This window comes from Corvus kubaryi, unplaced genomic scaffold (assembly GCF_017639235.1).
Source record: "Corvus kubaryi isolate FWS band 111438036 unplaced genomic scaffold, C.kubaryi_AGA036_p1.0 37354, whole genome shotgun sequence".
NCBI classification, from domain to species: Eukaryota; Metazoa; Chordata; class Aves; order Passeriformes; family Corvidae; genus Corvus; species Corvus kubaryi.
Window position 1 is genome coordinate 6,991,996 of NW_024581116.1, and position 72,089 is coordinate 7,064,084.

A 72,089-nucleotide genomic window follows, 5' to 3' on the forward strand; every position below is an offset into this window, starting at 1 on the left:
TGTTAGAGGGTGTCACTGCATCCCATCCTTATGGGTTTTTTCCTTTCTCTGTCCCTTTTTCTTGCCATCTGCCTTTCAGTGTTAATTACATTTATCTGTCTAAAATTTTGCCACATGCTGCATTTTTTATTGAGCCAAATGATACAGTGCACATGCATTTTACTGGCGAATTTATGGCTAGAGGGCCCTCTTTTTTTCCTGTCCTTTATGGAGAAGAACAGTTCTAGTTTTAATGCTTTGGCACATGAGCTTTAATAGCATCCATGCATCTGCTCCTGAGCTCCTCACTCAAGCTCCCTGTGTACCATCCAAGACAGAAGCTATAATGCAGAGAGAACATTTCTCATCATTCCATCTTCCCACTTGCTTCCCAATCCTTTTAATTACTACTGATCACATAGTTCTAAAACCTGACAGCTAAGTGAAGATGCACAAAAGGCTTCTCCCTCAACAAAAAGGCCCAAGCTTTCAGTGAGATGAAGCTCAGATCCCAGACACTGTCCCACCCAAAATTCATGTCTGCTTTAGGAGGCTTAGCCTATCTTTACTGTTGAATTTCTAGGCTCTGCATGTATGAAATTATTTCTTTATGCTACTCTACTTCCAATCTTTAAATGCCAACATTATAAATATGAAGGGAAAATAGGAACAGGCTCAGTCAAACAATTATGGGCAAATAATTTTATTTTTCCATTAAAACCGGAATTCAATTATTCTAAAGATTATTTTGAGGTTTATTATTTTTGTGATTGTTGCTTAATTTGTAGCTGATAGATCCAAAATGCTTTTCCAAATTGGATGCAATTTCTACACTAAATAAAAAGGCAACGCACAGTTTTAAGAATATTCCTTAAATGTATGGGCCAATCCTATAATAAGTTTTAAGGAATAAAGCCATTAAGATTTTGTAATGTCAAACAATTCTTTTTTTTTAAACTATTACATATTTTTGTTTGAATTTAATCACTTGCTAAGCAGCTAAATAATTATTTCAAGATAGTGAGAATTAGTTTTGAAGTTACTAGTATTAATGAGAAATCACCATATCCATATTAGTGTTGCATAGTACTAAATATTTGATACCTCAGTTCACATTACTGCTTGGAGGATACTAACAGCAAACAAAATTATTAGTTTCATTTTGTCAGATAAAGCACAATTTTTTACAGTTTTTAAAAGCAAGTATTTTGAAATGAAAATAAAACTATACTTCATTATGACAACCGAAAAAAAAAAAAACCACAAAACAAACCAGCCTCCAGATTTAGAAACACGATGCTGTATACTTGTTTTAAGCCTTTAAGAGAAGGAAGGACAGAATTATAAGAATTCAGTGGCAATCTGGAGCACTCAACACTTCCTAGGAGATTTTCAGCTCCTTTTTAGGCATAAGCCCGAGAGAAATTGCTTCTTTCTTTCATGCAAGATCTGCCCTATTCTCTTCCAAGGAAAGGAAGGCATTTTTTGCACCTCTCAAGATTGAGCTCATTGTTCCTGTTCATTGGAATTTTAAATTGGTTTCTATTTTGTTGTTTTCATGAAGTATTTTCCATTAAGCTAACAAGAGTGATTAGATGGCACTTCCCAGGCTGCCAATGATTTCACAATCCATAGCATCTTAAAATTCAGGAAAACATGAGCGTGAATGTTTCTGGTCCAAACAGTGTTACAAGGACAACACAGGAAGACAAACAGTGAGATAAGTTCACCTCTGTTTACAAATCACCAAAATTCTCACTGCAAAAGAAATCTGCAGGTGAGAGTGTCTGTAAAATGAATGTAATTACCTTTCAACAACATTATCATTTTTCTTTTAATGTTCTATGACTTAATGATAAATGCACTCTCATCTCTCTCTATGTAATCTGCAGTAGTTTATCCCTCAATATCGAAATCTCTCAATATACAGCCTGATGGTATTAAGAACTTTTTTTCTTGTGATCCAGACAATATGCCTGGGAGTAGTAATATTGCAGGTTTTGTAACTCTCCGAGGTTCAGCTTATTCACCTCTGTGTTTCTCACATCTTATGAATGTACCATGCTAACTGTCTTTGGGAGTCCTAGACAAGCTTCTCAAGGCAGAATTTTCCAGGCAGTGTAGTTTTTACTTCTTTTTCAGTTTAGTTGTGGTTGTGGGCTAGCTCTGGCCAGCAGCTGAGCACCACACAGCCACATGCTTGCTCCCCCGCAGCAGGATGTGGGAGAGCATCACAAGGGTAAAAGTGAGAAAACTTGTGGGTTGAGATAAACACAGTTCAATGGGGAAAGTTAAAAATAAAGGCAAAAAGAAGCAAAGAAAAACAAAATGAAGAAACAAAAAGCTATGCTAAAACTCCAGTCTCTCCCCTCCAGCAGACCAATGCCCAACCAGTTCCCATGCAGTAGCAGCCCTGACAAAATCCCCCCACGCTGTTTTTACTGCTGAGCATGATGTCACATGGTGTTTGGTCAGTTGGGGTCAGTTTTCCTGACTGTGTCCCCTCCCATCTTCTTGTGCACCCTCAGCTTCCTCACTGGGGGAGCAGTCAGAAGCAGAAAATGCCTTGGTGCTGTTCACTAACAACTAAAACATCCCTGTGTTATCAGCACTGTTTTCATCAGAAATTGAAAACATAGCACCATACAAGTTACAATGAAAAAAATTAACTCAATCTCAGCCAAAATCAGTACAGTGGTACAATCTGTGGTTGGCATGGTTTTCTCTGCTTTCCCTGAAAAACTATTTCATGGTCTATTCAAACTCATTGTAAGGATGTTTTCCCTTGATGTACTTTTCCACCAGCAATTCTATTGCCTTTGCAAAAAAAAAAAAAAAAAACAAAACCATTCTTTAAATTCTGGATGTCTTTCCATCCATAAGTGTATCACCTCTACTCCCACATAACCAAGACTTTATGTAGTTGGCACTTTTCTCTTCAATCACACTTCCTGTGGCCCCACAACTATTTTGTTTCTTTTGTCAGAAACATTTTTTACTGTGATATTCCTGGTGAATATGAACTTGTCATTACACCTGACCTGGTCATGTTTTCTACAGCACTTTCAGCTACCCAGTCATTTTACACCTACCTGTTTCTATGGGTAGGCAGTCTGTGATTTATCTGAGAGAAACTGTCTCATGCCTTTCTAGCACAGGATGTTATGGCTCTGTGATATTAATGAACCAATCCACGACAATGCTCTCAATGCCCACACTAGAAATGCTCCCTTGCTCTCCAACACATTTAAACTGCCAACAAGGAATTCTCCACGGCACAAGTTCACTCCAAAGCATGCCTAGGAATATCCTGGAAGAGCACTGGTTAGCTCAGGCCAGAGTCATGCCAAGAATCCTTGTACCATACAACAGCATAGACAGCCAAATTACAATCCCTGGTCCTTTGACCTTGATTTGTTCAAGCACTTGGACAGACAAACTATAAATACCAGAGTTCAAAATTAGTTCTTCAGAGTGAAAAGGTGTCTCCTCATTTCTGCTTTCAGGGATCTCAAAAATTACAGACTTTCACAAAGAAAAAAAGTGTATCAGGAAATGTTTATTCACACAAGATGTACCTGAACAAGGAATAGTGATCATGAGAATCAGAGTTAGCAGGCATTGGTTTTCTTCACACAAAATTAGAGAAGGTCATATTTAGAATCACATTACCACACCAGGGCGTGGAAAGGAAATTTTTTAGAAAACTTTTGCAATACACAACACTAAACTCCCCAAATCCTGTGTAAAAGGAAATAATTTAAATCACCTATGTTCCTCAGACCATGGTGAACTCAAGTCTACACTTAAAAAAGGTCTGTCAAAATCATTCAGTTATGATCATAAGAGTTGCTATATTAGATGAAGGCAATGGTCCCTGTGGTTCAATAAACAGATGCCAGCAAAGATTAGCTTTAAAAATATATAAGAAAGCACAAAAGAAGACAATCATGACATACTTTCTCTTTTGAAATAGTGTAACCTCCTTGGGCTATGCTTTGAAATGCATCTTCTAGATCACTTTAATCACTGGTGTACTGAATGCTCTCATTATCCATTTCCCTGTCCAGTCTGTGTCTGAATCAAACTAAATTTTAGGATTTATTTAATACTAAATACAGATAATTACAGGTTTAAAGAAAAAAAGAAAACAAACAGTGATATATATGTTTCTCTAGAAACATACATGAATAGTAATTTTTCAGTTAAAGTATTGCTTTTTAAACAAAACTAAAATATTTTCTTTTCTTTTGAACAGTAATATTTCATTCTGTCCTTACTATCATTTTTGAGTTTTTATTTCTCATTCATTCTTTTTGAAGTAAAACAAAGATATTAACAAAATAAGTTTTGGTGAATACTTTGGGGAAAAAAAGTTATTTATTGCTGTTTGATAAAAGGAATGGAAATTTTTCAATTCCTATCTTTTAGTGCCTTCCTTTATTGTTATATTTCTTTACAATTATTTGAGATGTGTCTTGCTCAGTAAATTTTTAAAGACTTTGTACATTATTGGCACACTGTGATTTTTTTTTATGGGAACAGATTGCTATTTAGGGAAAAGAAATGTTTAAGAGAGCAGGAACCTTCACAGAAGAAATATTAAAGGGAACTAAAATTTCAGTACAGTTCTAAGAAAAGTTTTGCCTGATTTTTAGCAGGAACATGGGACAGGAAGGGATCACCTGTGCTACTGAATGCAGCTTATGACATGAGTGTTGCTATCAACACCCTACAGCACCACTGTTATTTAGCATTTATTAAATAAAGATTTACTGTGACTCAGGCTCAGCCCTCTCTGTTTACCTGCCTTCGTATTAACTCATTTTGTGTAAGCTCAAATGAACCACATAAACTGAGAAAGCCAACCACATCCTACAGTGGGGAAGAGTGGGTCAAAATTAGTACCTGCCAGCCTGAGCTGTTGCAGGCTCTTGAACATATAATGGCTCCAGAAAAACTGGAGGTGGCTATTTCTTTTTTTGCACAACAATCAGGGGAAGGCAACTCTCCCCACACAGTCTCCACTAGTCCTCTTTGGATCAGCAGGGAAAAATCCACCCTCCTCCTGCAAGCAACCCCCAGCCCAGAAAGGTCATTAATATACTGAGTGATCAAGTGCCTCTCGTTGCAGAGTCAAGCGTCCCAGGACTTGTTCATCCACAACAGCCTTATACTCCCCTGTTTTAACATGCAACCCCTCTCAGTAGCTTACCAAACACCATCTTAAAATCATTCCAGTAATTGAGCCTTTTTTCTTTTTTTTTTTACCCTACACTTCATGGACCAAATTTAATTTTTTTTAATTTCAGAACTTTTTTCCTGTTTGATATTTGTCCTCCAAAAGTATCTGCAGAAAGTTATACCTTTTGACACTCGGTTAGGTTAAAAAGGCAAAATCTTTTAATCTGTCAACTAAGGTTTAACTAACACTCTTCACAATGGAAAACACCCGAAGCCAAGTAAATTCCTTTGCTGCTCATAGCCATTTTCCATCTAAGGAATGATCTTTTTTGTTTTCCAATTTAGAAATCCTCTATTTATAGAAAAAAAAAATACTATTGGTTTTTGAGTGCCTGGTATTGTAATTTGAAACTCTCAAGTTTCATCTCATGCTTTTTCATTTCAGCCAGCTGAGTCATCTGATCCACCCTGCCTTCTTTTAATGGATGATTCCCTCCCCAGCCCTCTGTTTCAGCCTTACATCCCAGCTTTATGACCAGTTCTGAATTTCAGAATGCCATATTTAGTTCCTATATTTAATTAACAAATACATTAAACAGGATCTGTCACAGATTGATCCCTTGAGGATACTAACAGTAGCCTTTCTTTGTCCCAGTATCCCCTTCTGCACATTCTCCCCTTCTAACAGCTCTTCAATCCACCCCACATTCTCCATTAATTGCCATCATCTCCACCTGCAGAACCAGCTTTCTACACAGGATTGTAGAAAGTGTTTTTTCTAAACACTGAAGGGATAAAGCCACTGTATCGCCTTACACAAAAACCTAAACTAAACTAAACGAAAGATAATAGGCTGATCCAACAAAAAGAAAATTATCTTTGATAACAGGTGACGTCATATAAAGAGTATATTCCTTCAAAATATTTCTTAATACTTTAATTAGTAGCAGGACTGGTTTCAAGCATAATCTTGGGAGGCAGCTGCCAGGGGCAGCTTTGATGCCTGCTTTCTTTGTCCCTACTTTCTCTTGTCTCTCCTTCTCTGACAACTTCCCTGACTGGGAGCAGGAGCTCAGAGAAAGGAGAAGAAAAACATGTCACTTCCAGCCCTTTCCTTCATCGTCTGACCAGCTCCTGCTCTCAAATCCCAGCTGATGGGTGGAGGTACAGGAAAGAACACAGGAGAATGGGAAGACTGGAAACTGTGAAACCTGTGAGGGATCCAGTGTGGAGACTGGTGCAGATCCTCCTCCTGACATGATGGAAAGAACAAGAAGGTGATTTCGAGGCAATGTAGGAGACTCTGTCCTTTGCTGTTATGGACTGGAGAATGGGGAACTGAGCCAGAAGAAGGACATCCTATGGAAATAAATCTTATGAGGGAGGGAGGGAGGAAGGAAGGAAAGAAGGAAGGAAGGAAGGAAGGAAGGGAGGGAGGGAGGAAGGAAGGAAGGCAGGAAGGAAGGAAGGCATTCGGAAGGAAGGAATTCGGAAGGAATTCGGAAGGAAGGAAGGAATTCGGAAGGAAGGAAGGAAGGAAGGGAGGGAGGGAACTGTAGAGACACAGAAATTAATTTTTTACGAATGGGCTCTGTGGAAAAAAAAAGAAGAAGCCCTGGGGAGCTGAGAAGCCTGGGAACTACAGTCCTTAATTCCCATATCCAGCAAGGTAGGATCTATGTCCTGAGCACATGGCCCATCCTTTCTGTGGGGTGAAGGCTGTCTCTGGAAGAGACCAGAGATTTAGCTGGCAGGGTAGGGACAGGGGAAAGCTCCTCAGGCCAGTCTTTCTCATTTGCCTCTACTTCACTAGAACTTTAAAAATTTCTTCAAGCCCCTTATTGTCTACTCTGTCCTCGCAAAATCCTTCTTTGCTCCATGACAAAACTGAAATGTCACCTGAAACAATAAGAACTAAATAAATGTCCCTAATGCTCACCCAGCCAGAGGCAAAATTTCATTTAAGAAGCCCTGTGTCGGCCCCGGTGAGAAGCAAGATACCAGAGGCTGTGCGGGAGGGAGGCAGAGTTATATTTTCTAAATTGTTACTGTTTTTGATACTCTAATCATACAATCCTTTAAAGTCCTTTTCCTGCACTAGATTCCTTCAGCAGTCTAGAATGGAGATTATCTGGATTTTGTCACGCTTAGCAATCTAAGCTTTGCTTCTTAGAGCTCTGTTCTGCTGTTCCTGCTTTGCTTAGAGCTATTGCGTGTAGAGCAGTTACAATGATTTATAATTGTGTCAGAGATCATGCACAATGTGCAAAACAAAGGGTTAACACTCTAATCTTCTGGCGTTCAAACAGAAACACCCCAGTGGAGCCAGTCATTGAGATAATGAAATTATAGCTTAACAGGAAGATCCTGAGAAAGGAGTGTAATGTTTTAATAAATAAGAATTGCTAAAGTTGGGAAGAGAGGCTTTCTGGAGGCTTAATTATTCAAAACAGCTAGCAAACACCTAAGCAACCAATAAATAATACAAATAATTGTTCTTTATGTGAATACTTTACCAAGCCAGGATATAACTTCCTAATTTAGCTGTGGAATGGTATAGAGAGTGAAGAATGTAGAAAATATCCATAGGTTCATAAAATCATAGGCATGTTTTAAATAATTTTTTAAAATTATTACTCTGTTGATTGTCTGGGAAATGTGGTTAGGGAAGCAGAGCCGATCATCTGAAAAGAGATGTCTGTTGTTATCATTTTCCTGTAAGGGACTGTACAGTAAGAAATTCTATCTGGAGGTTGCATCCAAGGTACTTTATAAAAGCTGGGACAGCATCTCAGATGGCATCTTTTCTTTCAAGTTTAATAATATGTGATTGTTCTATCCTGCAGGAGGAAGGAGTCACTCAGACAAATACCTGGTTCAGAGCAGCATTTCTTACATGTACCCATGTGATCTCTATGAGAAATGCATCACTCTAACAACACTTTTTATGACATCCTGGCATCAGCAGTACCAGCTGTCGAGGCTAATGGAAGTACACAATCTTCCTGATGATTTCTGGAATAATCCAAAGGAGAAGATGATGACAATTACCTTTGAGACACCTGCCTCTAAAATAGCACATGCTCATTTTAAACAGCCTGTAATCTCACCTTGACTGACTGCCAGGCTTCATTTGGATCCTTCATGTTTAATATATTATTTAGATTGCATGGGTTTAGGCCTGAAAGGAAGCAATTTAGATTAAAATTAGCAATAGAGTGTGGAATTATACTGACAGTCAGTGGAAGTTAAGATAGTTGTTTCAAAAATATCACTCTGTGCTCTACATGTGCCTCAATGCTACTAAAAATGTTTAGATAACATTAAGACATCACAGTTAAATGTTCAAAAATTACAGTTCTTAAGTTAAGGTGTCAGGCTGTGGTTTTGCTCCTTTCTTTGTTTCCCAGTGCATGACCAAGATGAGAACATCACACCCACACCACTGGCTGTTGATCAAACTGGGAGAAATGCAGGGAAGGCTGATCAAGGAAAGGAGAATGGACTTTATCAAAGGTAAATGAAGGAGGGCTGGTTGGTTTGTCTGCTCTGGTCAAATAAAATGTGAGTGGAAGCTGATTAGAAATATATCCAAGATGATACAACAAAAAGAAAGGAATAACTATTTATATCTGAAGAATAATGTTGGTATGAGAACAACATAGAAATCTGTCACAAATAATTAGAGGCTGAAGACTGGAAGACACGTCCTGGTACAACAGGGAAAACAAAGTAACAGGAAAAAAAAAACTTGCTATACTTTCTAATTGTAGTAGTCTTAACTCTGCAAAACACTGACTGGCTTCTCATTTTAGATTGCATGAAATGCAGCCCTATGTCCTTTAAGTCTTGATAAGGGAGGAGCTGTGATGATTATCTCCTTTTTATCTTTTGCCTGCAGACAAATGGGTGAGGGAACTTTCAGCCAAACTGGCAAAAGTTTCTGAAAGTGGAAGGTAATCAGGTGCACTTTGACACCCAGAAATAAATCTGCTAATGGTGTTCCCTATGTGCCATGATATATGAAATTGCCATTCATCTTAAACAGCAGGCAGTTATTCAGGGGAACTACAATTTGCAGACACTGACAAGCTCTCATGCATGAGTTCCAGCTTCATTTCTTTTACTTGCTGGGGACCACATACCAAAACCAGACCCCTATAAATCAGTCACGTTAGTGTAATCTTGAGGTGACACTACCATGGACATGCGTGGTGAGACTTGGATGAAAAGAAGCAGGCAGACTTGTCAACACTGGGGTTAGTTGCTTTTCTTACTCTAACAATATTGTTTCATCAAAATGTAGCCAAATAGCGTTTATCATTTAACTGACCATCCATGCTTCTTAGAATGGTGTTTACATTATTATCTATGCACTAATGTTAGTTGTAGCTCCCATCTGCAGCTTTATATTTCATAGTTAAGTTCTACAGATACTGGAGACAAGAATTTACTTACCAACATCTTGCAATATTTTTTCTACTTTTTTTTTTTTTTTTTACATACAGCAGCTTCAACTGCTTTTTTATTTTAGACACCATATCTTTTCTTTTCAATCCAGCCAGCCTTCAGTGGCAGTGTATATTTTTAGTGAGCTGTACAGCCATCTGGAAAGGTTTTATTTTTTTGTTATGTTTATCCTTTGCACTTTTCAGATTTCTGTCAACGTCCATGGTAACAGCTGCTATAATACTTTCCATTCTTGTGTGGTTTGAGAGCTGCACAGTCCAATGTGGTTTGCAGTCTAGACTTCAATCAACCACCATTTGTGCGACCAATAGTTGGGGGGGTTAACTTTGGAGAGTATAATAAGCTGCCATAAGTGTCATTTCTCTGTCCTTTTTGCTCATGTTTTATTTCAGGAGTGGTTGATCAGAAGACTGTGCATTCATTTTTCATACTCATGTGTGCATATGTATATATTTATATATATAAAAAATCCTGAAAATCTTGACTTTTGAATTACAGGTTTTGTGTTTGGTTTGTGGTTTGGGGTTTTTTTGTTGTTGGTTTTGGGTTTTTAAAATTTATTTTATTATTCTCTATACTCCTATCATCCATCCTGTAAACTAAATTATTTTCCTTGCTTGGGAGAGCATAAACTCTGAAGTGTTCAGTTCATGTATGGTTCTATCTTATTTTTCATGAACAGTAGTAACTTGCATAGGTATAACATCATTCAACTCACAGAATTAAAAAAGGTGGCATCACCTGCAGGTAAAAACATAACTGTTTCAACAACAAAAAAACCCCTGTAAAAACAACTGTAAAAGCAGTAAATAAATCTTTTTTTTTTAAAAAAGTAACTAAACCTGAGAGAAATGTTTGTGAAGATGAAATCTGAGCTGAAATCTGAGTTGCCCTGAGTGTTAAAAGTAAAAAGGGAAAAAAATTACCTAATGATTGCAAAATATTTTGAAACAAGTTCCCCAAACATTTGTGGAAATTACTGGAAAGAAAAATATTCCAACAATTTCCTATCTTGAATTCAGAAACCTTATGGTATGTGATCTACATTCAATTACTTGCCAGACTTTTAGGTGCTTACAGCCCAGAGAGCATCAGCAGCTGTGCCAAGGATATGTGCTGAGCGCAGAGCTCCCTGAACAACCAACAGCAAACAGGTGGGAGTGGTGCCTGAGAATGTGCCTTCTAGGGGCTAAGGTGTTTAGATCTAAATTAACTCATGCATCTTCAGAGCCATGCAAGGCAGGTGCCTGTTCTAATCTGGAAGCTGATGCTCGCTTTGTAGCCAGTGGAGAATACGCAGGGAGTGATTCATCCCACCCTAAGACCTGAACAACCATTCAAGTTAAAAATCTGTGTATTTAGGATCACAGAATTGTTAAGGTTGGAAGAGCCTTCTAAGATCATTGAGTCCAACCATTAACACAGCACCACTGTGTTCACTACTAAACCATGTCCCCAGGTGCCACATCCACAGGCCTTTTGAACACTTCCAGGGATGGTAATTCCAACACTTCCCTGGGCAGCCTGTTGCAAGGCCTGGGGTATTAAAAATTTTAATTACTGTGTACTTGCAATTCAGCATTTCATTTGAATCTCCTAAAATTCAATTTTTGCACAAAGGTCTATGGCCTCTAGTCTCAGAGCACTATCTGTACAGCAAGGATACAAACATGTCTCCTTCTTTCACACAGCAAGTTTAGGAGAAAAGTATATTTCTGTGAGTTATTCAGATTTTGCAGCAACGGGCCATGTAGGTACCTAAGCGAGGTTTTTACATCAAAGGAAAATTGAGAGTCTCTAATTGGAACCTGCCTTCCAGCTAACAAGCTCTTCAGTTCACCAGTGAGGGCTTTACTCTTCCCTTACACAACCTAAACAGAAAAACCAAACAGCAGCCAGCAAATTCTCATGATCTTATTCTACCTCTTTATCACAAGGTCATGGTGGTGCCTCTGAAAAATCACATGGATCTATGAAGCCGAATCCTCTTTAAAACATTTAACTTTATGCAAAGTTTGACTGGTCTTAAGGAACAGCAGAGGGGAAAAAAAGCCCCATGAATTTATACCCAGTACAGTGTGTTGAACTGTAGGCCCAGAAATGGCAGCATATCAAGGAAAACAGCTCTAGGGAATTCTTCAACATCATGGAGCAGAGAAAGAATTTGTATATGATGTAAATACTGGACTGCCTGTCTTTCTATATTGTTATTGCTAAGCTCTTTACTGTTTAAGCTGTGTGGTACAGTACTTGTCAGTCTCTGTTGTACCTGAAAGTTCCTATAAACAAACAGCATTATGATAAATCTCTTGAGTTTCCCTGAGGCATTTTTGCTGCTGCTGGAAACCTGAGGTCAGTGTGCAGTCAGTCCTGCAAACATCCCCCTTGACTATCAACTAGGACAGCATGAGTCTGGATGCTGTGACACTGGAATGCTTTAATAAAAAACTCACAATACAGAGCTCTGGGAATCAGCATCTTTAGGAAGTCTGAAAAATCTTTTTGTTTCTTCTAAGGATCAGGAAAAAAATAACGTCTGTCAAACCACCAAATGTGCAGAAGAAATTGTCCCTGAGCATACTCTGTTAGTGCACAGACAGATCTGGCAGTGAAAGTCCTGCTGCTTCATCGTGATCCACTGACAATTCGCACAAAAGTTCCTGCCTCCTTCAAGGCTCTAGCTACAAGGCAACTAATTTCCAGTTTGGATTAAATAGATAAATGAATAAAATTTGACTTTTTTTTTTTCACTATAGAGGCTGAAGGTCAGAGTCAAACAACCTAAAGCAATCTAACACCTAAAAATGATATGCCAACATTTAGTGTTACGGTTCAGAACATCTGAGTTAGTAATCTTAGGCTCTTAATGCAGAGCTGCTTCTCATGGGAACCCCTCGTAGCCTGCACTCTGTGGAGCCCTATGGAGCTGGACAGCAAATGACTAATTGTCCTGCCTAACTCAGAGCAGTATGCCAGATATAGGATACAACCACCCTAACATTAGGCATCTAAGGAAGTTTTCTGTCTCTAAATTACCTCTGTGGTCCACACAGAAAAGCAAGATGGTTAAAGCACCTCCCAGGACATCTACTTCATGAGAGGAAGTATTTCCCTAGATGTGTTTATTTGTCTCCACTGGCTGAGGCTTACACATAAGATAACATACAGATAACTTTTCAATGTGCTTATTTTAGGGAGGTGAAAGTCATCATAGCTGGCTTAGCCCATTTCCCATCAAGTTGTGTAAGTGTATATAGAAACAAAGTACTGTAAGAAAGATGACACTTTTTTGCACTGACTGGACCATTACAGGTATTACTAAAGTAATTTGCCTATAAACTTATCTGTGTCTGGTTATTTATTTTTTTAATGTGAACCAAAAGAAACAACCTGTGGTTTGCTCAGTTGTCAATTAAGTTCTTCTGTATTTCTCAAAGTATGTCACCCTAATTCTGGCATTCCTGAGATCACAACTCATGAGGGTTTTCTGACATGAACAGGAAACAAGTAAGTATTTTCCTGTGTGAATCACATGACCTTATTGCAGTAGCCAGTTTTAATCAACACCTGAATGGCTATGCTGTGGCTCTGTTCCCTTTTTCCCCTCCACCACACCCAAATCAAGATCTCTTCTGGAAGTCAGAACACTGCCTTGCACCTTAGTTTTCAAAATTATCTTATGTCATAGAATGACTCACCTCACATGTGTATGACAAGTAATATTATACCACACATGATTACATGTATGAAAGCATGAGTATGTTCTACTTACAAATCTTAACCATGAAAAATGAAACCACCATTACCCCAGTTTTCATTTATGAGACTGGCAATAGAGAAAACCTTATTCCATGTGGACTACTTGGATTTGTGCATAAAGAAAATATTATTGTTTTACTTGCACAAAAACCCTGAAAAGCTTCCAAGGACTTTAAAAACAGTCTTGCTTTCAGTTACATTAGATCCTATAGGATCAGAAAGAAGACTTTTCTTGTTCCATTGTGAGTACATCAGCAAGATCAGTGCAAAACTGTTCCCATTTCTCTGGATTACTTAGAAGACCTGGAAGATTAATTTGATAACCCAGGAAGACTCATTCAGTCCATGTTTGCAGGCTAGCCTGGCACAGAATGAAATACGGACTCTCCTCTGAAACTAAAATCTCCCAGAGTAAATCTGTGAGGATTTGTAACCCTCCACTGCCCATCCACCTCTGTGTCCTTGCCCCCATCAGTAAGGCCTCCTCAGGCAACTGCCTGGGAAGCGATGTTGGAGCCTACATAGACTGGTTATACAGCCAATATTTTTATTACATCTGCTAGTAAAACCTCCCACAGACCCAAGCTCTTCTCCATGACTGCAGACCACGTCAGCCAAGGATGGTGCAGTCAAGCACCTCTCTCCAGGTGTCTTACAGCCAGTGAAGAAGAGAAGACTCATCATACACAGTACACCCTCTGCATATATAAATGCTGTTGTTTGTGTCTCCTGCCTAATAACAGGTGTATCTTGTTCTTCATGGTCCAAGAAGAAAAAAAAATGCACACAAATGAAGACTATAGATGTATCTTTTTAAATATATATCAGAATATCCTTTATGTGTGAGTCAGGTTTTTTCCCGTAACATAGGAAATAAGAGCTTTCCCAGGAAATGGTGTCATGCAGATTTCTAATACTTATTATCCTGAGTGAGAGGATGAAGCTACTTTTGTTCTCCACACACAAGCGGGTGCAGTGAAAATTGTGTGTGAGTTGCCAACACATTTGTATTTTGAAGGGTTATTGATGTGAATAGCAGGTGAAGTGTAAAGAAAAGGCTCCAGCTGTTTCTTGTTTTGAATTCTTCCTTGGTGCAAGCACCAAGAGTAAGTACTGAAATGGGAAGTTAAACTCATAAGTGTCCCAGTTACAGTCAAAAAGAAAAGAATTAAAACCCTTTTCTGTTGGTGTGCTATGCGGTTCTGCAACACTGATTTTATTCACACATAGTGCACAGCTGTTTATTGAGTCTGACCCTTGAGGGGGAGCTGAAGAAACACTGGAAATGAAACCACTCAGAGAAAGACAGTTTTCCTTTCCTGTTTACTTGATAGATGTCTCATATCTAAAAAAAAAAAAAGCATAAAAAGCAGGAAGCATTTTTTATACAGCAGTGACATGCAAATCATTGTTTTAAATATTAGCATAATTATTTCAATAGTTCTGATGTTTCTCCCATCTTATTCTCCAGAACATTTGCTTTCACTAAAAATGAAAATAGTAGAGAAGCTACTGTTTTTATTGTTCAGGAGACTATAAAATAAAACTAAGCAATGTTGTTCTTTATTAGAGTGATTTAGTACCCAGACCAACTCACTTTTTTAATACCGCCTTAAATGCTACTATAACCAGCCTTAAATATGTCATTCCCATTCTGTTTGATTGTTTTGTCAGAATAAGAAATATAAAATACATAATGGATTCAAATAAACAGAGACTGAAATGAGGTGCGCACATCAAATCCCTGCAGATCCAATTTCGTGGGTAGGGAGGATGACTGGAAAGTTGCCACCTGAGTACTTTTTTCTAGACTCCTGCAGAACTTTCCTTACTTAATACAATTCTTCTTGAATTGAGCAGTAGCATTATTTGAATACAAGAAAATACTTTTAAAAAGTGAGCCATTGTTTTGGAACTGAAACTTTTCTTTAAATTAACAATACTGAAGACAATAAATGTACAAAAAATTATTCCTTCAATCCCCCTTTCTCCGTAGGTGCTTCTAACCATCCAGTGGCAAGACCTGAACAGCAGAAACTGATCTCCACAGCCATCAATTCTGTATTCAGCACTGGGCAATTCATCACAACCAGGTAAAGCTAAATTCTATCCTCTTGAAACGATGTATGTCTATGCTTTGAGACTTTTAGGGGGATTCAGATTTAAGAATTCCTTTCCTTTATATTGCTATAGACCCAGCTCTAGTATATACGTCAAAAACTGAAATTCTAAATGCTCTTCTCCTGAAGGACAGCGTCATAATATCATAAACTACTGTGAGGATGCTACCAGCAAAACGAGTGTTTGAACCTCAGGAAGGTTTAAAAAGCCAGGTCAAGGGGACATGACAGAACACAGGATCCAAGATACAACCAGAGACAGAGCTGTCAAGTGCTCTGAAGACAGTTTAGACTCAGTGCTGCTTACAGAAAACAGCCAGTGGAGGATCTGAACGATGAAACAATTGATATATCAGAAAAGCAGATTTCGAGATATTTCGATGAGGAATGCTGAATAAATGCAACATTAGTACTTTCCAACAGGACGGTAGGCTGGCCATCACAGGATTGGAATGAGAAATGGAGATTTTAATTTAAAAAAAAACCCTGCACATCCAGTTCAGAGTTAGTGAGAAATATTTCCCAATGTGTTAATTTTCAGATTACTGCACCAGGACAAATGGGTACAAGTTTTTCTTCCTCCTTTTTAAGCCATCTAAGCTGGAGGTCAAATGTTTGGATAAAAGTAAGCCCGTGCAAATTTTCCTTTTGTTGTATGTAGACTATCTTTTCCTATTATATTACTTCTGAGTTTTATGTTAAAGTTATAATGCTCTTAATCTTCTCTTCTGTGATATCTACAGGAACAAGGACAATAGTGAAAACCTTCAGCGTGAATAGTTCAGAAGCTTAGGCCAGCACATGCATTGATCAAATGCAAATAATATCCATGACAGTCTATGTTAGTCTGATTTATTTCAACAAATCTCAAAGCTGTATTAAAAAAAATCTCAATATGGGGCTTAATATTTTGCTGCAATTAATGCTCTTCTTTGGCTTATGCACACGGGCCAATCATTAAAAAGCTCTACCAACCTCACTGCCCTTTAAAGCAGCTGCTGAAAGTCTTTTGCTCTGAAATACACAGCAAAAAATAGTATAAATTTTAAAAGAAAAGAAAGATTAAGGGACACATTTAAACCTGCAGATTATGTAAAACCTGCAGATTATGTAACAGTCCCCTTTTATAAATCAAATCTCAGTAATACAATCAAAATCTCACCTTGAAGAACTGTGGATTGCACCATCACAGAAGATCTAATGAGAATAAATCTTACAGATGTGAGCACAAGCTTTCCCTCACTTAGTACTTCACACTAACAGTGGCACCAAATAAACTGCCTTTCACAAATGAGGGACATCAAGCAGTTTTCAGATTTTAAGTGCTAGATTCTCCTCCTAACCACATGTAACTGTGTGTCCACATGGAACAAATGGTCCACTCCAGGAGAACCTGCCCTCAGAGTGCCACACATCCCTCATGTATAAACAGCATCAAAGCACAGTTTTATCATTAATTACAGGGCTCTTGTGTTAGTTTTTGTGAATCATTTTTCTAACGATTGATAATGAACTTCCTAGAAAGCCAAACTGAGGAGCACCAAACACCACCAACATCTGGAAGATAAAAAAGGCAAATTTGTAATAAAACTAAAGATCCACATTTCTAATGGCAAATGGTCAATTAGACATGGTGAATGAATTCATTTGATGACTTCAAATTAAGATGAAACACCTATCCAAAATTTGTTCTCTACCTCAAGAAAACATCAGTAGATAGATGTGAAAAAAAAAAAAAAAATAGCCCTTAGTCCTCTACTGAAAACTGAAAGCCCATCCAGACCAGCTGGCCTAAGGCACCCTGGATCTTTTCCACAACACACAAGGGATGAGTGTGGCCTAGAAGCACATTTAGATACAGCAGTAACCCCAGCAGAACTCACTGGGTACCCTCACAGCTTTTTAAGTAACTGCAGGTTTCATACCAAATCCAGAACAAATCAAAATCTGTAGAAAATTCCTCAACTGTCCAACTCCCATGCACTACTTGATCCTAAAAGTCCTTTGGCATCTTTGAAACTTTTTCTCTAGTGTTTATTTAACTTTCATTTTCCTCTTTTTTAAACAGTCACCATTTTTCTACCAGAGCATCTCTTTCCATTCCATGACTCCCTCTCACTGCTACAGATAAATATTGTGTTTATCCCCAGGCCCAAAGCGGATGCCACCAGCCCTGGCTTAGCCTTTAATTCCATTTGTTCTTTCTTTCAAACAAGCATTTTCCATATGTATCTGCTGATGGGATATGCCAAAAGCAGCAATAGGGTTGGCATCCCTTCTTTTGTCCAAAGGTCTTCCGGATGAAAACCAGGAAATAAACTATGCATACTAAAGTGCAGAGTAGCAGAATAGTGCTGGAATCCCTGAGACCCCTCGGCTCCTTATTCCCATCACCTGCCACCAGCCTCATTCCTCACCTGCCTGCAGCTTTCATTGCTCTGTCACTCAATACTGTCGCATGCACCCTTTTAAACCACATCTGTATGGATTTTTTTTACCTATCCAAGATCAACTCTTCCTCTTTTTTTTTTTTTTTTGGTCACAACCCTGAAGAAAATCATCTGATTCACAGTATCAGCCTTTTATTTCCTGTATTCACTCACAACTCAGCCCCCAGATGTACTCATGTATCCCCTTTTGCAACTAGTCTGTAGCTGAAAAATGCTATTATTGCTGATCAGAAAGAAAGAATGCTTTATGTTCCTGCCCCATTACTGAAACTCTGAAGACAGATTAGTCACAGGACAATGGGTCTTCACCTCCTTCTGAAGCCTCTTCATTGTATAAAAATGCAAAGAAATATGGTGGAGCTCCAATTTAATATTACTCTCCTCCGTATTAATAAATAGCTAGCCTGGAAAACCAATTTCCTCCATAAATTTGCAGATTGTTATAGATGACACTGTCTATTAGTATTTGCATTTAGGGACTTCCGCTTACAGAAAAGCATGCAATTATGTCTTTGCTATTAACTATCCTACACAAAGATAAATGTTATTTAAACCCGCTGCAAATTCTAAAGGCCAGAGAGTTTTTATAACTAGGTCATTTTTATTGACAATAATTTGAGATTGGTCAATTCCCTGCCACTTAAAAAGAAGAATCAAGCAGATAGAACATATTTAACTTTAGCAAATTCCATTATTTCATGGAACAATTCAGCAATATATTGCTAAGTCTTATACTCTATGCTTCTCTTTTTTTTTTCAAAGAATTAAGGCTTAACCTCCTCAGATCAGCTTGGGAAAATTTTCATTGCAAGAATTATCTACAAGAAGACCTGGAAAATAAATGGGATTATTTTATTTTTGTGCAAATGGCTTCTTAGGCTGGTATCTTCCAGCTTTGGTTTAGAAAAAGTTAATGCAAAGTCTCCACCTGGTGGCCAGACGTATTTTAATGAAATAGAAACATTTTGCTACCTGGTCAACATAATACTTTAATCTCTTTCCTACTCATTCAAGCCATTGCTTTAAATTAGGCTGCTACCATTAAACAGTAGCAAAATAGCAACGCAAAAACTGTGTTGTAGAAACAATATCCCTAATATAGTGAGTATACAACGCTATTCATTGGTATGTCCCAGGTTTGTAATTTTGCACAGATTAGCACCCCATTTTCATCAGTGTCTTGTTATGATCACACAGTTTTAATACACACAAACCCTAAGTAGCCCAAGCAAGTAGATAAAAAAGTGGAGAAGGGTTTAACAGGGTAGTGTACAATTTATACTGAAAAATTGCGAGTATCTTCTGTCAGAAATGGAAAATTTCATAGTAGATTTTAATATAATGAATGGGACAACCTCTGAGCTAAAACAAATATTAAAAGAAAATGGTAATTAGAAGAAGAAGAGAGTTGGTCAAATAAAGCTCAGTGTGGTGGGTTGACTCTGGTGGCATACCAGGTGCCCACCAAAGCCCCTCTGTCACTGTCCTCCTCAGCTGGGCATGGGAGAGAAATTACAATGACAGACTCATGGGTTGAGATTAGAACAAGGAGATCCCTCAGCAGCGACCATCATGGGCAAAACAGACTTGACTTGGGGAAACTAATTGAATTTATTTACCAATCAAATCAGAGGACGATAATGAGCAATGAAACCAAGTTCCCTTTACTCCTCCATTAACCTCTTTCACAGGAGGATGGGGAGTGGGGGCTGGGGTCACTTCATCCCACGTTGTCTCTGCTGCTCCTTCTCCTCAGGGGGGACGACTCCTCACAGTCTTCCCCTGCTCCAGTGCGGGGTCCCTCCCACAGAAGAGAGTCCTCTAGGGACTTCTCCAACATGAGTCTTTCCCATGGGCTACAGTTCTGCACAAACTGTTCCAGCATGGGTCCCCCCCTCCATGGGATGCAGTCCTTTAGGGACAGGCTGCTCCAGCATGGGTCCCCCACAGAGTCAAGGGTCCTGTCAGCAAACTTGGTCTGGTGTGGGCTCCTCTCTCCATGGGGCCACAGGTCCTGCCAGGGGCCTGCTCCAGCACGGGCTTCCCATGGGATCAGACCCTCCTTTGGGCATCCTCCTGCTGTATTGTGGGATCCTCCACAGGCTGCAAGTGGATCTCTGCTCCTCCATGGGCTGCAGGGGCACAGCTGTCTCACCAGCGGCTGCACCAGGGGCTGCAAGGGAATCTCAGCTCCAGAGCCTGGAACAGCTCCTGCCCCTCCTTCTGCACTCACTAACCTTGGGGTCTGCAGGGTTGTTGCGCTCAAACATTCCCACTCCTCTCTCCTGGCTCCTGTGCAGTAACTTCTTTCCCCTTAACTCTGTCAGAGGCTCTGCCATAACCCCTGATTGGCCCAGCCTTGGCCAGCAGCAGGTCTTTCTTGGAGCTGGCTGACATTGGCTCTGCCAGACATGGGGGAATTTCTGGAAGCTTCTCACAGAAGCCACCCTTCTAGTCCACCCACTACCAAAACCTTGCCATGCAAACTCAGAAAGTTCATCTAGTAGTATCACTGGAAGTCGTGAGATTTAATCACAATTTTAAGGAAACCTGTTTGTGTGCTTGTCATGCATGATGATTGCCGTGGATGACAATATAGTCTCTAGTGATGAAGATAATTTTGTATTACAGGAACTGAACTTGCATAACTATTGGCCATAGAAAATCATTCCAAATAAAAAAAAAAAAAAAAATAATCGATGAATTGTTTAAATGTACTATAAAATATGGGGTTTTTTTCTTTATGAAAGTATTGCAATTACATTGTAACATTAATGCAAATGCTACATAAATATATTTCAAATGAAAACTTAATTTCCCCTTGACACATTCTGTGCATGGTCCAGCTCTTCATAATTGATCTTGTTTTGAGCATCTCTGGTCAGCTAAGCCAATCACTAGTACAACTGTTCATTGGTTTTGACAGGGACAAAAATAATAGCATGCCATAACCACCAGGACTGCTTTGGATATAATGATCCAAAATTTAATGAATGTCTACACTCCCTTTGGCATCGGCTACCAAATCATAACTTGTTGGAGCTGCAGAGATACTGCAGATTCACACAGTAGAATTGTAGATTTATAGGCTATTGGTCCTTTAGTTATTTTGAGGGTTTCCACCATGCTTGAGTACTTGCCAAAAAATCAAATAGAATACTATAAAGACCAGTATACTCTCTTACTTAGGAAAAAATCTTTTCTAAAGCCACTCTAGAAGAAACTATCTCCTTTTGTGTAAGTAGAAAGTACAAATAAGGAAGATCAGATCGTATACAATTTATGCGTTTATAATGGAGACTAAGTTAGGAATTTAAAAAAAAAAAAAAAGTTGAGTTTCCATGTGTATAGGACAGAGAATGTCTTTGAAATTGTACACTCCTGCTCTTTCCAGATAACCACTCACTAATGCCTATGTGGCCATTCTTCCACATTCTTTCACCCTGGGGCTATTCCACTCGGTATGGAATAGCTATACAGACACAGATATAGAGAATGATAAAACAGATGTATCTGGGCTTTTCCAGAGCAGCTTCACAGTAGCCTCCGTCACGTACCCATGGGAACTGTGGCTGAGCCCTGGCGACAGGCTGAGATCACCCCCAGAACACAAAACACACACTGGGCTCACCAGGGGCTGCATCCCAGTGGACAGCAGAAAGCATCACAATCACAACAACCTTCAGACCACCCACGGATATGTAGAGTCAAGGTTATAAAGACAACCACCTTAAAACCAAATTTCTAACTCTAAAACCAAAAAGAAAAATGAAGGTGTGGATATTTCTACCTTTGTCAAGTTATTCTTGATGTTGTATTAAAAAAAATTACTGTTTTTACTCACAGTCAGTGTGATAGGTATCAATACAAAGACCTATAAACTCCTATAACAGGAAAAGAAGGTTAATTTTTAAAATCACACAGAAGTATTGTAGAAAGAGGAGTACCTACAGAACACCCCCATATAAGAATGTACAAGACTTACCAAGACCACATCACAGAATAAAATATTTCAGAAGGAAAAAATACTTCTGAGGTAATCTCCTTCAGCCTTACAAGAAACAGCCCAAGCCTGCTCCCTTCAGGCACTTCATCTAATCTAGTTTTAAATAAGCCATATAATGAGCCTTCTACAGCTTCCCCTGGGAACTTATTCTACAGTCTAATAGAACTCGTTTTCAGGAAGTTTAAATTATTTTTAATTTCCTTCCATTACTTCTAGTTATATATATCATATTATTCTTCATACCGTAAAACCTTTTTGAAATACAGTAAACAGTAATTTTTCTTTGTAAAAATCTAACCCTTACCATCATTAATAAGCTTACTAACTTCAACAAGGTTTTCTTTTTCAAATTAATTAAGTTCTCTTGAAAGGTTACAAAGTGAAAAATGACTAAAAATATTTCACTGTTTTTACATATATATATCAAGTATAATAATGTTGTAAGGTATCCTACAAACATGACCCATTCAAAAATTAGGGTTATTAGTAGCAAGGAGATACATTAGGTGAGTGTCCATTGCCCTAAATTGAAAACCTCTTTGTTGAAAAATACTTGGAGCGTAAGAGTAACAGAGAAGGGGAAAAAACCCAATGTAAATTTTTACTGTCTGGATGGAACAGTCATTGTCAACATAAGCTCCTTGTTTATTTATAAACCCTTTTAGCTCAGACTTGTTTACACTCTTAATCATATAAATCTATAGAAGGCATGCGCTGGGAAAAAGCAATTACTCTAGAAGATGTGCAAATTTGAAAGAAATAAGCTAGGAAAAGGGCTTTTTGGTACCGTAGTATATTGTCTGACATTGTTCAATCACACAATGAATGATATTGATAGTTCTGGTAAAGGATGTTTGTTCCTGGAGGTAACTGGGTATGTCTGTACTACCTGTGTACTGTATCACTGTGTATGGATGTGTTGCTGTGAAGCACCTGGCCTGAATATGACATAAAGTCTAGTACTGATGACTAATCAAGTTGCTCAAATGGGACCAAGCTTAGTTACCACAGAGAAACCATCTGTTCCCAAACGGAATCACCTAAAACTAGTTCAGGTATGTGCACAAGACACTGCGCATAATCCAAGAAAATAACAGTTATCAAAAAGTAACCAAGGCTGGACTGGACCTCTAAAGGCCATCTGAGCCTCCTGCTCGAAGTGCCAGGGTAACCTGTGACAGCAACTTGTGCTCAAAGCAGGGGCAACTTCAAAGCCAGGACAGGCTGTCCAAGGCCACATTCGGTCAAGGGTTTGCATCTCCAAGGAATGGAAAAGCTACAGCCTCTCCAGGCAAACTGTGCCACTGCTTACCTAGTCTCATTGGGAATAATGTTTTTCTTGCATCTGTCTAAAATTTCCCTTGCTCCAAATTGTCCATTGTTCTTCTACTGCACACCCCTGAGAAGAGTCTGTTTTCTCTGTACTTTCAGTTTAGGCAGCTGAAGACTGATTAAACCCAGCCCAGTCTGGGGGCAGACATTCTCACCACACGGGCACAGGCATATATTCAACCCATCATCTATCAGAAACACAAGCATCATCTTGGATACACCTTCCTTTTTGCTGCAAAGCTGCTTTCCAGCCAGCCAGTTCCCAGCTTGGACTGTTGTATGGGGTTGGGTTGTTCTACTCCAGGTGTCCCTTCCTTGGACCCGTGTTTCTCCAGGTTGCTCAAAAGTGGTCTCTAGCTCAATCTTCCTAATCCATCCTCAGATATGAGAAAGTATCAATTTTTGTTGGAAAAAAATCCCACCACCAATAAGTTTTGTTTAAAAAATACATTAAAATATTTCTGAAAACTATCTGCATGAATTAGGTTGCATGGACTAAATGTAATAAAATCTTAGAGCAAGCATTAAGCAGAATCATATTGTCCAGGTTCAAACTTATTATTTAACTTGTTATCACAACTTGTTCAACAGCTGGTGTACCTGCAGGCACCTGCAATTACAAGCTGCCTCCCTATTGGATTTCCCAATTCCCCAAGCACTGGGAACTATACTCCCAAGCATGCCCTGAACAACTTCAGTCTCAGCACCTCAGTGCACCCACATACACTCAGCTGGAATCCAAGCATGGGCTTTTTTCAACTGAGATCCTTTAGGGGCCAGGCACCCAAAAAGCAGATGTTCTTACTTTTTGCCCCTCGGGGCTCCCCAGTTATGAAAAGGCAACTCTGAGAGACCACTTTGCATAAAACATGGACTAGTGCTCCTAGTTTTTTTTCTTAAGAGTTGACAGAGAAGAGGGTAGCAAACACTTACTAATCAGCAGTCTTAACAGTTAAATCATTCAGCTAGAAAACAACGGATATTTTCAGCATGACAGTGTCCAAAAACATACCTTCCATCGCCAAGCTATAAAAGCCTAAGTAACCTTTTCACTCACTCCTCTTGAAACTGTTCTACTGTAGACAAAGTAGTGAACAGGTCACAGAAGGAAGCATTTAGAGCACATACCTTATCCCTCTAATTCTGTACCCTAGCAGCTAGGCTACCAAATCCTACCCTTTCCTCTTTTGCACAGGATGCCTTCCCGCACTGCTGCACAACTTCAGAAAGGGAAACTGTTCTTTCTCAAAGGGTCAGTCTGTAGGCACTTTCCTTGGGTTGTGGCTATGGGTTTAGTAGGCACTTGTTCTTGGAACTCATAATAGATGAGGAAGTGATGTAAACAGCACGCACTGTATGAAAAATGAGCATTATCTTCTTAACTGATGGATGTGTTTTATGAACAACTGCTCACTGTGTTGCATGAGCTACTTTCAGATGTGCAGGTCAGGGAAAGACTGCACAGACATATCCCCACTTACACTCTACACAAAGCACCTTGTCCTGGAAGGGTGCAAAACTTAAAATATATTCTCATCCTCATGTTTTTCCATGACCAATATGTAGATTGTTTTAACCCCCACATGGAGAGGTCAGACTTTTCCCCATACAGACTACAGGAAGCCTTCATATTCCCTAAAGGTTTCTGTGCCTGGGACACAAAACCCAAATGTTAGATATTGAACAAGCCCTTTGCTGGATCTAGTGCCATAAACTTTTTTAAGGCATTACATCTCATTAGGCACAAAATAAGGCCTAGTAAGTTTCACTGAACTTTTCCATCTGGCTATCAGAGCAGACTCCACAGCCCATGGCACAGGGCAGATGTTTTGGGATATGCTCTTAATGACTCATGAGCCCCAAGGGAGAAACACTTAAATCAGCCAAACAGAAACACTGCCTAGAGGCACCTGAGAGGCCACCCTTCTTTAGCCAACTTACGCTGCAGGGCAGTTCTTCTGTCCACTCATTCACAACCATATAGATCCTCATAAAACTAAAGCTTAATTTGCCTCATACTCTACTATGCTTTATCCTTTAAAACACAAAATGAGGATATACTCTAACATGAAGTAGGCTGGTGCAGTCAATCCAAGTGAAGAAAACGCAAAGTTAATTCTCTGTTTCAGACCAATATTGGTATTTCCCTTCTCTTATTTTTGTTTTTAATTTCTTTCAGGTGTGTGCTTTAATCCAAGAGCTATCAGTCATTTGATCTCTCTTGCTTAACATGTCCTACTTTGCAGAAAAGGACCCAAGATTAATTAGGGGAAATAAAGGGTGCAGAATGCAGTGAACATGACTGGATTATTAAACTCCTAATATCTGCTCCCAGAGTTGTTTCATCAATGAGTTTTTCATATAAAAATACTTAAGAATTCCTTTGAGGAGAAACTGGAGCATAGGTTTTCCCCTGCTCAAGAAATTGTCTAGTTACTAGGCTTGACTCCTGTGGTGAAAGAGACATATCACAGCTCTTTAATACTTTCTAGTACAGTACAACAGCTTCAAGGGGGTGAGTACCAAGCTTTTAGCTTGAAGGTGGGAAATGAGAGATGAAGGCTTGAACCCTTGGAGACAGAAGGGGGAATACTGGCTTAATGCAAAAGTAAGTGAAATTCCATGTTATATGGAATGTCAGATTAGAGGAGATCAGTGGCTCCATGGCTTAAAAGAAAATGAACATAATTAAAGGGCTTGATCATATTATGTGTTAAGTTCAAACTCCTACAAAATCAAGGTGATTAAACACTAAAGAATTAATCAGAATCAAAGTCTGTCAAATAGTGTTTTCCCTCTTAACACCTTGGTATTCCTTTAAAGTACAAAAATAAAAAGAATATGAAACCCATTTAAACCCCACTTTTATTCCATTTCTTTATATTCGCAGGAAAATAATTTCACAGAACTAGGCCTAATTATATTTCAGGGTCACCCAGTAGGATTCCTAATGTTTACTGATCACTAAAAATTATGCCGCATTCACTGTTTTAATTCCTTCATTATGCAGATCTAGACACAGTAGCCCTAAAAATTTTCTCATTAAATCTGCAGGAATCAAGATAGCTGTCCCTAAAGTCAGTTCAGAGCTGAATAAATATTTTCATGATTTTGTTTTCACAATGTTTATTTTTATGGAAAATAATTGATTCTTGAAAAGAAATTAAAAAAAAAAGAAATTTTAAAATGGCTGTAAACAATCCAGAAATAGAAATTTAGTGGGCATTAAAGGAAATGTGCATTTTTAGGTGCTTTTGAATACCCAGTCTTAAAGTACAGCATCTATTTCTCTGCAGATACCAGGAATTTGCCACCAAACAGTTTCCTGTATCAGGTGTCCCCTAAAAGAACATCGCCAACCTTTTTCTCCCACTCTGCCTAATCATCATGAGACCTTTAAGGCTCATCTAGTCTGATCCCCATGAAGGGACATCTCCAACTAGATCAGGTTGTTCAGAGCCATGCCCAACCTGCTCTTAAATGTTTCCAGGGATGGGGCACCTACCACCTCTCTGAGCAACCTGTGCCAGTGCTCCACCACCCCCACTGCAATAAATCTTTTAGTTTAAAACTTGTCCTATTGTAACAGGCCCTGCTAAAATGTTTGTCCCCAACTTCCTCCCTTTTACCCTTTAGGTACTAGAAGGCTGCTATAAAGTTCCCATTTAGCCTTTCCTTATCCAAATTGAACCTCAGATCTCTCAGCCTGTCTCCATAGGACAGGTGTTAGAGCCCTCTGAGCATCTTCATGGCCTCCTCTGGACCTGCTCCAACAGGCCCACGTCTTTCCTGTGCTGAGGAGTGGAGAGCTGGACAGCCTACTCCAGGTTTCACCTTTTCTCAGAACAAAAGCAGACAGATCTTCACTTACAGGACATTTAAGGCCGGGGTGACCCCAGCAGGTACCACCAGGAGCGATCCCTGCATGCAGAGGGCCAGAGGTGCCAGTGCAGCTTCCACGATCCATCAGAACAACCAATCGACCTCCCACATGCAGGCAGGAGCAGGAGCACATCCCTGTGTGCCTTTAAGGGGCACTGCCACCATACATACAGCTCCTGGGGCAATCAGGAGAGCAGTCAAGCTGGTATCACAAACTACTCTCATGTCAAGTGTTTCCCGCTGCCCTGCACGTACCGAATGCTAAAAGTTATTCCCAGCTGTAACTGGAGCAGCTTTCCTAGTCTCTGCTATTCCCACTCTCAAATCTCAAATCCCACTCTCAAGCCAGTAAAGCTTTTTACCTTACTTGAGTTGGGTTTTTTGGGAATCCCTGTTCCCCAGGACTACCAGGAAGGGATCACAATACTCCTTCCCTGGCAGATTGTGTTGTCTCCCACTTACAGACAACTCCTGTATATATGCAGAGTGTATATGCTACATGGAGGTAAAGGAGGGCAGAAGACAGTTCTTTCTCAGACAGTCAAGGAGTTGTCTGTAACTGGGAGGCAACACAATCTGCCAGGAAAAAAGTACCTTGATCCCTTCTGAGTAGTCAAAGCAAGGCTTTGGATTTTCCTAAGGTACGAAGAGTAGCTGCAGCAGTAACAGGGAAATTCAAGTGAAGAGGTACATCTACAGTTCTTTTAGTTAACCTCCTGCTCTGAAGTGGTCAGCTATGTGGTCAGAACTGGTTTCTCAGAACTTTATCTAGTTGGGTGTTGGAAACTACCAAGGATGGAGACTGTTATCTCTCTGGACAACCTTCTGCAACACTTGACTGTCCTCATTCTAAAAAGATCATGCTTTCCAGCCTAAACCTTTCATTTTATGGCCAGTTGTTCCTGTTACATTTCATTGTGTTTCTACTGACCTGTTTCTCCAGCCTCTCCCTCTGGATTGCTGTCTGTGGTCTTTCAAGTGTATCAGCTAGTTCTTACAACTTGGCACAATGTGCAAATACTTCACTGCCTCCTCATCACAGAGTGATGCACTTCACTTGTAATAGAGAAGCAGCAAAATGTTTAGTGATCTAAAACATTTGATAATTTGAGAGTGGTTTAACAAAATTTGATGGCAAAACAGACTTGATTATTTACTGCATAGAGGTCAGGGTCAGACAAAATTGGCAGGGAAATGCTCCTGTATAGTCATGAGGCTCAGTAAGGACCTTCCCTGCTTTCCTAACTCCCTCTCAAAAGGGAGTTTACCTGCAGCTGGATCCAGCCTTAATCTCAGCCCTGATCAACGGTTTATGTCTACAGGAGTGCATATGCACAATCAACCCTTTGTATCACATAGCTAAGATTTCAAAGTTTAATATGCTATTATTCACTTACCAAGAATCTGCTGCAGGAAGGAATCTCTCAGCCTCAAGGTGTAACCATGAAAGGTGTCCCTGCTCAAGGAGACATCCTGGCATACAGCCTCAGCGGGCTTTCCACCGTTTATGGAGTGAGATAATTGACTCATAGTCAGATCTGCGTAGCAATGACAGCAGTAAGTTTTTTCCAAACCTGGTTTGAGTCCAGCCTTGACCAGCACTATGGCTGGGGGGAGGTGTTGCTCAGATTAGCCCTTTGCTATTGTGCTGTTGCCTCTGTACCCTGAGTCCACTGATTCGGATGCAGCCATCATGGCCAGATGCATCCATTACTTTTGGGACGGGCTGTTTATTTGGGAGGAGTGTGGGCAAAGATAAGGCACAGGGGTAGCAAAAAAGCAAGGTCAGGAAGTACAGTTGTCTGTGACAGTGTGAAACTTGTCCCCAGACTTTGGTCTGCAGCTAACACAACACCCTCAGGCACGCACACACAATCCTCTGCAGACATTACAGGTAATTAAAAGCACTGTCAAAGGCTCTTTTCCATCCTTGAATTTGCCTTTATGAAATAGATAATTTGTTTCTAGAAGCTCTTCTTCATACTCTACCCTCCCACTTAATCTGCTATCTTTTTATTGCAAACTCTAAAAATCTTCACACACTAGTTTAGCACTGAAGCCTAATTTCTGCCTGCAAGCAAAAACTTCTATGCTGCCTGACCCATACAAACATTCAGTAACTAGTCAGCCCTTCCAAAGCATCTGAACCACCCATCTCCTACCTCCAGTGAAGCCTTTTCCTTATCTGCCTCTCTTCCTACATGAATCCTTAATGATTCTGTCTCTTTCTCTCAGGCCCACAACTTCTGGTGGCTCAAGTCTGACCACATTTCCTCTACAGGTAGTGCAAAGTTACTCCTAAATCAGCCAAAACGTTCAGCAAGATTAGCAAGAGGTACTTCCTCTTTTAAGTCCCATGCAGAACATACTGATGTAGCTTCAGATATTTTCCAATGCATTCACCAACAGCAAAGGTCACAGAAAACTTCAAAATGTCTTTGGCAAGGCAAGTTACACACAGGAGATAAGCATTTTATGTATTATTTTTAGTATTTATTTTATTCATGACAAAAAGGCAGTATACATATTAACATTCTGAATACCAAACAAACGAAACTGGTTCTCCATCACTTTCATGGACTAAAAATAAAAATAACTACAGTAATCAATACAAAAATACAAAAAAAATTACAAAATTACTTTCAAATTAAATTTTAGCAAAAAAATTTACTACTACACAAAGTACTGCATTTGTTCAGCATCATGCTTGTTCTAAAACAAATAGGAAAATACACCTAAACTTCTACACACTAAATAATTGACAACTTCTTTCAACTAGATTCTGAGCATAGCTTCTCCTTCTTCCAAGAAAAATGCTGTTACAGCTGAGGTTGGCAACAGCAGCGGTACACACCAGAGAAAGAGAACTGGGCATAAAATACACAGCCAGACCTCCCAGGAACTTAATCTAACAATCATAACACATCCTTGTAATGCACTTCTGAGAATCTTCATCAACAGTGGCAACAAGACATTCTTTATATTTACAGAAGCAGTATAATCCTGAAATACTCTCAATTATCTAATCTTTACTTGAAGCAGTTTGAGTATCAGACCTTCAGAAAAGGAATTACTATCATGAGTTAGTCTCATTATGAGTTGAAAACAAAACACACGTTTTCGCAAATAAATCTAGCATTTGCAATTTGCAGGACATAAAAATAGTACACACAGCTGTTTTTTTTCTTATTCATACATCATTTCTAGGCTCCATTTTGTAACATTAGAGAAGCAATATTCTACAACTACATACAAGTTAAAGCACAATACACGTTAGCAAAAAACACATCTAACTTAAAACATGCAAGTATTACTGTACACAACATGTCTGCATTTAGGGTATCCAAATGATTTTTAAAAACAAGAGATGCCCAAGATCCTACTTTTCCAACTGAAAGACAGCCAGAAGTCAGAATCACTGTTAATTAACACTGAAGTGTCAGTGTCTCTACATGGCACTACAATGAACCAGCACAGCAAGTGTAAAGTCATCGCTCAACTGAGTATGTTGCACAATACAACCTTTGTGTTTTATACCAACAGCCAGCAGTATGTCTAATTATTGACAAAGAATGTGCCAGGTAAGCTTACAATTTTAAGCAGGAAAAACATGACATTTTGAAATATAAAGAAACAGTGCAATATAAAGAAAATAATTAATCAAAAATGGCTACGAGCCCCCTTTTTTTAATCAATATATTAACATAACACTACTGATATTTTAAATAGTATTTATTTGAGAAATTCTATCTTACACATTTTCTGATTTGTTAGTAATGGGCATTTTTCACTTGTAGACTGAAAATATTATAAGCTTCAAGAACAATTCACCAGCAGAGTGAGCCTTGTAAAGATCAGCTGGCATTGTCTCACCCCTTATTTATTTGACTTTCTCAGACATGTCTCTCTTACTGAAAAAAAATTTAAAAATCTGTTTTCCAGATAAAGCTTTCGGGTTTTTTCATACGAATTAAATATATTGGGGGGGGGGGGAAGGGGAAGGGATGTGTGTTTTTAGGTCTTCTTTTCTTCTACAGATGCATTAGATTTGCTGTCTATCATTAGTGTTGTATTCATTTTCTCAGAAATTCAAACAATCACAGAATATACAAAGAAAACCCCTCACACTTCAGGACTCTTCATACTTTATCTTTGTCCAAACAACTCAGGAAGGAGGTGAGGGGAAAAAATAAAATAAATAAATTAGTAAATCAGAAGAACAGCTGATGAATTCATACCATTTCAGACTAGATACTGAAAAAAACCACCCTTCTAAGATACACAGTATTACCATCACTTCTCAATTCTGAAATCTCCTCCTCCCACAAAGAAGAAATAAAGAAAAGGTTCTGTATGTTTCCCTTTAAGACACAGTATTTTGACTTGACAGTATATTGACAGAACACCTGGAGATAACTCCCTCTCTTCATTCTGATAGATGGGGAGGAAGACGCAGGAGAGAGATCAGTGGACCACACACACCTGGCAGAGTGAAAAACCCCAAAATGAAGCAACTGAGATACCAAGAGAACTTCAGAAGGGACAATGGCATCTGTACATCAACGGCTAATTGAAAACAACTTAATGCACGTCTCTCTCATAAAGGGGGATCCAGATTTTTGGCTTAATAGTAGTAAACATTCTCCTAACAAGAAAAACTGCTCTCCCATGGAAACTCTGGAATCAGAAACAAAGAAAAGAATATGGCTGGCATCTTTGTTTTCTGAACACCCAAAACATGGATACATCAACACTGTAATCCAGATGTTACTGCACAAGAAGTTTTATATATATATATATAAACTTTGAAAGCATTCCAACAAAAAGGTTGTTTGGTTCATTTTGATTTGAAGTAGTGCTTTTCTAACTGCAGCCTACTGATTATTCAACTAATTCTTTTGACAGTAACTTCACACACTGTCTTTCCAGACTGTAGAACATCTAAATCACAAGTCTCAGCCAGTAGCAGATTTACTCTGTATTATGACAAGAGTAGCAGTAGCAGTTTTACTCTGTATTATGACAACTTTTACTTTTCTTGTCATCATAATGCTTAAAAAATCCCAACATCTTCACAGTATTGTCCATCTTTTGTAGGTTTTCTTTTCTTTTAGTGTTGTGTAAACTCAGATCCTTTGTTAATGATATTCCAGCAGCCACTTTACCAGACTTTCCTCTTTGAAACTTTTTTATAGCTAATAGTGTGCTTCAAACGGCTTTTTTGTTTCTCTTTTTTGCCTGACTTCTGTCAGCAAAATCAGAATTTTCATCATAATTATGTTCTGGTTCACAAACAAAAGCATAGTAACTAGAATCTGGCCACTTCACTTGCAATTCTTTTTTCTGATTAGAGTCTGTCAACCGGAATGGGACAGCACCTACTGTGAGAGCAGACTGCATGGCCTGCAGCAATTAAGGCATCAGATAGATTGCTATCCTCACACAGAATATCCACCTCTAACTTCATTTCAGAGCTATAGTGGATAAAATGAAATATGAGACCCGGTTTATGAAGAAGCTTCTGAAACAGAAGTATAGCTTCCTCACTCCAGTGTTCCCCCTTGCCAGGAACTGTATCATGCAAAGAGCAAGAGTGTGCCAAGCGTGGCAAGTATAACAGACTTTCTGGAACAACTTTAAGTTTATGGATATCAGAGTAAGGGATGCTTCTCAGAAAGCCATAATCAATAAATGTAAGAGCAACAGACTGACTTGTTACTTCACTAATTTCTGCCCTGTACCACTGTGCTTCCTGCCCAAACTCAATCAAGCAGCTAGCACCAAGCGTCACATGTTCTTCTGACAGAGCTGGCAAGTTGTCAGGAAGGTCAGAGAGCATCGATGACAAGTTTCGCATGCAATCAAAGAAGACTTCAAACTGGATGCTGAAGTTTGAAGGATCAGTAACTGCAGCTGCACACCCAGGATATGTTCTGCCACTACGCAGCAGCATCCACATGACTGAATTTATCTTGAATGATGTATCAAACTCCTTACAGTGTGTATTACCACATTTTTCTGGTCCAACAATTGTCCAACAACGACTTAATAGTTGGTTCAAATACTCCTGAAGTGTAACTTCTCCTATTAAAATATTTACCTCCCAGACATCAAAGGATTTCAAGTATCTCAAAAACAAGATCCTTATTTCACAATCCAGGAGTGCACTTGCTACGCGGCCTAAGTGAATTTTCTTCAGGTTTTTAAAACAAATCCACCTACAAAAAACAGCTTGTTTAGGAATACTTTTAATCTCATCACTGAGCATCTTTGCATTATTTAAGGACACCATCTCATATGTGCCATAATCCATGAAAAAAACTAGCATTAACTTTTCCCTGACAAACTTCTTTATCACTTTTGATCGATACCACTTTAAGTTCCTTTCAGATTGTGTAATGCATTCCAGTCCTTGTTCAATGTCATCCACTTTAAGTAAACCACTTCTTTGTGCTTCTTTGTCAAGCATTACATTTAACTCATGTAGTATTTGCACATTTTTAAGTAACTGCACATAAAATTCTCCACTCTTCAAAATATTAACCACTTCTGCTGCTTCTACTTGTCCAGAATTTAAAACTCGATGAAGGAGACTTAAGGATTTTACAGAAATATTTTTCATCCTAGTAGCCTTAGTTTTATTTTGACCACCTAAACTATTCTTAGACTCTTGAGGACTACCATTTTGTTTAGGTTTATTTTCCAAAGCAAATACCGATCTGCTTTTCCACCTTGTGCTGTCTATTTCCTGCAAAAGGCTGTTAGACAAAGACTCTCCATCACAAATTACATCTATTTCCCATTTTTCTCCATGTTGCTGTAAGAACTTGCAAGCTACTGCCTTGTCGCTTACTGTTCTTGCAAAATAAGCAGCACTTTCCTTAGTCCAGCTTTCACCAGGAACACTTCTTACACTGCTAAGGAAACAGTGAACACTAAACCTTGGCAGAGTTAAGAACTTTTCTGGAATCCTGCAGATTTTTGATGAACTTACAACTGCAGCATTACCATAGTCAATAAATTCTACCTCATAGGAGTTTCCTGGTTTCAGAGTTTTAATAACTGCTCTATAGTAAAAACAATCAGCATCGTGCTCTGCTACAATGAGATCCCCTACCATGAGCTCATCTAAGCGGTTTTCACGACCTCTATTCTCCAAGCTTTCGTTTAAATCATCTGCTAGTTTTATTATTAAGTTTTCATCCTCTGCAAAGTGAACATAGAAACTTGATGGACTATTCATATGAGAAATATAACCTGCTACTTCGGTATTCACCTGGATATCACGTTGAGGAAGACTGATTAATGTAGGTATATTTTTATTACTCCTTTTCTGCTGACCTGTACAATTTAGTCTTTCATTATGAGATTCAGAGAGAGCATTTACAGTTATTTCCTTTGAATTTAAAGCACAGTAAGAGAGTGAGTGAGAAGCAGGTTGTTCACTCCAAGGTTCCTCTCCGTTCTCCAGAACGGCACTGAAAGTATTTCTAAAACCTTGCTCTTTGCTGTCCTGTAAAGTTTGCTGTTTTGAGAATCCACTACACAACTTTGGTGAGCTACAAGCAGTTTGCTCTTCATCTCCAAAATTCTCACCAGTATCTGCCCGGTAATATTCATCATAGACTTGGCATTTCACTTCAGTTTTCAATTTAAGTATTTCAGGATCTTTAACACTTACTTTATTAATTTCTTTGTCATCTTTCATGTGATGTATCTCTCCTTCATTACTTCTAAATTGCTCCATACGGCTTTCCTGTGCCAACTCTTCCAATACCTTTTCTTTAATTTTCTGACTTACTTTGAGCTGTCCATCATACAACTCCACAACAATCTTTCCATCTGATTCTCTGGATAAGATTACAGCCTTCAGCAATTTACCACGGAATGTTTTCACAAACCATGTAGTAATTCTTGCTGGAAATTCTGTCCCCCTAAGATCTGATAGACAGAATTGAATAGCTTGCATGGGTGTGAATAGTAGGTCAGTGGCAGAATCTGGAATAGGCATCAAGTGGTCTCTCTCCACCATACTCTTATTTCCAAAATCCACATAGTCAACCCAGAGAAAGGATGTCGATTCCACAGGAAAAGCCAAAGCTCTGTAAAAGAGACCATCTTCCACATATCTGGCTATACACAGTCGTGTATTGCCAGTATGATAATTTGCATTATTTGACATTTTACTAAGGTCACTAACCTTCTTCATCAATGCCCCAAGAGTTTCAGTGTTTCGATTAAGATGACAATAGAATTTTGAAGGACTATTTATGTGAGTTATATAAACCTCCTCCTCGCTTCCAATTTTTATATTAAAAGATGAATAGCAAAAACTGTACAGAGAACCCAATGATGAAAGGTTTCTCAGTCCAACATAATCAGATTGGGTGAGACCACGTTCTCTGAGGAATTCCTCTACACTAGTAAGTGGAGTCTGTAAGTCAACTACATTGCATAAACAGTTGGGGCTCACAAGAACAAGAGCATAAATGGTGCAAGTCAGTGGTCCTCTACAAGAAGAAATGAAGTCTTCAAATTGTCTATGCACTTCTTCAGACCAGTTAATTGAGTTAGTCTGTAAGACTACATTTTTAAGTCCACATCGAAATGCTTGACTTTCTAGAGTTAGGAAATCTGGAAGAACACCCTGAAGATCTTTAAGTGAAACTCTTTCCCGATAACCATAGTCTACAAAAACCACATCAACTTCATTTGTGGATACCTGCTGCACAACAGCTGCTCTGTACCACTTCCCATCCTTGGGACACTTAACAACACAGGCAACCTGTCCAGTTTTGTAGGGACTGGTATGATCTTTATAGTAAGTCTGAATTTGTCCCATTAAGTTATCTAGCTCTGGCAGGTTGCTTTGCAGCTGACATGAAAAATCTGATGGGGAAAAAATGCAAGAACATACCACTTCATATACAGCTCCTGGTTTAAACACAAGCTCTTTATAAACTAATTTTTCCTCACATACTGATTTATGCATTTTAGAGACAGCACCTTCTCCAAAACAAGATGGCACAACAGATTCTCTAGGCACTGGCAGCACACTTAATGATTTTTCCTTCTGAAGTATGTCTCCATTTCCAGTTACCTTATTTTTGCAAATATTACTGGTGTTCTCTGCATTGATTTTTTCTTTTTTACATTTGAGGTGATTCCTGTTGTGCCGCTTTTTTGCTGCCCTCAGAACAGAATTTGGGGGCTTTAGCTGATACTCAGCATAACCAGCTTGAACCATACATGCGGCAACATTTCCTTGCAGGAAATCAGTATGACACTGCACATTAACAATGTACTTGTTGTTTTCCTTTCCAATGACATGAAGCAGCAGTGGTTTGTTCAACACCACATTTTTGAAGAAATCAGTTTCTTTTCTAACCCACACACCATCAACAGGAAATGTGTGAGCAAGGGAACAACACATAGCCAAAGCTGGTAAATCAGAAAACTCAGGAAGCAGTGTTTTCACATTGTGACAAGGTATTGTATCTGTATTTCCAAAATCCAAAAAATAAACCACAATGCTAACACGAAACACTTTTGTGACAACAGCCCGGTAATAACACCCATCCCTGCTATACCGGGCACAGCACAGCAACCCAGGTTCTGGCTTTTTAAGGACCATCTCATCATCTCTACATTGACTGTATGTGCAAGCAATGTTTTTCATCAAAGCCTGAAACTCATTATGGTATCTACATGTTTGAATCCAAAAGTCAGATGGACTTATGACATAAACTACAAAAGCTCCATAAAAAGAGTTCATTTGCATCTCGTCACTCTTGCAGTGGCTGAAGAAAGAAACATCCCATTCAGGTAAGCAGGTTTTTGTATCTTTGTTTCCAGAGTAATTCTTAGGTGAATTGTTTCTCTCAGGACTTAGTTTGTCGTTTGGTGCAACACTTCTGGTTTTTGTTTCTAAAAGCGAGACACACAGTGCAGCTTTCTCATTCCGGTTTTCTGGATACTCAGCATTAATTCCAAGATTTTGTTTTTGCAGAGTTATGTAATACAAGTGTTCAGTGTTATTGTATAAATCAACATGGACACACACAGAAGTTTGTCCCATTAAAGCCTGTGTAAGTTCCTTGAGCTGAAATTGTATTACTGTTTCATCCTGACTACCAAAACAAGACAGCGTACACAGAAATGAAATCATTGGTAATGTCAAAAACTCAGCTTTAAGTTTCCGAATACAACTAGGTGGCACAGCTTCAATAATGCCAAAATCCATAAACCAGACCTCCATATGGTCAGAGAGAAGTTGTTTTATCACTCCTCTATGCCACTGTCCATTTCGCCTCTTGGCAGCACAGAGTAGCCCTAAACTATCACAAGATGTAGTATTTTCTCCAACGAGAGCTTCATAGTACAAATGCATAGCTCCTGTCAAATTTTCCAACTCTTTCTGCCATTTCTGTATCTGACAATAAAATTTATTTGGGCTTACTGCACCAGTTATTTTTACATCTTCCTCACTGCCAACAGGTAGACATGGGAAGAGATGATCTGGACCATGCCAAAAATCTGATGGTTTCTCAGAATTATTTAAGGTAAGCAACTCCCTGAATGGATACTTCTGCTTCAACAGTTGCGGCATTCCCTTACCAAGCATTCCTTGTGGCAATGCTCCTAAAGTTTCTACAACAAGACAAAATGAATCTCCATCAATAAATTTACCTAGCTGCAGTTCAAGAACATCAGTAATAATCTTAGGCACTTCTAGAATAAACAGCTGATATGGTGTAACAGCCTTCACATGACCTGTGATCTGTAATCCCACCAGAGATGAAAAATAGTTAATGGCTTTTGGACCCCATCTTTCTCCAAGAGGAAGTATGCTTGCAAAAACACCCAAAACCACCTTCGGAGGCAGCTGAAACAATTCATCACAAGCAGCAGCAAGATGTGTTTCCTCAACAGCCAACACATGTCCAGTGTCTATAAGAAAAGCCTCACAGATATTCCCTTTCTTTCTCAGAACTCTTCCTCTATGCCATTCTCCATCTGTGTCTTCCACCAAGCAAGATCCACCAACACAGACATCATCTTTTACTTTGAACACACGCTGTATTTCATTTTGTAGTATGTAATAATCAAGCTCACATCCTGCATTGTATTGAGCCTGGAACACTATAACCAAGGACTCAGGATGGCATTCTACATGAGTTATCTTCAATTTCTTATCTATTGAGTCTGGTGGAGGAGTCAGAGATTCCATCCTGTCTGCAAAGAAAAGGAGTATGATCATCTTGATAATTTTCTGTATTTTTTTTTTTGCAATTAATTCATTACATGACATTTGTTTTCAAAATGGTTTAACAGCACATTATTAAAATTCTGGTATAAATGTATACTAAACATCTAAGAATGTCATGTTTTAGGCAACTAGGATACACTCCACACATTTCTCTTAGTAAAGACATGCTCAGATAACATGAAAAAAAGTACCTCTGGATTCACTCACATGGTTACAGACTAGTTTTATCATTTGAGATTAATTTTTAACCAAAATGTTGCTCCCACAGTAACACCGAGCTATTCCAGTCTGTTTCTTTTTGCTTTTAATATGTAAAAGACCAAGGACTCATCCCCTACTCACCCTGCTTTTTCTGTCTAAATCACTTCTTCAAATCACTGACAATTTATAGCTCCGTGCTTTACTGTTTACTCTGGCCGTCTGTACACTACCAGTTGTACCAATAGCGTATTTAAGGTTCTCATAATTGCAAGGACATACTGAACCTATCATATATGTGCAACATTTCTGCACTGCTCATCAAACAGCAACTGTGCCAGCTGTGTTTTGTACTGTCTCAACGCTCCAATTCTACAGTTTAAGTATCTTCAAAACATTCAGGTACTTTTCTGATCTATAATCCAGTCTTCAAGCTTAGCGTCCAGTTCAATTCATATGTCAGTGATTCAGTGAATCTGTGACTTCACGTTGTTTAAAAAGGATGTGCATGACCATAATTTAATAAAGCAATTCCATTAAATAAACTGCTGTTCTAACAACGTAATTTGAGGAAGACAACATCAAATGCAAAGACAGTGGATAAACACTCAAGGATAGTCTGGACAAAGATAAACTTGATTTATTCATTTTTTTGTAAAGCTGGAACTTAAACTTTCAGTTTCGACTACAAGTTATCAGGGCAAAATCCTCCTTAGCCTGCAAAAAATCTGCAGTGAAACTGTCATGATAGTTTTCATCACAAGCATATGTGAAGTAGCTAGTGAACACACAACCTGTCTTCAGAAAAAATATTGATCTCTATCATTCTAGATCACAAAAAAAATAGAAAAATAAAAAAACCCAAACAACTCAAATACATAAATGAGCACCCCTACTGTAAAGCTGTAGGGCAGAAGGATGAAGGACGCATATCTCCTAAAACCAACCAAAAAAAACCCCAATAACAAAACAAAACCAAACCAAACCAAACAAACAAAAAACCACCAAAACCACCAGCCACCAGAAAAAAAACCCTCCCAGTAAAAGCAGTTCCAAACCCAGAACTAACAAATTCCTGCTTCAGCAAGGCCCCTTTTTTCCATTTTCCCCTGTAAGAGAAAGTGAAAATCTGGGTACTTTTAATGAAAGAAAACAGCCTTAAGGAATTGGTTCTGTCTGCCTGGAAGAAACATTTCATCACTACAGAGACTTAAACTTTTGAAGGGGCCTGACTGAAGTTCTGCTCCCTTTTTTCCCCCCCCTTCACTATGCCCTATTTGCACTAACACATAACATATTAAAACAATTTGTGCATTAACATTTGCTTGCCGGTTATCACAGCCTCAGTAACAGCATCACACTGATACAGCCACATTTCTACAGTTTACAGAATGGCCTTTTGCTGTTTACTCACCTTTCCACCTCATACAGCTTATTCATTCGTAACACACCTTCTAAAGGAAACACAGCCTGGTAATTAACAACTCTGTATCTCTACAAGGAAAGAGAATAGAAAAATCATTAGAAAAATAGACATAAACTAAATTCTTGTACTACTTCTCTTACCAAGAGCAGCCGTGCTGGTATGTCCTTGGGGTGTTTGTTGACAAGAAGCTCAACGTGAGCCAGCACCGTGTGCCTGCAGCCCAGAAAGCCAAACACAACCTGGGCTGCATCAAAAGCAGTGTGGGCAGCAGGTCCAGGGAGGGGATTCTGCCCTTCTGCCCTGCCCTACTGAAACCCCACCTGCAGTGCTGCATCCAGCTCTGGGGTCCCAGTACAGGAAGGACATGGACCTGCTGGAGTCCATCCAGAAGAGGCCACAAAAATGACAAGAGGGCTGGAGAACCTCTCCTATGGAGACAGGCTACAGGATCTGGGTTCTTCAGCCTGAAAAAGGGATGGTTCCATAGAGATCTTACAGCACCTTCCAATATCTAAAGGGGCTGGAAAGGGACCTTTTACAACGGTACAGAGCGACAGTAAATGGAGGAATGTCTTTAAACTGAAAGGGAGTAGGTTTGGATTAGATATTACAAAGAAATATTGTACTGTAAGGGTGGTGAAGCACTGGAATAGGTTGCGCAGGGAAGCTCTGGGTGCCCTATCTCTGGAAGTGTTCAAGGCCAGGCTGGATGGGGCTCTGAGCAACCGGGTCCAGGGGAAGGTGTCCCTGCCTGTGGCAGGGGGGTTGGAACTGGATGAACTTTAAGGTCCCTTCTGACATAAACCATTCTGTGATTCTCTAAATCCTCCTCCTGCTGAACTACACTCTTAAGATTACGAAAAACAAATTACAAAACTAAATCCACCTCCCTAAAAGCATGGTCTGGCTATTCTTTCTTCACTGAAGCTCAAAAAAACACACCGGTCAGAGGAACATCACACAGGCACCTACCACCTACCTTCTAAACAGGAGTGCTCACACACTTGTATTTGCTTGCAACTCTTCAGCCATCAAAATGCACACTTCTATCATGCACCACTAACTTACAGACAACTCATGACATAACAAAAGGACTTTTAAATGCAACCAAATGCAAGACACAAGACACAGGTTGAGCTGCCTGTGCTCCAAAGCAGCCGCTCTGACCGGAGCTGTCTGACGGCGCACCCACCTGAGATGAGCCGGCCACGGGCAGCCCGGCAGAGGCTGTGGCCGCCAAGGGGGATCCACGAGCAGAGCCCAGCGCCCTCCAGCAGCTGCCGCAGCAGCCTCAGCGCCGCGGGCGGCACCACCGAGCGGCACCGACCGCGCCGCACCCCCAAAATGGCGGCGCGAAGCGCGGCCGGAACGTGCTGCCCGGGAACGCGCGTGCGCAGCGGCACCGGCCGAGACTCGCGCCCCTTGCGTGGGGCTTAGGAGGGTCCGGGCTGAAGCTGTGAGAGCGCTGGTTCGAGTCCCGGTCCCGCCTTCCCGCGGGGCCCTGCGGTCTAGTTTGCTTTCTTTCTAGGTTGTAATTTATTTGTTTGTTCGCGTGCTTGCTTGTTTGTTCCCCGCCCCCCCTTCGCGTTTGCATGTTGCAGGTGTCGTATGTTTAAGATGTCACGTGAGCTTTGGAAAAAAGGGCCCGTGGGTCGCAGAAGTTCCTGGAGCTGCCTAAAGACGGCTCGAGAGTTTTTATTCTTTCCCGTTAGCACAAAGAAATTCTCTAGGCTGAGAAAAGCCTAGAGCATCCTCATCCTAACAGGGTTCTAAGTGCTGCCCCACTTGTTTTTGTATGTACGTCAGGTTTTGGTTTGTTTTTTTTTTTTTTCCTAGGGGGTTGAAGGCGGTGTTGCTTTTCTATTTTGTTAGGGGTTTTTTTACAGAGTATAAGCTGAAGTATCAAGAAAACTTGATATGAAGTATACTCCTGTAACATGGTATGTCTGTAACTGATTGCACTCTAGATGTTGAGCTGTGTATAATAATTTCTAAGGGTTTATCTTCAATTTTTGCCCTTTGTTTTCCCCAAAATGTCAGGATTGCTGCACCATAGTTACACTTTGCAAAGTTAAGAGAGAGAAAAGCTGGGTTTGCAATACTTAGAGATGTAGTAATCTTCAAATGCGGCTATCATATTAAAGTATTGTATTTATTGTATGATATTGTATAATGTATGTTTAAAGTGGTATTGTAGCTACTTGGATTAGCCCTGAAATTTACAGGAGTTCTTAATTTGATTTTGCAGGTAAACCATCATATTTATCAGGGTCAAGTATTTGTAAGAGCTTCTCAGAATAAAGGCTATACAGGTCTATCACTGATAGAACTTCAATTTCATGTTTCTGGATAAAACGTCGAGTTTATCTATGTAGTTTTGCTTGGTGTCAGTTTTCCCAGTGTTGTGTACTATGAAAATAATACAGCTAGCTCTGAGTTTTCATCTTTTCCACTTTCTTGAACCTTACAAATTTTGTATTGTTATTACCAATGTTTCCTTCCATCACTATTGTGAGGAACTCATTAAATATTTTTTCTCTTTTATCCAGTGTGGAAGGTTAACAAACTCTAGTAAGTCATTTTTCTATTTCATTGACAAAAATAAAATACAGTTGAAAAATAATTTTATCATGTGAGGCTTTACTTTCTTAACAAATCTTGACTAATACAAAACCCCAAAGTGAACCTCAGGTTGTTCTTTGTCTATATCAAACTACTGAACAAGACCTATTCCAGAATATGTCTGTGTCCACTCGGAAATGTCTTACCAGGAAAATTCTGCTGTGACTCTTTATATGCTTTAAAATACTTAATGAAAACCTAAAATTAAAAAAGTCTCTGTGCTTATGAGAGGATGAAGTGTACTGTAAAGAAAGTAAAAGTTTTCTTCAAAATATCATAAGTGAAGCTCTGCTGCCAGCTGCCTGCCAGGAGGTAGAACACGGTGCTGTGTGAGTGAGCACCTTGATGAATTTAGATAATGTCTAATCCAGGTCTAGCTAACTTCCAACAACTAGGAAAACCAGTTTTGAGGGGGGGGAGCATAAGGCAAAGTTATCCTTTATTGTAAAAACTGAGCGGCATACTGAAAAATAGTACCCAAAGGGTGGGTTTTGGATAATATAGAAATTCATCACCCAGTCTAAACACAAGTAGAGTGGTGCTGCAGAGTTCTTAAGTTGTTCTTGGCAGGTGGTAAATATGTATTTGCTTTGATTTGAGCAGTAGAAAAATGACAGGGAAAGGTTGCAATCTCTAGGATACCATATAAAAGAAGGAGAGGAATTATCAGCATCTTCTCTTCTGTTTGAGTTTTGTTCGAAAGTGAGTCTTATTGAATTCCTTGTGGGGGGGGAAATACCCAAAATCAGATAACCATGTATCTCGTAGGAAGGCAAGAGGCACAGACTGCAAAAGGATGAGAGTATCTCCCCAGTGTAGAAATAGAGAAGGGTTTAAGTCTTAGTCTTCTCCTTAATGGTTCCTTCTGGGGTGACTAAATAGCTGAACATTCATGGAGCTGGTTCTTTGCGCTGACTGGAATGAATCCCATTTGCAGCACCTGACCTTCACAAAGAATTATGTAATGGTCATAACTGCTTTCATTCCACATGGGGAAGGATGAATTAAGCAACACATATCCTGCTTTTAAGCCCAACAGCTATTCTGGGATCTGTCCTTAGTTTTGCTAAGATTGTTTCTGAATATTAATATCATAAAACTGTTTCTAAAATAGGTAACTTATTTTTCATTCTTAGGAAGGGCAGTCTGTCATAACAAAGTACTTTGAAACTGTCTCCTGTGGGATTGAGTTAGTTCATGACGTGCTGAAGTGTATGACAAGAGGAAATACTCCGTGCCTTAGTTCCATCCCTCTCAGCTTGATTCTTGTGCAAACCTACAAATACATCGGTGATTTCTGATTACCAGAAACATTTTTTATGGTATGTCATTATTTGCTTTTCTAAAAGGTACTGCAGCATTCCTTGTCATAGCATTTATGTTTGTCTTTTAAGTAAATAGCTGTGAAAGGGAAGATGTAGGTAACACGGAGGGCTGAGTGAGTGGTGACAGCGGAAATACAGGACATTTCGGGGTTCTCAAAATGAAGAGTGAAGGCACCTCTGCCTAAGATAAATCTCACAGTAAGTGAATCATTTTATCCAGATCACCCCAGGTTACTTGTTTAAACAATGGCATTTACAATTAGTAATTGGGGATTTAAAAATAATCATATCATTCTATTATGTTTTCCTGGGAAAATCAGGGTCTCTTCTGAAACATTCATATAACAAGATCCATATAATACTTTTTTTCCCCGAAGTCTGAAAGTTTCGCTGTTTTTTTGTAGTATTCAACAAACTTGATAAAAGAAGTGGACTTAAAACAGTCATCTCAAAACAAAAGTTTGTGCCCGTTTTCCTACTTTGTGTTTGAATGTGTATCCTTGATGTGTTCTTAGTTTGTGTTTCTGTTAAGCTGGGCGATTGCCACGAGGTGGCAGGAACAGCCACAAGTTCAGCGGGATGCTTGGAAATACACTTGTGTTTGTTCCACAGAAGGAAGGAGCACAGGAGTGATCAATTCAGCGTGTTCTACCATGAAGTATGAGGGTGCATGTGCTGGACAGTTTCACCAGAAGGGTCATCACATTTATCACACGGTCTGAAGCTACTTTCAGTGTTTCCAGGTAACCTCTTGAAATATTTTCAGTCTATTCACAGCACCTGTTTATTCAATACACAGTCAAAATTTCATTTCAGATAGTTTATTAAATCACAGGTCATGTTAAATCACATCTTTTAAACTATGTTAATATCATCACTTATATGGAATTGGTCAGTAATTCAGCAGCTTACATATAAGAAATCAGAGGGTAGAAACAGCTTTTACAAAATACTTTCAGTAGCAGATAACTGAATCATAGAATGGTTTGGGTTGGAAGGGAACTTAATCATCACCATCCTGTCATGGGCAGGGACACCTTCCACTAGTTATTGTTGCTTCTTAAAATACACATTGCATGTTTCAGTGACAATAGGTGTCAGAGCAGAGAGGTTTGCCCTTTGTGTCAGAAGATTTGTCCATTTTACAGATGAGAGAACAAACTGAGAGTTGTTAAATAGTGGGACAAAGCAAAAGGTAGAATTTCTGTTAGTAGGTGCCTCCCAAAATAGATGAGTTTTGCCATACAGATTACACCACACCAGTCCAGCTGTGGAGATACAGACCCATATTAGTGATGAGATTGAGTTTCTCTGCTGTGCAATTTGTATGGATGGGGCTGTGGGGTAATTTCACATCACTCTGTAGCCTAAAGCATCATTTCGCCCCACAGTGCAGAGGTGTGCTTGAGAAAACCCTCCACTACAGTTTTCCCTGGTACCTGTACCTGCTGTGCAGGAAGAGAGACTCCTCTACATCAACAATTCCTGTGGCACAATCAGAGCAGATCTGCAAAGTTAAATGAGTGGTGCTGGTGACCCAATATTGAAGTCAACAGGTTTGAAGGGAGGGAGGATTATTTAAGACTAGCTCTAGTGTAGTCACATGGCCTGGATGTCTGCTAGCATTTGAGATCATTTCATTCCAAAGAATTTGTGTGCTGCAGAATAGCAGTGCTGACCAAAGCAGGTGTCTTGGGGTGGTATGGTAGGGAGATTCACTTCGTGTTCTAAACTAAAACTAATATAAAAGCACCTCAGAGGAAAGCTTAGAGTTAGGCACTCCCTGGGTAAATTCCCATTTCTTCAGCTTGGCAGTGCAGGCGTAGGGCTAATAGAGCAATAGAATGACCATACAGGAAAAGCACTACCATCTTCAGAGTAGAACTGTAGTAATTTCAGTTTTTTAAATCCATATAGTTCCATTTTGTATAGCAAATACTATATTTCTGAATATCTATAGATCCAAAAGTTTGGTTGTTTAGTAGGAGCTGAGAGATGGAAACAAAGCCTGTTAAATCATCTAGTTGTCTCTGAAGAGACAAACTGAACAATCTTACTGGCTTTTAACATGATTCCTTTCTATGGTTCATATCAGTTAAATAAGTTCTGGCCCCAACCCTACAAGCTATATATGAAGAAAAAGCCACAGCCTCTTGCAGACTTTAATGAACTGTGGGTGTCTGTGTAGCTACACATTTTTGATTATGCAGATCTGACAGCACTTGAGAGTCTCAATTCATACTCCCTTAAAATCTTATTAAATCCATTTGTGAATTTTAGACATTCAAGTAAAAATCAAACTTCCCACCCTCTCAAGAAAAGAATATTTTTTTGCCCAGGACACTGTCTATGCATCTTTGCACTGGACACATAGTGTGTAAGGAATGTAGTCTTACCTGGAATCTCTATGCAGTTTTCATTTAAACATAAAAACATACATCAAAAAAGAAAAAGGTTCTGGTATCTAAAGTTTTTCCATCTCATAGTGCAGGTCTATAATCTGTAAAAGGCCTTTCTGTTTAGGAGTGTTGAACATCTCCATTTCCTAGTGTAACGGGTCAGAATCTTTTATAAGCTGATGTCCATGGTTTAAGCTAGTCCAGTATTTGCTTTTTGTCAAAAGCCTTACAATGTTAGACTGCAATGTTAATCATTATATCCAACTTGTTAAATATTTTACATCTTGTCTCTGTTTACAAACACAATGAGTTCTCTAAAACTCTTTTCTGATTTTTTCATTGGCCGTTAGTGTGAAATCTGAAATCATAGTGCAAACAATAGTATCATGGAATGGTTTGTGTTAGAAGCGACCTTAAATATCACAGAATCATAGCAGAGTTTGGGTTGGAAGGGACCTTTAGAGGTCAACTAGTCCAACCCCCTTGCAATGAATAGGGACATCTTCAGCTAGATCAGGTTGCTCAGAGGGCTGTCCATTATGACCTTGATTGTTTACAGGGGTAGGGCATCCACAACTTATCTGGGCAACCTGTTCCAGTGCCTCACCACCCTCATAGTAATTAGTTTCTTCTTTATATCTAATCTAAACTTTCTGTCTTTCAGTTTAAAGCTGTTAACCCTTGTTCTGTCACAACAAGCCCTGCTGAAAAGTTTGTCCTCCTCATTCTCATAGGCCATGTTCAAGTACTGGAAGGCTACAATAAGGTTTCCCCAGTGCTTTCTCTTCTCCAAAGTGAATAACCTCAATTCTCCCAGCCTGTCTCCATAGCAGAGATTCTCCATCCCTGTGATCATCTTTGTGGCCTCATCTGGTCTCACTCCAACAGTTCCACATCCTTCTTATGTTGAAGGCACCAGAACTCCAGGTGGGGTCTGATGAGAGTGGATCAGATCCCTGAAGAGGCCAAAGTCTGCTCTCCTAAAATCCAGGGTACTGAGTTTGGTGAGCACTCTCTTCACTGCTCTAAGAGGCTTGAATTCCACCATTTCTTGGTCACTGCAGCTCTGCGGCCCTTGAGCTTCACATTCCTCACCAGTCTCTCCTTGTTGGTGAGAGTGAGGTCTAGCACAGCACCTCTCCTTGTTGGCTCCTCTGTGACATGGAGAAGAAAGTTATTATCAATGAATTTCAGGAACCTTCTGGATTGCTTAAGCCCTGCTGGTTGTCCTTGCAATAAATATTTCAATGCCTGAAGTCCTCCATGAGGACCAAGGTTTGTGAATGTGAAGCTGCTTCTCCTCTGTAGAGTACCTTATTCCCTCACTCTTCCTGGTCAGGTGGCCTGTAGCAGACCCCCACTACAATGTCACCTGTCCCTGCCTTCCCTTTAATCCTGACCCCCGAGTTCTTGGCTGGCTCCTCATCTGAGGCTCCTGACTGAGCTCTGTGCACTCCAACTGGTCACTGGCATAGGGGGTGAGAGTCCCTCCTCACATCCCCTGCCTGTCCTTCGTAAAGAGCCTGTATCCTTCCATTCCAGCGCTCCAGTCTCAGGAGCCATCCCACCATGTCTCCATGATGCCGACGAGATCACAGGCCTGCAGTTGTGTGTATATCTCTAACTCCTCCTGTTTATTCCCAGTCCTATGTGCATTTTCATAGAAGCCTTTAAACTGAGCCCCTGGTGAAGCAGATTTACTGGCTGGAGTGGCAGGAATTCCTTTGTGCTGCTCTTCAGCTGCTCTTCTGCTGACCTGTGATCCCTCTCCAGCCTCTTGGCATCTCTTGTTGGCACTGGCATTGACTGATAGGAATGGAATGGATTGAGGTTCCCTTTTCCCAGCAGATCTCATCAATGGTCATGACAACATACACTTGCTTTTCATACTTCCAGCACAGCCTGCTCTTTTATATTAGCACATGAGATGTTCATATATGTGTGTGTGTGGACTTTAGCACTAGTTCTCTTTTTAATGAACAATCAAATCCTACCTCCAGATAGGCAGTGTGCTGTGTACTTAGATATCTGCATACATATTTTCATCCATTTAGAGGTTAGTTTATAAGTAGATTTTAAGTTAAAATACCTTAAAACTGGTTGGTTGGTTGGTTGGTTGGTTGGTTGTTTTTTCTGGTAAATTTTAGCTATTTATACAGAATAAAGCAAAAAATGTTTCTCCACTATGGTCTTTCAGACAATATACTGGATAAATATGATATAGTACAGAAATTTTAATTACTGTGGGGTGCTGATCCATCCTTGGAAATGAAGTACAGGATTTTGTCATCACATGTATTAAAGGGAAAAAGACAAGCTGAAAATCACACCAGCCCTGGGAGAAAATTTTGTCCTTATTGAAGTCCATGGCAAAACTCCCACTGAATTCATTGGGGCAAGGATTTAACTCCATATATTTAAACAACAAGAAAAGTATTACATGTGTTACTAATACTGCATGGATAGTAAAAAGCAGACAGATTTTCCGTGTCTATCTGGCTCTTCATTGTTTGTGCTGCAGATTGGTTTTGATTCTCAAGTCCCCAGAGCAAAAAAATTTTCACTTTGGGTATCTGCTTGCACAGTTAAGACTTACAGAAGGGCATCCATGTGCCTGTCAGCAATTCATTGAAATTTTCAGCTGTGAATTTGTTTGTAGGATCAACACTCCAAAGAAGTTCGTGCCACAGTTGAAAGATAGAATGTATTCAGTAGCATGATTTTTCTTTGGAAACTCACTCCCTCTTGACCCAGGGCTTGGCCACATCCAAAAGATTATGTAAGTTGCACCTCCTGATCCAGGCTTTGTGCTAAGCTCTTTTCCCAGCATTCAGTCTACTCTTAAGTTTTCCCTTCCCTGTCATGTAAAGTAGTGCTTCTGGGCAGGTGGAGATTTCTGCTTCAAATACTTTACTTTTCTTTGCATTCTAAGCCTTGTAAAACACATTCAGACCTTGTACACAAGTTTCTGTTACCAGCTCAACTGCCTCAGTGCAAAACCAAGCCCCTTTATGTTCTACATAGATATGCTGCAAGGATTGCCTAAAAAAGGCTGAACAAATATGGTTCCAAATATTACCCCATGGATTTCCATATAAATTCTTATAAAAATACTTCTTTTTATATATATATATATATAGATATTTCTTTATACAGTAACAGGGAATGTTCTAAACTAAGAAGCCATAAGGAATTACTGGGTGTTGTTAATGAAGTGTACCACTTGTAGGTTAAGAACAGATTCCAAGTACTGAGGCAGCCACTCATCTTCAAAATGAGTACCGTTCCCAGTAAAGTTATGCACATGTACAACCCCTGTGTGCACAAAATTCCCACATGCTGCTGAACATATCTATCAGCTGGAAATACTTCCTGTGCTGAGACCAGTATTTAATATACCCAGTATGGTCTTGAGTAGTAAACGATGATCTGCTAAGATTGCTACTACTGTATCTATAGCATGTGGAGGTAAATATGAACTCAGTAAAAGAAACCTCATCTAAAAACTGTATCTATACTCTATACAGCTTTTTCATTCTTCCTCTATGAAGAAAATAAAGTACTGGTAATGTATGCTTCTGAAATTAAAGGCATGGCATGGAAAGGAACCTCCTGATCTATCAAATCCAGTCTGTTGCTTTCACCAGCTGTCTTATACATGACTCAGTTCTTACTTGACAGGCTTCATATGAAATTTGTTTGGTTTGATGTTTTTTTTTTCCTTCTGCTGTTTTTCTTGAAATGTTCAGATACAAATGGTTTTTTGGTTTGAAATAAAATATCTTTACTCTGCTTGATAGTTGCATGTATGGAACAATTAAATTCTGTTTTGTTTAAAACACAGCAAACAAAGTCAAATTAAATTTATCATTTCAATTATTTAATAATTAAAGGGAATTCACACTTTATATTACAAAACCTACCATTACACCATTACAAAACCTACCTCCATCAGAGAGAAAATTTTCATATACCTTTTCTGTCTGGATTTTAGGTGAGGTTTGTGAGAAGGAAGTTGTCCTCTCCTTTGTTTGATTGCAATGTATCATCAGCTTTATTAAGAGCTTTCAGTTAATAGAAACTACATTGTATAGTCCTCTTGATCAGTGTATTAGTAAATTACCACACAAATTAATAGTACTTAATCTGTGTAGGAAAAGCAGGTCTGTGTTTATTACAAGTGGAGATTTTCAGGTCTAGCTACTTCAAATTATTGTTGACGCCTGCTGTGTCATTTTCTGTCCCTGCGAATGCCTAGAGTAGTGCAGTGCTCTTATGCATACTTTAAGAACACGGATTACAAATATATTAAATGAGAATCTTATATGTATATCTTAATCAGTACAATAATCCTGATAATTATAAATAATGCTATTGTGAAACTCTAAAAACCTGCCTTCACTTCCACTGGAAATGGTACATAGTGATTTTTCTACATATTTCATCGGACAGACTACATTGTTACTTCCCTAATGTAAAAGGAGGATTATTGAAAGTAGGAATTACTCATTCTCCTTGCCATTTTCTTTGTTCCATGGGATAATGGAACTGGAAAAGGTAGGAGGAGCTTGAGGGTTGCATTCATTCAAATGGTCATAGCAGTTCATGGAAGTGAATCGTTTTCTTTCATGTGGCCTGTGTCAGGGTGATCTTTCAGCTGAACAGGTCAGTGTGGTCTGAAATTGAGCATTATCTGTTGATCTGAGCCCTGCAGTGTTTGCTTTACCTAATTCTTATCATTCTCCATGTGTGTCCATCTCCGCCCTCCTCCACTGAAAGAACTGCACAATGTGCAAAACCCCCAAAGGTGTTATCAGGAGGAATCTTCCATAAAAAAATAGTTAAGTAAGGCAGAAAAATAAGTAATTGACAAAATACAGCATTATCGAATAACTATATGCTGCTAGGAGCACATATCCAGCAAAATAAAAATCAGAATATAAATATATATTGAATATAAGAAAGTTTATAAGCACAGTAGCTTTGAGCTGGCTGCCATGGGTAAGCAGGAAAGACGTGATTGCACAGTCTTCACTATGGATTGTGCTGCTGCATGGGACACCTTACACACATGCTTCAGTTCCTCCTCTACTCTGACATCATCTTCTAGTAATGTATTTTGTGCTTCCTTAGACCATTCTCCCCCACAGTCACACCTTCAGTTGCAGTGTCAACAGACACAGAGAAAAGCTGCTATGAATTCTCAAAAAATAGCTAAGCTGAAAGTCAAGCTATGTACCAGTTCCTTTCAGTATTCAAAAAAAATGTGAGAAAAGAAAAAAAAAAATTGGAACCAGGTTGTTTCAGTGAGAAATATTCTTCTGAAGATGTATGTTTTTCTCAACAGTCTTGGCACTTTGGGGACTTCCCCACCCCCCAGAAAAAGAAACAAAACAAAACATAAATTGGAGCAATTTGGGAGCAAGTAATATATTAAATTAATTAATGTATTAAATCTGAAAATCAAACACAAGTATAAAAATAATTTTTCTTTAAAATCTAGAAACTTTCCAGGAACTTCAAAAGACTGGAGATATTTTGTGCTAAATAAAATAAAAATATCTGTAATAGGACTTTTGTTCCAGCTTTAATTTTCAATGAATAGTAATTAATAGCTATGAACTTCTGAGACTCTTTCAGAACTCTGTCCTGATCTGGCTTTGTCCTTGGCTTTGATGCTTAAAGTGAGACACAGAAATTTTTGGGCCGAAATAACCATAATGTAGGTAATACACTCATATGGGTTTTGAAACCGCATAAAACTTCACATCTTAATGGGTTTTGAGGTTGCACAGACTTTCCAGATTTCGCCCTTAAGCAAATAAATCCTGCCTATTTTGCACTTTACATGCCCACCTGTCTTTATGATATCTTTTTTCAGTTCTTGTTAAGCAGACTAATGTTTGGTCTCTTTACCGGTGCCGCATCAAACTCAACATTTATTTATCAAATTATTTGCCTTAAAATAAGAACATTCACATAGATGTCATTGAAATCACTGGAGACAGCCTAGTTCTGATAAATTTATTTTCAATCTCACTTAATTGCTCAATAAGGAGTAGGTCAGCACTGTGATACCAATGGTTCTCTAAGTTCATCTCACAAGGCTTCCACCTTCATGAACTGACTTGAAATTGTGTCTCGAAACCTTTATTTCCCCCTAAATAGAAAAAAAATCCTATAGCACTAAAAGCAAGTGATACTTAGCACCATGTAAAGCAGTGCCTGTCATTTTCTATCAAACTAAAATAATTTTGGGATGAGCAGATCCAATTTCTATGTCTTTGTTTCCAGATACTTCAGAATTGAGGAAGACTTGATAATGGGCATCTCTTAAGTATGCCTGCTCTAGGAAAGTCTTACTGTATAAGAAATTCATAGCTGCTTGTGAAGTACAAATTTATTTGATCATTTTATTCTTCCCTCATAGGAGATGGTGCTGATGTATGCCACTTAAGTGTGTTTGCCCAGATGGACTGAGGCCACATTTCAAGAGTGTTCTAAAAACCGGTAAAACAGTGGCTTGAGAAAAGGGTCCTTGCAAACAAATGAATGGTAAAGATGTATTGGTAATTTTCAAGGGAAAAAAACACAAACTTTTGCAGGCAAGCTTCACCAACAGGACTACACAAAATAGACTAAAGAGTAATGGTGCTAATCCGTGTGACTTCTGACATCAAGCTTTCCTTGGAGTCAATGAAATAAGTCACAGTCATGGTAACTGCAGGAAGTAAATCACTGAAGATAAGCAGTATAACTGATCCAATGGTAAAGCAGAACAAATGAAGATAGCTCAATCTGCAAAACAGCACCTTAAAACTTGAGCGATTGTCCCTTGAATGTGGTAAACACGCTGTAACCATTTGCTAAGTCATACTAGAAATTGTGCATATCTAGAAATTTAAAATCCTGGATTTGTCTTGAAGATTGCTGTGCTGCTAATGATTGTACATTATTACCACTCAATGCTGTTAATTGCATTCATTACCTTCTGGGCCTTTTTAACCACTGACTTAACTTTTTCTTTTCTGGTCCAGGCATATAGATACTGTCTTTTATCATTACTTTAATTTGATGATAGTTTTTTGCTTTGCTTACACAGAGTGCTGGTCCATGTCTGCTAAAGAATTTCAATTAATTACAATATTTCTCTTTTGTTACGATTGGGTATTATGGAGCTAAAAACATATATGTTACTCTATAAAATTTACACATCGATATCATGACCCTGACCTTATATATGTGGGCACTCTTTGTTCACACAATTTATTCTACAAATACTAGATTTCTTCGTCTATGTTAATTCCAGGAGTCAGACTAATGAAAATAACTGAATTTAATCACAACATCAGATCTAGGGAAGTTATTATTCCTTTTTATGGAGCATTCTTCAAACTAAATCTGAGATACGCTGTCCAGTCCTGAGGCTCTGAAGGAGAAGAGAGGAACTGACAAACTGAAGAGAGTCTGGAAACGGGGTTGGGACTGTGGAGTATGTGACATGTGACGTGGGACAGCTGCATTTGTCCAGCCTTAGAAAAAGAAAACTCTAGAGTGGTCTTGTTGCTGCCTCCAACTACCTTGGATCCATCTTTGAGAAAGTGGAGCTGCACATTCCCAAGGGGTGAACAGTGGAAGACCGAGAGAGATAAAGTGCAGCAAGGGAAATTCCACTTGCATGCAGAAAAGAAAGTTCATTGGGAGCGTGATCATATGGAAGCCCAGGTTTCCCAGAGATTGTGAAATCTCCATCCTTAGAGATTATTCAAAAGTCATCTGGATGTGGCCCTAAGGAGCCTGATCTGACTTTGAATTCACCTGTGTTTTGAGACCAGATGGCATCCTGAGTTCTCTGCCAGCCTAATTTCCTGTGCAGTTCTATGATCAAACTAGTAAAGGGGATCAACCTTTCAGTGCTTACCCCCCATAATTTATGAACTTTCCTGTACAAAGTTTGGATTATTGTTACTACCACAAATGAAGACAAAAGATACATAATATAGCCATAATTGTTAAACTAATTTACTTTCTGTGTAAAAAAATAGGAAAACTAAAGATTCAGCTGCATAAATAGCACAGAATCCCTCAAATTTTAAAGGATATGTAAGGTAATGGCACAAATTTACATAACGTTTGATCTAAGTTGATATCAAACATAAGAAAGACATGTATTTTGGGTGGTCCAGATTCAAAAGATGCAGCTTTTGAAAACATTCTTCAGCTGTGTCAATTGGATGCTTTTAAATCCCTATAATGCTGCAGAAATATCTCTGTACTCTGAAACCATTTTTAAAACATTTCCTGCCAGAACACAGGGATACAGTTCAGACTTGAAAATACCTTCTAACCTTAAATAGCAGTAACTCCAATATTGCTAACAGCATTGTCATTCATGTTGGTGCTTTTTACCAAAATATCCAGTGTAGCATATTTATAGTGTATCTACTAAAATCCTAAATCCTTCAGGGATTAAATGCTCTTAACTGCCAGATCTATGTAGTCATGATAAGTAACTGACTGCCATAGGAATGGATTCTGGAAGAGGAGATAATTTTCTTTTGGCCTTTTCCAGTTGCCTGACCTTTTGGAAGAGTGTAGCCAAGGTGTTGTTACTCTCTTTTTATTTCCTTCCCACCTGAGATGAAAGGAATGAACATGCACTGAACCTACCTGTGTGTAATGCTAAGAAATTGTCACTGGGAAAGAAACAAGACTGAAATCCAGTTAGGCCTGTCATGGTCTTACACATCAGCATGTATCTGAGCCATAAAACAGGACTGGGCAGAGCCACCACTGTCACCAGCTGTCACAAGAAATTAAAGGGAACCTGTTCTTTGGAAGTAGAAAGACTTGAGCACCAGTTTGTATAGAGTATGGTGGTCTTGCAGTTAATTACCAGCCATCACAGTGGCAGCTCTGACAACTGAGAAATGGGCACCATAATAATGAGATTTATTAAATTTGTACTGTTTTCTGGTGACACTAAGACCATTATCTGGGAGTGGAACATGAGTTCTTTTCTGTACTTAGTCAGGAGTGCATTTAAACAGCTGACATATACCTGATACCTGTTGATGACTGTGTACTTGCTCACTTGTTTATCTCACTTTTCTGGCTAGAGTTTATCATTCCCACTGGGATTTCCTCCCCCACCCCCTTCTTTGTTTTATCATCCAGTGGAGAATGAGGTGAGATAAGTAGTTGTGATGTCTGTTTCATAGTAGACAATGGAACTGTCCTGGATATAATGGTTCAGATCCAGTTTTATTGAAAACACTCCCAGGACTATCTCCTGGTACTTCCTCTCTCTTACATGGATGTGGAGGTGCTCAGGCAGGGTAGGCTCAGGTATGCTGCAAGTGCTGCATAGTAGGTTTTTAGCTGAAAATAACTTTGACAAATAGCTTTGTGGTTTTTCTCAGCTGCAAGGCCCGTGAAATATTTGTGCAGGGAGTGCGAGCCTTATCAATAGTGCTGACTCTACTGCCGTTTATCAGTATTGCGCATGTAGGTTAAAACTGGTGTCCATGAGTGAACGAACTCAAGCCTGAAACCAGTGACTGCCTGTACCTCCTGTTTACCCCAGTCCTTATCAGAGAAGTTATAAAGAAGCTGTTCTACCTGAACTCATTCAGATTATAAAGAAGCAGCAAGAAATACCACTTACCTTTAATTGCTAAGATGCCAGATACCTGGACTTTGCACATAGCAAATCTCTTTTGGCTGCAACCTTTGCACGGCTCAATAAATATGTCTGCTGCATGGCACTGAGCTCATGGAGTTAGTTACAGAAAAACAAATAAATTACTTGAAGTTAATCATGTAAAATTAGCAGAAGGAAACACTGCTCTCCAGTAAATGTATGCTCTAATTTGTTGAATAAAGAAATTACTTTAAAAAAGGAAAACAGTCTTTGTCTTTCAGTACTGTTAATTAATAGCAGCTTTATATAGCAATGTTTGAATTTTACTCAGACATGAAAATAAGATATAAATAAACAAAAAAAAGTAGCTTTTGGATAGAAAAAAAATTTAATACATGCCAATGTAATGCCAGATGCACACTGATACACTTTTTGTAAAATTAAAGCCAGATAAGTAATTCAAATTGTATTGTATTTGTTTTTCACCTGAACTTTTTTAAAATTTTTTTTTCTGGGAAGAGCAAAGAAAATTCATGTGATATTTCAATAAATGTCACCTTTGCATTTTTCAATCAAGTAAACAGACCTATTGTTACAGTTTTAATAGTTGGAATTTTAAAGAGACTTGCTCCTGGAAGAGAATTCCTTAAGGCATCCAGGCAGCGTAGTACAAGTGACATAAATGGGATTGCTTGAAGTAGCAGCATAAGTGAAAAACATAAACTGATATTTCCATCAGGTGCCTTTATGTATCACAAGATTCTTAAATGCTTTCGTAAACTGGCTGTAGCCATTATTCTCGTTTCTTTGGGTTTAATTGTTTTAGATTAGAAAAACAATGCAAGCTATTAGCAAATCACTATTCTTAAAAAAAAAAAAAATCCAGTTGTAAATTTCAGAAATAAAATCCAGGTGTAAATTTCATTATTAATTCCCAGTGTTCAAACTTACCTGGTTATTTTTAACATTCATGTTTTACAGGGAGATCATGTAGAATACTGTTGATGGAAGTGCTCTGGATTAGCCCAAAGCCAGAATTTCATCAATTTACTTTCAAAGGGCAAGGAAAAAAAACACCTTTGGGTGCATGATATTGAATGCAGTTAGGATTTTAAGCGACTGAGCTCATTAGAGCTTAAAAAGAGCTCTATTAGAGCTATAAATCTTATCTGGACACTTACGGTTTTGTGGGTGCTTGTTATTTTAGTGAAAAACTTAATTTAGTGCCAAAATGTTTTATGTTCCCTGAAGCATCACTGTCTTGGCTTCTCAGTGCTGCTGTCTCCCTTCAGGCTGTTTATGATTTACAAACAAGGCATTTCAGCCTCAGCTCTTCAGGGAGGTCAGTTCAACCAGTGGTCTCTCGGCACCTCTAACACACATGGACAGCATTTATTTCAGCGCAAAGTACAGCAGTCACAGACAGTTTCATCCAAGAGTACAGCTGGAGGAAGCATCAGACTTGTGTATAACAGTCTAGAGAGTTAAACCGACTGTCCAGGAAATGGAAGTTAGGATTTCCAGACTCTCCTCAGTCCATACATGTTCTATTTGACTTTCCTCAGCTTCCAGGTGACTGCTCAGCCCCTTATCTGATAGGCAAAGATGTAATGCAAACCAGTCACCACTCCTCTTACTCAATAATTTAGAAAATGAATTTGAAGAACATTTTATTTTTACTTTTATTCATATATTAGGTCTGTGTTGCATAGCCCAGCATTGCATGCTGTGTCAAGATTCCTACCTAGATAAGGAGTCCTGGGCAAGCAAAGAATACAAGGCTGAGCTTTGTTTCTTACAAAGGTAGAATTGGCAAAAGAAGGCTAACACCATCTTTTCAATTCCTGGGGAGATGGCAATAATAGTGATAATATACTGATGCCTTGAATTAACCCTAGCTTAAAACATCACTTTCTGATAAGTGATTCTTAATCTAACTTGTTCTTTAGTGGAAGAGACACTGTAGCCCTTTTACTTTCCTAAGTACACAAAATAAAAGCAAAGAAATTAAAAAGAAGCAACCAAAAGAAACAGAAAAAAAAAGGAAAAACAAAATTGCCATACCACAAATAGCTAAAGATCCCCCGTGACAGCTGGCAGTGTTTCAGGGGTAAAGGGAGACACAAGACACTCCTTTTGGTTATTATTCTGCCTATCTCTATTATGAAGAAGAGACAGGGGAGTGAGAAGTGGATTGTGATGCAGGTAGGTACTTTAAAAAGAAGTAAATTACTTCAGATGATCTGAAGATGCAACTACATTCACTTTTTAATCTGGAGCAGTACGTGCTCCTAAAGAAAACCTCCCCTTTATTCTGCTTTGGTTCACATCACAGAGCTGTATTGCAGTGCACAAACTGTATTCCTTTGAAATGAGATTAAAGCAGGAGTGCACCTTAAGATCTCCAGTCCTTGCACTGTCTGTGGGACCAGATCAAAACCAGTCTGGAGTCTGCAAAACGTGCCTGCTATGGCTACTGGGTCCTCAGCATGGGGAGTTCTGCTCCACATGTTCACTCCTTTGGATATGCAGCACTTGCAGGTGAAGGAGTAGAATGATAAATACCCAGGAAGAAAGTACATCTTTCTAATGTCTATAGGTGAATCTCAAAAGATTAGCCAGATCAGTGCCCAAGAACAGGAGGCTGAATAAGAACAGTGAATCTCGCAGGGTTTTTCCTCATTTGTGTTAGGCACTGTATAAGCCTGCACCTCCTTATTGTCAATGTGTGGCAGAGCAAAGCTTTAGTTCCAAAAGAGTACCATTTGTAAGATTAATATGAAATTCTTCTTTCTTCACCATTTGTTGTTCCCTCACATCATTGTTTTTCCTGGTAGGAATGTGTTGACTATTTGTTACTGCTTATGCAGCTTTTAGGAGGGGTAGATGTAAAGTTCAGATAGATCACAAGGATTGTAATCAAATTGTGGTCCACTTCAGAAATCCATGACCAAAATACTGTATTTATTAAAATAAACCCACTAAATATTAGTGTTCATCTTCTAGCTCAGATAAAGGCTCAATATATTCTGGCTTCAGAAGTTATTTCATGTCTGCTAAGCTGATCTAGCTGTTGGCATACATATGCTTAACCCTATGGAGATGTGAACTTAGCCTGACACTGAGTTGCGTTTACTGCAAGCTGGGAGTGAGCACATGGAGAATTACTCTGGTAAGTTGGCTTTTCAACTAAACCTTCATTCTATTCCTGGTGGATAAGCATTCAGTCATATGAAAAAACCCTACAGCCATGTACCTTACATATTATTTCTTTTCTTTGAGGTAATAGGGATTTATATGCTTTATGATTCACTATAGAGCAGTGGGAATGGTTCATGACCTAAACTATATTAAGCTGCAAACTCCAAGATTTAGAACCATGAAAACTAGTTCTGCAATTTATGTTTAACAGACAATACTTCCTTACACCTCTTTGTAGATGGAATGGTGTGGCACTCACTGGCACTCAGAGAAACAAATGGTTAATGATGAGGATAGCAAAATAAGCTTTGTAGAAACAGTGGTCACCAAATAAATGTTTAACTAAAATAAATTTGCCCTAGATTTCTTTGGCAAAATAACGTGGACACTGAAAAACACACAGAAGTTTTCCCAGCACTTTTCATTCCCTTTTCATGGAAAACAATGGTTTAAAATTAAAAAAAAAAGGCTCTGGTCTCAATACACTTTGCTTTCTAGTAGTATTTTTTCATGAGAAATTCTTCTTAAATCTGTAGAGGGTTTTCTAGGAAGAGTCTTCTGTCTTTAGAAAGTATTTAAAACCTCGTAAAAAAACATGGTGAATCTCAATTTAAACATTGATTTGCTTTGGGTTTTTGGGTAGGGGTTTTTTGTTTCAATTTGATTTTGCATTTTTGCTTTTATAATACATCTTTAACTATAAATATTTGTGGCTTCTGCATAGTGTTGTAAGGGAGCAGAAATGCAAACCTACCGCTGGGAGGGTCCATGGCAACATGGCACATAACTGCTTTTATCCAGAGGATTCTAGGAGAGCTGTAATCTCAAAAGACCCTGACTGTAACTTTGGGCCAAAGACTTTGTATTTCAGTAGCTTTTACCTGCTGTCACCTGTTTGGTTTGAGAGCCTCAATCTGAGCATGTTCTGTGCCAACCCTTGTCCAAGTCAGAGATCTATGAGTGTGCTGATAACACAAAGACAGAGCAACTGGGATTTTTTGGCTTAATCTCTTCCCTTAGCAGATTTTTTTGATGGATAAGTAATGAAATCTTACAGGCCTGAAAGGTTCTTGAAGGCCCTTCCTAAGGCAAGCTCTATTGCTCTCTGTGAACAAAAACTAAAGGATGAAATCCTGGCTCTCTTGTAGCTGATGGCAAAACTCCCATTGACTTCAATGGGGATAGGATTTCTTCCAAAGTGCACAGAGTATTCCCAAGTCAAAATGTAAGCACACCGGCTTATTAATAAATGCACAATAACACAGCAAGCCAAAGGCAGTATAAATACTTACACAGAGTGTGACTCAGTTTAAATGCCAATAACAGACTTACTTTTGGAATCAGTGAAGGATCCAGATGCCACAGCTAAGATCTCTCACGTTCAAACATCTGGATTCACTGATTGCTATTCAAAAGGAAATAATTAATAAAGAAAAAGTGGCAGAGTGGTGCTATATATCTAATGGCACAGGACTTTATAGTGGTTATGAGCTATTTTCTAATGTTTAAGTGAGAGCTGGATTCTTTTTCTACAGTCCTTATTCTACCTTTTCCCAAGAGAAAGTGAAAAATAACAGCTGGGGTTAACAGAGTGCAAATGAAAATGTCAGGAAGTTTTAAAATTGCAGTTTAAAAATATGAGGCAATATGAGCATTTTAATTAATACGTTTTCCATTGTATAGCTATCTCTACAAATTAGTTGGCACTTATGTCTATGTTTCGGTTAGAGATGAGTATCCCACTATTTACTTCTTTCTGCAAAAAAACCCCCAAATCATACATGTTCTGGAAACAACTTTCCTGTATGGAGTTAACTGGACTTAGTGCAGTGGTCTGTTCATTTTCTCTCTGCTTCAAAGGAACACATCTGCAAATTACCTTGATGCAAATGAGAAAATTGTCTTATACAAGTGTTGAATTTTTATGTTAATTCTCAATGTCTCTTATCAAAGAGGAGTCTTGAAATCAGTCTTCCTGCCTGTAAGGGCCACAGAAAACATATTTCGTGCCTTAGAGAGAGAGAGGGAGAGGGAGAACACTTCTACATAAGGTGGTTTTTCTGGATTTTTTTAAGCATGTCTTTGGAGGACTGGTGACCCTAACCAGGGGCTGCAGCAAGAATCTTTAACAGTGGTCTGATAAGAGTGTGAAGTAATCAACTTTTGTCTAATCATTTCCACTGCCATCCTATAATGAAAGCATTTGCAAGTCAGCTACTCAATAAAACAATTTTCTTTGCACTCATTGCCACATGATTTTTAGTTTAGGAAAACTATTTTTACCGGCTTGTACAAACATATGAAATGTATCATACTTAGACTGCACTTGAAATTTCCCACGTGTTCTTGTGAGACAGAGCTTCAAGCAGTGCTCATTTTTATACTGCACATATCAAACATGAGAAAATGCTGACTTCCTCTCATTTGTAATTAATGTTGAGTGGGGAGCATCACACATGAACTCTATAGTTGTTTACAGTGAATTTTATATTTAGTTTCTTCTTTTTAAATGCCTTTGTTATCTGTTAGGTTAACAAGTTTATGCTGAGTGTCTTTACTTTGATCTTTTTTCATTTTATCCCGTGTACTTTGCTCCTTGACCCCTTCCTCAGACTGAGCTCAGCTTGGCATGTATCTGTGTAGCAATGGCTGCAGAGCATGGAGGTGATCTTGAACTCAGTAATTGTGGTTCTGTTCTCAGGCAGAGCCAGCACAGGTCAGAGCTCAGAGCACCTTTGGTGCCAGTCAGTCGCCCAACTTCTAAGGTGGGCTTTGCTGCTTTGTTGTCGTGACTGATAACAATCTAAAATTGCCCCTCCCTCTATTTTACTGTTAAAAGCCAGAATTGATACTTGGATTGTAGCAAGACACGAGGAAATTAATATCTTATCAGATTTACTGATGCAGAAATAATTGATGCTGTGGATTTCTTTAATGTCTGTAATTGCAGAAATACATTGAGCTAAATTGAATGCAGATTCAAAAACAAAGTATTTTTGATGACACTGCTTGCTTTCTCAGAGATATTCCATGGAAGCAGCTGCTGCTCTGGCCAAGAAGCAATTGTTCTAAGCCTGTGCCTCTCTCCAGGGTTTCACATGAATTCCCAGTCAACACTCAACACACATTTCAGATGCAATGAGTATGTCAGGAGTAAGCAAATAACATTTAAGCAATTTTAGATACTTGAGAAATTTTCACTGTTATGGCTAAGAACTCTGAAAACTATCTTATTCCACAGTTTTTCAAATACATTAGTGAACAAAAAACATCTCACTAGTGCCTTTTAAAATGCACCCCAAAAATGAATGAAAGATACCACTGGACATCAGTAAGTCATTTTTAAAAATCTTTTTGTTTGTGTTTTTTTTTAATTTTTAAAATACTTTCAAAAAGTTAGGCTCCCAAGTCTGTATTTAGTAGTGGAAACTGATTTTCAGTCAACTTTTTAACCAATTTTTAAAATATAATGGAGTCTACTTGATTTTGAAAAAAGTCTCTCTGGTGCTTATTTTAATTGGTTAACGATGCACTCATATTTAGTGCACTTAGCAGCCTCATTTTAGTTATTGTCATTTTTCAAAATCCTTTCCATCATTAACTTTTATGAGTTTATCTATATCTATAGCAAATATATAACTTAAGAATGTCTGTCTTTCCGCTATTTTCACAACATAATGAGTTTTTCACAGTTGAATTTATTCCTCTGCTAGTGAAGCACAATATACAAGTTTTCCCCCCACATCACCTGAATATCATTCCTTGTTTGATATAAGCAGCCAGCTATATGCCAATGGAAAATAAATCTTTACAATATTAATAGGAATTATCATGAGTAATGACAGCATAATAGAGTAATAAACACACACACACACAACCCTAAAAATGTGAGAATAGTCACTACTTTCTACCAGTAAAGTGCCAACATTCATTTACAACATTTAGTGCTTTATTAAGTTGTTTGCAGGGCCATCACATTTCCCAAATTATACCAGAAAGACAAATTAAAGGTCAGAGATTTTTTTGAATTCTGCCGTCATTGAATAGTTCATTGAAGTGCCTTCTATTCCTTACAATTCTTTTCTTGCCACAAAATGGTATAAATTGTCACGTATATTCTAATAAGCAGCAATCTAGAAAGTTGGTTTTCTCAATAAAATTTCTTAATAAAAATAACCACTGAAGGGGAAAAAAAATTATGAGCATTCTGGGAGAAAAGCCAGGAAAGGGCAAAATGGAATGTAGCAAGGTGACTGGCAGTAGAGGTGGTTAACCCTCCTGCTGAAGGGAGCTGGGATAATCCATGGGAATGAATCTCCTTGAATCTTGTCCACCACTTGCTCCAGATCTTATTAAATAGTTCAGAAGATATTTTTAACATTATTCTGCTACATTAATTAATAATATGAAATGTTTAATAAATGCAGTGTCTTATGCAGGCAGAGTTTTTGGGAGCAGGCTGACTGACTTGGATTTATCAGATAGTTTAGAAGAAGAAGATCATCACATTAAACTAGATACCTCATTGAAAACTGCTGTTTTCTACCAATTCCAGTCATTGTAGCATAACAGGTCTGTTATAATATTGTTTTGCATTATGAAAGCATTTCTTTTTGCTGGAGGTGCAATGAAGCCAGTTTCTGTAGTCAAGGCAAAATTTGACTAAAGATTTTAAGGGAAAGAATTTCTCAGAGAAAAAAAAGATATCCAGTTGTAGAGCAGTTGCTCTGACAGAAGTCCCAGATTTATTGCTATGATTGCATGGATTTTTTCTATATAAATGGTAGCCCTATGTACGTCATTAATTGCAGAAATTATGAAATCTATATGCAAAAGGGGAATAGCATTTAGTCACCCCTTCCATTGATTACTGGTTCTTGGTGCATTTGAAAATCTTTCTTCTTGTCTTCCTCTGTCTTTAGGAATGCCTCTGCATTCCCTGACATAATTATGCATCTAATAATGAAACATAAAAAGTGCAATGGACCAGAGTATTTTAATGTCATAGGACTTTAATACTGTGTGTTTTTCTGCAAAGTTGTCAGCTATAGACATAGTTTTTATTTTAGAAACATTCATTAAATCTTTGATATAGGTGGTTAGTAGGATTTTTTTCTTTTTGTTTTTCTAAAAACCCATTAGCGTTTGAGGAAAAATACCATCTGATGTTGCAATGAGTGGCTTCACCTTTCAGGGTAATGTTTAACCTTAGGTGTAAATGTATGCAAACAAAAAGTTTTTCTGTAAGAACTCTGTATCTTTGGTCTAAGAAGCAGAGAATGCATATTTTCATCATTCTCTTAATTATTTCTGCTTAGCTAAGTTCTGCAGCATTTCTGAAGCAAAAAAAATGGAAAGGACTATCAAAATCCTTAGGATCATAGGACTACCTCCTATCATGAGCAACTGTTTTCTGATGCTGGTCATAAATGTATTAAACTAGGCTCTAAAAATATTTAGGTTTGGTTCCTTAAATGCCACTGTTTTTCTGCAAGGGCTCATAGACTAATGCATAATTTCCAGTCTTCAGCCTTAATGTACCATTGTCTGCTTTATTTTGTGCCTGTAACAACACCATCCTTAAGCTTATATGGCTCTTCTGTCTTTCCGTGGATTTGCAGGGATCAGTAATCACCCTCTCAGACTTTCTAGATAGAAGTGTCAGGCTGCTTTCTCTCTTCTTGAAAAGACTTTTTGCTTCCATATTGATTTGGATAGTCCTTCCATTCCCATCTAGTCTGAATTCATGTTTGCTGAATATAAAGAACAAGAAGTGCTTGAATTGTTCTACATGAAATCCCAGCAGTACCAGTGAAAATAAACAGTAATTACTGTTATATTCTAGTGCATAGTAGTACCACCAGTACAATACTTTCAGTTCCTCCTATCTGTTCCTAAATGAATGAACTTTCCCTTTGTACTACAGAAATTTATGTTGTTCCTAATATTTGAATTCTTAAGATAATTTAATCCCTTTCTGGGTCACTTTCTGATCTTTTCCATGTTGACTATAGCCTAGATCCACATAGAGGTATGATAGGATCCAGTCTAATTTTTAGGTTTGCTGTTTGTGCTGGGTTGCTCCCCATCTCTGATGGCAGTGTCATTGTGAAGTACCTCTCTTTATCACTAGAAAGCATCACAGCAATTCTGCTACTGTGTGCCCCAAGCTTTGATAGAGAATTGAGTTTGATGCCAATTTAATTTTCAAACCAAGCTTAACAGTATCTTTCTGTCAACTACTTTCTTCTTACACTTCCTTTGCTTTGTTTTTTTTCTTGCAGCATTCATACGTTCCCTCTGGAGTTTTGACAGGTCTCCCTCAACCTTCCAAGATATAAATTTTTCCTGCTTCTTTTCTTAGTCATTGTTAATATTCTGTTTATTTTAGTAGTATTTTCTGACATGCTGATTTATTCAGTTAGGCTGGGAGTTCTTCATTTCAAGTTTTGTCCACTTGTTTAATATGGAAATTTTGAAGCAGTATTGCTCTAAAGAAGTTACATTCTTCTTCCATGTGCTGCAGATCAGTCTCTTAATCTTTTTTCCCCTGAAAATGTTCTCTTTTCATAAATGCTTATTTTTGGCTGAACATTTCTCTGATTTATTAATCAGTAATCTACCTGTTTTCCTTCTCTTGTGAAGTCTTCATTCTTCTCCTTTGAAATTAAAAGTCTCTTTAATTGCACTAGGAGAATCAATGGAAATAACACTCTCTTGACTGTTTTCCCTAAACTAAACTAAATAGACCTACTTTAGTATGAAACCAGCAGAATCATTTCTTTCCACTTCTTCACCTAAAAATTAATAGAAAGTTTTCCAGGTTTTCTCAGATTTGTATCTCATATCCTTACTGTTGTCTCGCATTGCATACTTCTGTTCACTGCCCACACTTTGGGGACAAAATATGGTGACTTTGATGGCTAATTGAATAATTCTAGGTAAGGTGCTTCCCAGGTTTTTAGGTCTGACCTCTCTTGGATTTGAGAGGAATCCCAGCATTTTTCCTCCCTGCTTTTCTTTGGTCCTGAGGTCATGGCATTCCACTGCAGGTCTCTGTGTATTATCTTCATGTCTCCTTGGACTCTACTCTCCCAGGCTACACCTGCTCTAGGAAACTAAACAGAACTATGGCAACTGAGCCTTACTTTTTCTCACAGTTAAATAGCAGAGTCAATAGCAGGGTTCAGTGCCCAGCCACCATTTCAGACTTCTCTCCAGTCAGGAATCATTCCCAGTACACATTTTGCATGTGAGCACCTCATGTCAATAAGAGGGTTTAACTTGATGGACATGGACTATGCTATGACACTTCGACTCTGACCCGGAAAATTATCCTTGGCCCGTTTTATGTGTGAGCCCATTTTTAAGTACAAACAAACCCAATTGTTCTCATCACCCTTTTCCCCTGGAAAAAGTTTAATTTCTGTTCTTTGCCAGACATTTTCTGTTTGTGTCTTTCATATTCTCCACTGCAGCAAATCTGTTTGTCAGAGCAGTCTTTCTGTAGCAAGGGGTGTCTGAATTTCTCTTCATGAAAGTTCCTAACTATCTGCATTTCTGGGCATCTTTAGGAGTGTGAATATTTGAGCATCACATTCACTCTCCTAAATTCTCTGTTCCATCCCTATCTGAACACCATCTTTCCACTCCCCAGACATTTTTTCCCCTTATATTCTACTTTTTCAAATACATAGTTTCATCCAGGTAGTCATCCAAAGATAATACACATTCTAGCTTTCTGGACCTTCTCTCTCCTAACCATCATCACCTTCTCTCTGTGGACCCTAACTTTAACGAAAGAGGGGGGAAATCCAATCCAAAGTGACCTGTTTGTAGACTATTTGACTGCTGACCATTTGGTCTTTCAATCTAATCCTACTTCTGTGCTTTGACTGAGTTGGATGTCTATCAGCAGCGCTTAAAGGCTGAAAATTTCCAGCACCAGTTGGGCTAAGAACTGGTAAGCCCATGTGTAACTTCGCTTCAGAATAATTTTTTACCAAAGTGTAAAGTCATGGGAAAATTTCAAACACTTTCCCAACATAAATCTCAGGTAGCTGAAATTCAACATTAGGCTTTATATGAATCCCATGAAACTGAATAATAAAAATGCTAACTGGAAATTCTAAGCAGAACTTCCATTTCAAAGACTTGGAGATGTTTTACATTCTCATATATACCTCTTTAAAACTCTACTATCTGTCAACAAGTAACTGCATTCTACCCTCCACATCCTCTCTTAATCTACATTCTACACTTTTGGGTGCATCAAGAATTATTCCACATAAGGTAGAAAAAAGAGATGTCTATCTATGTAAGCCTGTTGAGAGAAAATTCTCTGTGAGAACATACTTGAGTCTTTTAAATTTATTTTCCAGCCCCACTAGAATCAGGCCTTATGAATTAGTATTTAGACTGAAAGATGAATTTTTATAGAATATAAATTGAGTTACAGAAACAGCTACACTCTTTCCCTACCAATGTCAGGTGATTCAGAGAGATATGCTGGTAACTATCAAGAGGAGCTATAGAATTATCTTGCTCTGAAGGGAAATTCTTAGTTCACATGCTTAAGCATGACAATTTGGACCATTTCAAAACTATTATCGGTAATGTAGGTGTCTGCAGGTAAACTAAATGTCTATATTTGCATTATACTCTGTGGAGATCGAAATATTTAATCAGATGAGTGCCTAGTGCTATCTGAATTTCCTTGTGTTCCTCAGGTAATGGCAGCTATCTTATCAACAAGTGGTTGTTAACCTTTTGATGTGGCAGCTGGAAACAAGACAAGATCCTCTAGGATATGAAATTACTTAAGATGTTCAAGTTTGCAAATACATAAATTGTATCCTTTCTGTATTCTTGTATTGTTGTATCTGACTGCTTCAGTATCTTTAGGTTGTGTTCAGATCACCAGCTCAGTCAAGGAAAGAAGTCTTTTTTTATGTCTTTATAAAACACTACTTCACAGTCCAACCAGAATAGGACTTCCAGGAGATAAACAAAACCAGAAGGTACATAAATAAATAGATTTAAACCAGAGATCTAAAAATCTACCTGTGGGTCATATTTATTCTTTGGTTTTGTTCAGTTAGATTAGGTTTTACATTCAGATATATTGCCAACTCTCAAGTTCACTGAATGCAAGATTAACTAGGCCTGTGCATCTAGTATAATTTCATCCATGGTGGATTGTCTTATTTGAGCATCAATTGCTAGCTGAGATGGCTGCAAATCTCCTGTAAAATCCATATATTATTTCCAGCCACAATACAAGTGTCCTAGATATCCAAGAAATTAAAAATACATTTGGCTGGCACTGTATCAGGAATGGATTTCACACACAGGCACCTTCCGAATGTCTTCTAGTAGTGCAAGAAGAGTAGACCCTCAGTGCTTTTCAGCCATTTCTAGTTGGTTTGTGTGCCTTTATCTTAGCTCTTCTTATCTCCTCTTCAAAGCACACAATTAGAGCCTCTTCAGTCTTTCTCAGATAAGAGATGGTGTAGCTCTGACCTGCGTTTCTCTGATCCTTCTTAGCTTCCACTACAGGTTCATTGAACTGGAACCACAGGAACTGAATAATAGCCCTGTTTGCTTCTATTATTTTTATTGTTGCTTTTGAGAACATATCATTGATAGCATTACTACAGTACTGATAAAATATTTTAACACTCTTCTCCATTCTCTTCCTTCATTATGTTACTTCTTTGCTTTTTTGCCCACCTCTCCACATTGACCACAATCCTGATTTGCTCACAACTATGTGCAGGTTCTCTGCCCACCAAATCCTTACTGTTACAGTGGAATTCATCTTACCTGAATTTAATATCCAAACCCTGTAGGCCTGAAGTCTACACTAGACTAGGAAACAAGGCAAAAATGTTGCATCATGAGCTTAGGAAATGGGCAGAGGGATATTTCAGGAAGCCCCACAGCAAAGCACTCTGAGGTTATGTGCATGGTTTAATGCCACAAAAGTGGGCAATTTAAGGAGCTGAAGTAGTGTATGATAAGAATCTGCTAGGTTGCCCTAGCAGAGGAATTCCAGAGAGGATAATGGATTACAAGGGCTTAGTGAACAGGAAAATGAGGAGATTTCAGCAGTATAGCACTAAAGCAAGACTTAGCAAAATGCTAACCATGAGGAAGAAGTAAAGATAACAGTGAGATAGTGTGGGATATGGGTGATGTGCTGAGGAAGAAGAAATGAAAGAACAACATTAGAAAATAAAATTCTTTAGGTGCAATTGTAGCAAAGAAAAATTAAACAGAGATACTGCATACAAGGGAAAAGATGGCATAAGGTCAAGGAATAGAAAGCAAAATGTGGCACACTCAACAGAGAAATAGCTGCTGAGAACATCAAATGAAAACAAAAAGGCAGCTTCAGAATAGAGCCAAGTCCTCATATCAGGACAGGATAAATTAACATAACTTCATCACGGTCAACCAATTCATCCTAGTGTTACATGTCTCTAAGAAACCCTTCCTTTTTCATTAAAATATGCCATAATAGGCATCCTGATATGTTGGAAGTGTATGTCAATTCAGAAATCTTCATTCTTGCCAACTAAATAAATAGTTAGATGTTTTATTTACTTTGATTAAGCATGTTTGCAAAGAACTTTAAAAAAAATTAACTTCTGAAAGTTTTCTTTCTGTTACTAAATAACATCTGAACTAAATACTATTTGAACAACAGGATGTTCCCTTTTTTTTTTCCTGAGCCCCAGCTGCTATTGAAAGATTAACCGTAACCTATTTTCACAGTTTATACCTTATCTTAGTGTTAAATGAGGTTTGGTTTCATTTGAGTGATCAGTGTAATGAATCACTACATTGTTGATAGCAGAGACAGTTGGACAGTCATGCACAAACATAAAACAAAATGCTCCATCTTCACTGAACTCTTTAAATAAAGGAGTTTTGGCTTAAGTGGCAACTGTCTGCAACTCATTATTGTCCAGAGAGGCATGTTTTCCATAGATGTCATGGACTGATTTTCAAACCCTCAGACCACAAAACAGAAACTCTATAAAGAAGGAATTCTGTGCCCAATGTGAGACTATAACCACATAATTTGATACTTAAAATTGGAATCCTGTTACAATGTCAGTCTAGCCCCTGGGACATCATCAAATGTGTAGGCAGGGCTGGCAAAGGGTAGCATGCTTATTTCCAGCACCATTCTTTCTGGCTGTGTGCTGGAGATTAAAAAGTAACAGATTTTACTAAGAAAGATGTAGTAATATTGGAAATAAGTTTTGACCAAAACTTCAGATTTGGAACCCCCTTGATTTTGTCAGAAGTCTGTATTAATCAATGCATGGAAGTGTGTATCTATAGACAAGTGAGGAAATAACCATTCCACATGTAAGAAGATATTTACAGTAGAACTTGCATTTGCTGTGTGAAATAATAGAGAAAACTTAGTATTCTGAATAAATTCTCACATGCTGATTTATATTCCATCAAGGTTATAATTCATCAAAACTGAACTTCATTTGCAAACCTATAACTCTTACTAATACGGATTTTAGGAGACACATTTCCTTCTTTGGCAATACAAAAAAAAGGTCTCATCCTAGTTAGAAGAGTGATTTTTTTTTTTTAAATCCAAACTGATAGTGTCAGACTCATAGAAACAGAGAAACAAAGAAGTAAAACTTAATGAAATAAGTAAAAAATTCATGAAGTACAGCAAATGCTTTACTTGCAAAAATACATTAAAATACATTGAAAAAGCTTTAGATTTGACCGCATATTTTAGATGACTTGTTCCTGTGATAGGGAAGTTTGTAGTATTTTTATGCACCACAATATTGTCCCATATATTGTCCGATATAAGTAAGGATACAAGTATTTCGTGCAATAATTATAATAACGTGATATTAAAATATGTTAAAAGATATTTAAAATATTAATTTCATTCCTCTTAGTTGTATGTTAATCTAGGCTCGAATATTGAGTTTAGAAAGGAACTCAGAAGATAAAAAGTCCTTTCTTCTCAGATGCCTTTTAAAAATGAAGAATTTTGCGTATCATCAGTAGAATTGTGCTGTTTAATCAGCAAAATACTCAGGTGTATGGGTAAGCTGAAGACATTTGGATGATACAATCCATGTTTAGAGATAAAAGGCAGAGGTTTTCTTCAAATCTCTGTGACTCTTGGTCTGTCCTAGAATTTAAAATCGCAACCACTACCGTAATGTTTCTAATTTTGAAAACATTTTTACCCAGGGAAGGGAATTGAACCCACTGCTCATTAAGGTTATATTTCCAAACGTGACCAGAAAGTGAAAAACCTTTGATGTCGGTACCAATAAGATGAAGAATATGTCCCCCTTCTTTCTAACTTTTCAGAGCCTCAAGCCCAACAGGTGCAGTTCATCATCCAGTAATGAGAATTATAACCTGGTCAATATAGAGTTTAAAGTTCAGTCCCCACCTGACAGTCATATCTACTGTCATCACTCTTGTGGCTTCATGCGTTTCGTTTTCGTTTCTGGTAACATCATGCAAAAGCACTGACTCATGGCTTTTCTGCCTCGTATAGTATCTGCACCTTAGTAAAGGGAAAAATTATGTGTAGGTATCTCTTTCTCCTCCTCAGATGAGACACTGGGTTAACCTATTTCCTTAACTGTCATGTGTGAGTTCAGTCCATGAGACTTCATTGTGGCCTTCAAGCACCTGGTGTGTCACAGGGGGCATCTTCTGCAGTATTAACTATCTAATATTAGGAGAAAGCTGGTGGTGAGGGCTTCCTGTGCTCTGTAAGGCAAGTTAGTCCGATTGTGGTTTTATTCCCTATT

At 38.6% G+C, this 72,089-nt stretch overlaps 1 protein-coding gene and 1 long non-coding RNA gene across 2 annotated transcripts; one reads left to right on the forward strand and one right to left on the reverse strand.

Annotated features, from left to right (window-relative positions):
• Positions 1 to 29,662: 29,662 nt before the first annotated feature.
• On the reverse strand, positions 29,663 to 41,514 carry TDRD15 (tudor domain containing 15). Its single transcript, XM_042032903.1, has 3 exons — positions 41,268 to 41,514; positions 40,064 to 40,145; positions 29,663 to 38,417 (listed from the first exon to the last, which is right to left on the reverse strand). Exons 2-3 carry the CDS (start codon positions 40,074 to 40,076, stop codon positions 32,530 to 32,532), a joined length of 5,901 nt encoding a protein of 1,966 aa, XP_041888837.1. The 5' UTR covers positions 40,077 to 40,145; positions 41,268 to 41,514; the 3' UTR covers positions 29,663 to 32,529.
• On the forward strand, positions 41,448 to 56,332 carry LOC121666894. Its single transcript, XR_006016829.1, has 4 exons — positions 41,448 to 41,603; positions 43,834 to 44,019; positions 44,635 to 44,765; positions 52,852 to 56,332. It is a non-coding gene; the product is annotated as an uncharacterized LOC121666894 (long non-coding RNA).
• The last annotated feature ends 15,757 nt before the right edge of the window (positions 56,333 to 72,089 follow it).